The 70579-nt window shown below is 50.9% G+C and overlaps 1 protein-coding gene across 1 annotated transcript; it reads left to right on the top strand.

The window, feature by feature from the left end:
* Nucleotides 1-43873: 43873 nt before the first annotated feature.
* LMCD1 (LIM and cysteine rich domains 1) lies at nucleotides 43874-63418 on the top strand. The gene is made up of 6 exons (XM_062500981.1): nucleotides 43874-43909; nucleotides 53473-53543; nucleotides 54727-54982; nucleotides 59609-59944; nucleotides 62642-62857; nucleotides 63263-63418. The coding sequence occupies exons 1-6, from the start codon at nucleotides 43874-43876 to the stop codon at nucleotides 63416-63418; spliced, it is 1071 nt and encodes a 356-aa protein (XP_062356965.1).
* Nucleotides 63419-70579: the final 7161 nt, after the last annotated feature.

Raw genomic sequence — 70579 nt, 5'->3', positions numbered from 1 at the left:
GAGCCAGAGCTGGTTCAGGGCAGCAGCACCACAGCTGAGCCCTTCCCTGGGCTCCAACAGCCCCACTCAGGGTAAGGCTGGTGGGAAAACACAGCCCTGCTTTCACTGATCCTCCCTGCACTGGGCAAGCCCACAGCAGTGTCAGATGGTGAGCTGAGCCAGGAGAAGAGGAAATTTCCAGCGTGCAGCTGAGGAGAGGAGTATCTGACCCTGAAGGATGTTGAGAGCTTGCAGACCTCAGAGCAAGCAGAAAGGTAGCCAGGAACAGAAAATGGAGAAACAAAGCAACCCACGGGGAGGGGGAAGTGACAGCACAGGGTGAATCCTGCATGGGAGACCTGATTTCCTTGCTGTTCCTCAGTCAGACACCCAAGCCCAGCTCAGGGTTGTGCCTACACGGGATCCTTCAGAGGGGCTGTGGGATCACAGACTCAGGCACTCTTCCTTCAATCCTTCATCCAAGAAAAAAAAAAAAAAAAAAAAAAAAGGCAAAAAACCCCTCAAGATAAAAATCATGCAGCGCAAGACATCCAAAGGAGGAGGAGACTGTTAAGGACAACGTTAATCACGAAGCACAGCTCTGGGAGAATGATGAGGGAGGCAGGAATCACATACAGGATGGGCCAACCCCCCAGATAACAGCCCCACTGAAGGTGCCCAGCACTGGAACACGAGTGGTTCTGATCAGCACCTTTGCTCCTGACACACAGACAGCCTCACCCTGATGGAGGGCAGAGAGCAAAGCTCAGCCACTTCTGTCCCCGGCTGCTGGGATCATGGACAGAAATGCCACCAAGCCCTGAACACACACTCGTACCTGGGGGGACAAAATGCTCCAGTCAGCCCAAGGAACGTTCTCCCTGCTCTCCTCCCTCATGGTGGCCATCACCACCACCCTCTGCTGCAGGAAGATCTGGCTCTCAGGGGTACACCTGGGTTTTGCAGAGCCACGGGAAGTTTTTCAGCCTTTATTGCTCATCACTGCCTGACAGTTGAGTGCCTGGAGGCAGCCAGCACAGGCACTTCTGAAAGCACTCACCTCTCACTTCCCATCAACAGGCAGCAATAACACAGGGCCCAGAGTGTTCCAAACACAGCAATAAATAGAGACCATGAGCACCTGCCAGAGCAGCTCGTCCCCCCAGGTCACTGCTACAGCAATTCACGGGGGACAGTTCAGACCAGCACGGGTTTCAAGCATTCCAGATTTAAAAAAAAAAAAAATAAAATTCAGAGTGATTCTTTGTGGTTACAGCATTAGAAGAGGCTGCTGGGGCAGAGGAGGAGAGGAGGAGCCTCCATCCCTGGGAGCATTAAAAACCCGTGGCTGTGGCACTGGGGACAGTTTAATGGTGAACTGGGTGGTGGGCTGATGGGTGGACCTGATCATCCTAAAGGTCTTTTCCAACCTTCACAATTGTGATGCTGCCCTCAGCTGATTTCATGGAGAGGTTTTAAGATCCCTCTGTTTCCTCAGGAACACTGTGTATAAGGACAAAACCAGTGGGGAAAATGATGCAGTGTAGGAGGACTGGAAAAAGCAATTCTGATGTGCCTAAAAGACTCAAAAGCTTTCCTCTGAAGCAAAGTGTTAATATTTTTCATAAAATATTTATAAAGTGGTACATGATATTTATAAAAGAACATCAGCACATTTTTATACAGAACCTGGAAGTTCTCAATACTGGATTTAGCAGAAAAAGGGAAGCTCTCTCTCGGAGTACTTTGCATCCTTTTGCATAATTTCCTTGACATGTTGGGTTTTTATTAAACTTTATAGGATGATTTCAAGAAGTTGCCCAGTGGTTATAAAGCTCTACCTGATTTGAAAGCCCCTTTTCACAGCAGAGAATAGAGGCACATCTCATAAAACTCCTAGAAAGGGATCCATATTTTTTCCTCACTAATTTCATCAGAAGCATTTAGAATTTTATACAACAGCTAAAACCTGCACACCAAATCCCAGAATAACCAGTTCAAAACAGAAGCAGTGGCAGGAAAAATCCATGGTGTCAAGGGCCAGCATTAATGCCAACTGCTGCCCACACTTGGGAAAAAGTTGCAGGAGAAAACTCCACCAGGTGTCCCTGGATAGGCTCTAAAGTCACCTCTCACCAAAACCATTCCATGGTAATTCTGACCCCTGTTGGCACTAAGTTATAAAATTAAAAGTTAACTAAAAATGTCCTTGTTCTTGTTGGACTAGCACAGGGAAAGCAGCCCAGTCCCTCAGTCTTTTCTAGCCTGAAGGAATATATCCTGTCCACAAAAGAAAAGCTCCATTTCCTTTTGCAATTGTGGATTTTCTGAAACAGAAAAGGTCAGCTTTAAAACCAAAGCAATACTTCTGGTGGGTTACTCCTGGTCAGTGAATAAAGCCATACTTCTGCAGCACATTAGTGTTATTGGATTTCCAAATCATATTTCTGTAGCTGACAAAACATACAAAAAAAAATCCAATATCAGTAACAGCACAAACATCGAATGGATTCAGGTAAAACAAGTCAACACCACAAGAACATTTTATTTAAACAGAGCACACGGACAAGAATCACTCTGGATACTTATTAACTGTGATCAGGACTAAAAACCCAAACATTAAGTCACTTCCTACAAGAATTTCTGCTGGGCTTCTATGCACAAAATTGTCCTAGGATCATAAAAAAATTAGTCTAAAATATTTCCCCAGTCCATCCCACTGACACAAAGCACAATCAGCAATAAAGGTGTGCAGCACAACATGTTCCCTCCCCCAAAAACCTCTGGAGAGGGAGATACAGGGATTCTACAAAATTCAGTGACTATTTACTGCAGTGTTTAACTCTCCTCCCACTTAAAGTCTTTGTTATTCACTGATCTAAACCTCCCTCTTGCAACAGATGCTTTTGTTCTGTTCTCTTCCCAGGGCACAGAAAAAAATATTTAATTACCACCCCTATTGCCCACAAATCTGCACCCAAACACAGGAAACAATGAAGAGCTGATTTAAATGCAGCACGTGCAGTATTTAATGGCAGCTGTAAAGTGTAAAGGAGCAGGCTGTGTAATGTTTTACTGCAATATAAACTCCCTGAGTCTGTCAGGGCAGCAGGAACCTGGGGATTAATGTGCATGGCAGTGCGTGCTCCCCACACCACAGCTCTGCCTCCTTCAAACCCACTCCTTTCTGCCGTAAATCTCAAAGAAATACCCAGATGATATGATAATCCAGCCAACTTTTGCAGTGGTGCCAACTTCTTGAGTGGGACCTCCCTCTAAAACATCAGGGTTAATTCAGACCCTTGATTCCACACACACTTTGGTTTCTGTTTTGTTGTTTTTTTTTTTTTTTCCTAGAAGGAATTTAGCAGCAAACCCTTACTATCATCACTGTGATACCCAAGAAGGTCACAGCCAGGGCCCCAAACTGCAAAGAACTCAAAAGCTGGAGTCGAGTTCAGGTGCTGAACACATGTGGCTTATGGAAGGTAGGGAAAGATAATCCAGCAGGGAGACAGAAGCAGCAATGAGGATGATAAAGCTGCCAGGACATTCCATTTGGTGTGACGAGAAGAGAACAAAGTGATTATGGGAAGAAAAAAACAAATCACCAAACAGATTTTGGGCAGGAATTGATCCCTGTGAGGGTGGGCAGGGCTGGCACAGGGTGGAATTCCCAGAGCAGCTGGGGCTGCCCCTGGATCCCTGGCAGTGCCCAAGGCCAGGTTGGACACTGGAGCTGGAGCACCTGGGACAGTGGGAGCTGTCCCTGCCAAGGATGGGGTGGGATGGGTGGGATTGGAGGTCCCTCCTGTCCCAAACCAGCGTGGAATTCTAAATAAACCAAACAGAAAAGGAAAAAGAAACCACCAGATGAAAAAGCTCCTCGGCAGAAGTCAGCAGCACCCGAACCCTCACCTGCACTGGAGGGAACCAGAGCAAAGCAGGGAAGGGCAAGGGCACAGGCAGTGCCCGTGGGGCAGCCCGGCTCTCACAGCAGCCGGGAACCCTGCACGGAGAGAGCAGCAGAGACGGAACCGGGGGGGAACCGGGCTGGGGAAGGGGAACGAACCGGGCTGGGGAACCCCAGAGCCCCGGCCGAGGCTCAGGGCACCTCGGGTGCCCCTGCTGGAACATCACCAAAGGGGAACAAAACTGCTTGTGAGCAGAAATAAATGTACCAGTACCCTCCCAGGCAAAGGCTGGCCGGGAGAGGAAAGCCTACAGTGAAAAGCCATGTTTTAAATGCTAAATGCCTTCAAAAGGGAGGAGTGGGAAAGGGAACAAAGGTGGTTTGGGGGGTTTTGAACAAAGAGTTACAGTTCACTCAAACCAGATCAACCTACCACATTAACACAACTAAAGTACTGTTTGAATCTTGTGTTACTCCCGGCTAACAGCGATTGTACACAGGACAAGAGTGAACAACCAGGCTCAGGACAGGGACTCCCCCCTTTTCTGAAACGGGACATTTAAAACTGCTCAGCTTTAGGCTCAGCAGCAGCAGGGGAGGCTGCTCCCTGAAGGTAATACAGCAGCCTGCAGTGCATTCCTAACCTGGCCCGGGCACTTCTCACCTTCTCCAGGTGACACTTCCAACAACCCGTGCTGCTTTCACATCACGTCTTCCTGAGCCCTGTGATCTCCAGCACAGGAGACCCTCAGAGCTCAAGTGGATGTGACCCCAAGCCAAGTGGATGTGACCCTTTCTTTTTTTTTAAAACCTTAAATTGTTTTTTTTTCCTGCCTGAGTGGGGCACAGTCAGTCTCCTGAACTGAGCTCCAACCTGTGCCACACCTCCAAAGCTTCACTCACACCCACACAAAAAAAAAAAAAAAAAAATCCATATTTTGTTTCAGGACAAAGGTTCTCCGCACAGGAACCATTCAGCTGGTCCTAAATGATTGTGCTGTAGCAGATTTGTCTGGTCACAAACAGTGAGGTGGCATCAAAGCTGCAGGTGAGAGACAAGAAGTACCAGAGGAAACAAGAAAACCCAAGAGCTCCTGGCAAGTGTTTCCCAGCCATTCCCTGTGAGCAGCTCCTCTGCACATGCACACACATGTGCCCAAACAGGGCCAGCAAATTGCTCCAGTCCCACTGCCTGGGAGCTCACGTTGGCAGAGAAATGATTAAACAGAGGGTAGTGATTATTTCTCCATCTCACAGCAATACTGGAGGCACTTAATTTGATACAGTCCCAGCTAATAAACAGAAAACAGATGAGATAATTTATCTCTATTTACTAGAAATTCCACAGGGAAAAGAAAACCCTGTCAAATCTGGTGGTGTCTACAGTATTGCATGGAAGTCTCTCTCTGGTAACTACTTTGCACACTGTTCCTAGAAGACAGAAGAAAATTCATTCATATTTTGGCTTCTAAAAGCAACACAAAATGCTCCCTCTTCCTTCTGCTGTTTTCCCCTTTTTAGACATCATAAAACAGCACCAAAATCCTTCAATATTCTGTGCACAGGGATCCATGGGCATGAGGGGGTGTCTGTAGATTCAATCTTTAGATGAATAATTTCAAGCCTTTCCACCCCAAAGACCCAGAGAAGGGGCTGGTTTAAGCACACAGCAGGTCTGGGACAAAAGCTGAGCACAGCTGACAGGATTAGCTGCATCCTCCTAATCACACAACACATTTTATAACCCCCTTCACACTCAGCAGCCATTAACTCACTGATTTTTGAAGGGGAGACTCTTCCCCAGCACTCCCACAGTGACAACTCTCCAACGAGCCCTGTCAAGCTAAAACCAAAGAAATCCCAACCTTTCAAGTGTCCCCCATGCCTGGGGCTGCATCCCCCAGAGCAGGCAGTGCATTGTTCAGCCCAGCTTGGAGCAGCACTCAGCCCCAGGGTGGCTTTTAGGCACACACGGTTCATTCTGTGATTCCAAGCGCCTGAGGACAGGGAGAGAATTTTCCTGTGCATTATTCATCCTGCTGGATTCCTCCCTCTGCCCCCATCCAGCACTGGCACTGACTTGCAGGCTGGCTCTGGAGCCAAGTGCTGCTCCCACCCTGTCTGCAGCCAGGCACACCCCAGGTGTGCCAGGCACCAAACAACACCCCCAGGCTCGTGGGAACAAGTGAATAACTGAAAACCAACCCTTTGATTCAGCTCCAGAAAAGAGAGTTTAAAATAGCATCCCAGAGAGAATGAGTTTGATCAATGACTTCCACCCATCCAGGTCTGAGTGGATGATCTGCAGGGTCTCCTCCAAACCAAAGCAGTCTAAATAAGCTTCAGAATCACAAAACATGAATTCTCACTGAGTAAAACTGGCTTTTGCCGACCAGGGGCAGGACAAACCCCTTCCCTTTCCTGGGGCACAGCCAAGGGCTTGGCAAAGGTGGCCCCTGCCCCACTCCCACCTGGGGGGCTCCCCAAAGGAGCTGACCCAGCCCTGATGGGCATCCCACCATCAGGTGTCCCACCAGGCCACTTCTATGTGCATCCCTAAACTGCCATAACTGAGCAAAAATTCACTCTGGGAAGGATTTGGGGAAACAACTAACACCAGCATCCCTCAAAAAAAAAAAAGAAAGAAAAAAGAAAAGTTATCACCAGGTATGACAGAACCATCAAGTACTTTGGCATTAGTAAGTGTTGTAACAATGCAGCATCAATGTAAAAACAGCAAACCAAGGAAAACGGGGCATGAATTCCTCATCAGGGCAGTTCACTTTTCAAGTCTACCACAAACACCATTAGTCTTCATTCCAACAGCTCAGCTTAACCTTTTGGAAATGTTGCTGCTAATAAACTTAAGAGAATAACAAAGAAGCATTCTTTTCCTTGAAGTTCATCTATTTGGTTTTCTCTTGGTGCTAAAGGATTAAAATGGATGCTTAACCCCAAAATCCTGGAATGGAAGACTTTTTCTTTTTCAAACCTCAGTTTACACCTTTGATCAAAGGCAGTGTGAAAACTTTGCAGTACAGTTCAAGCATTTTCTGACAGGTTTCTTCCTGCTGTGAAGCCACCATCTGAGAAACTGCTCCTTCAAAACCCCATGTGCATGGCTGTTGCATTAGATTCATTATGCTTAATAAGGAAATTGATGTAATATCATTAAAGGGTGCAATTAACTGTCCAAATGACACAATTACATATGTACCCTAAGTACACGAAGAGCCTGGTAATTGCCTGAACATTAATTCAAATTATTCAAGAAAATCACATTTAAAAATACAGATGCTTAGTATGGGAACATAATGACAGGAATCCCAACCCAAAGCAAGAGAAACAAGCAGCACACACCAGGCCAGGCTGTCAGTCCCTGGTGCCACTGTCACACCTCCAGCATCAGGATATCCCACACACCAAGAGCTCCTCCCGACAGGGACAGGAGCCTTCCCACAGCAGCACAAAGTTGCTTTTCAGGAGGCAGGCTGCACAGATTAAATTTTAAAGCCATTACTCCCTAAATATTTTAGTATTTCTACAAAGGAGCACACCTGCACTACCCCCCTATGGGACAGAAAATAAACCCCAGCTATTATTTATATAAACCTGGATCACATTTTCTGCCTCTATTGATGGCTGAGACCTCCCAAGGAATGGCTGCGTTTATGGTGAATTTACGCTTAAATAAACAGTGTCTATGGGAGGATCAAATTGACTTGGAAATAAAACACAAGCCTTTGTTATTCTACATGAACCACAGAGAACCCAGAAAAAAAAAAAAAAAACCACTTCCAATTTTTCATCAGTCCAAAACCATATGAAATATCACTGCCTCAAACCAGGCTCACTTGTGTCAGGGAAAAATTCAGCTGAATCTTCAGTGCAATAAGAATCAGAAATTCTGGAAGTGGCTGCAGCTGCAGCAGGTGCCCATCCCTTACCCTGCTGGAGAACCAGCATTTGGGTGATTTTTCCAAGCAAATACAAAAAGTAAAACCCCTTACTGGTGCTTTAGGAAGTTCTGTACCAATTAACATCTTTACTCTTATGGCTTTTGGGGCCATCCTTCAAGTTTGGAAAGTGCTCACGTTCCTGCTCCAGTGCTGCAGATTCTTCTCTGTTAATGAATGTGGGCTCCCAGCACATGAAATGCTCCACAGGAGTGCAGGGGCCATAAAAGCTGTGTAACCTTGTGGTTCAACTCAGAGCTTGAGATGCACAAGGATTTCTCTATCAGACCAGAAAAATCCTGGCCTGGCTCTCACAGGGTACCCAACACTGTTCTGAGCAAAACGTGGCACCGCATCCTTCACCTGCTGGCTGCCAAACTCCTCCTCCTCCTCCTCCCAACTTCAAAAGCCATTTCCAGCTGCATCCTTGCCTGGAGCACCAGAGCTTCATCTCCTCCAGGGCCCCCAGATCACTATTGCTGAGTACTCAACTCTCCTGCAATAATGTAGGGATTAATAAACCTACCTTTAACGCACAAATGAAAAGCTGTGTATAAAGTTCTTCCACAAAAATTATCTGGATATGTTGGTCTGATAAGTGCTACGAAAATATGAAACCCTCAAAACACTCATTCAAATTAATCTTAAATTAATTAATAGTTCTTGAAAATAAAACCACTTTTTCAAAAAATGGACCGTGTTACAGAAATTAGGTTGCAACTAAGAAAAATTTACTTCTGAAGTGACATTTGTCAACTAAATGAAGAAGTACTTTGACATTTATAGAAACTGTGACACTACTAAAGCTATACAGTCCTGCTTAATGTTATTTTCCTTTTATATAAAGAGAGTCACAATTTGAGCATAAAAATTGCTCTTATTAGGCAGAGAATGTCAAGTCTCATTGCTAAATTTACTGTAGTGATTCAGCATGAAAACAAGCATTGCCCTTTTGGCTTCCAGCAGCTCTGTTAAAGTGCCCATTCATTACCCACATTAACTTTACTGCAATGGCATCACCAGGGCCAGCCAAGGGAGTTTTAGCCGAGCCAGAAAATCCCAGATTCCTTCCAGCACTGATGCGAGCTCACACGGACCCAGTGCCCCAGCAGCCCCGAGGGGCCCTGCCCAGGGCTGGGCCAGCAAGCACAGGCTGGGGCACCCCGAGAGGGGGCACCCTGCTGTCCCCAGAGCAGCCACAGCACCTCTGCCCCCCTGCCCGGGCTGTCTGAGCCACAGGGACCCCAAACCACCAGGAACAGCCAGGTCTGGCAGCCCTGCTCGGGGTTGGCACACCTGGGGGCTCAGGATGCTCAGAGGGGGCACTGGCACACCTGGGGGCTCAGGAGGGGGACTGGCACACCTGGGGGCTCAGGTGTGAAGCTGCTGAGGGGTCTGGGACACCTGGGCTCTCCTGGTTGGGGCTGGCACACCTGGGAGCTCAGGTGTGAAGCTGCTGCGGGGTCTGGAGCTCCTCCCTGCCCAGGACAGGCTGGGGGAGCTGGGGCTGGTCAGCAACACCTCTGCAGGACACCAGGCACACGGGTTCCAGCATCCCAGGACAGGCAGGAACAATCTCCCATCAGTGCAGGTTGGTCTGGGGGGGACCAAGAGCTGAGGCAGATTTAACCTTGAGGAAGAATGGGTGACAAATGACATTATCCACCAAAGAAACCAAAGATGAAACCAAAGATGAAGCCAGCCATGGATCACTGAGCACTCCCCTGTTTATCAGCACATTCCTCCCAGCACAGCACAGATTCCAGTTCTGGAGGACAACGTGCACCACTCCCAAACCCACAAGTGTCCCTAAATGTTTAAACAATTCAGGAACTCACACACAAACCAAGGCCCGTTTAAAGACCAAAATCAAAGCAATCCATTTTTTCCAGATGCTCTACTGGTTGCTCCAGCTGTAATGGCACACTTATAAGGAACTGTAATAAAAAAGACAAAAGGCTCGTGCAATCCAGCAGGAACAGAGCCAAACAGGCATTAATATTGTTCTCCCAAAGAAAAATGGCTCACTGAATAGCCTGAAAGGACACCTGACATGCATCTTTCCCTTCTTTCACAAAATATAACCGTACATAAAACTGATATGATTACTTGCTAAATCTAATAAGTTTCTTTTTCTTTGATGGTTGTTTGCTCCTTAATGTGCTTTAAATGCATAATAAAAATATAATGAAAAACATACATTTATTCTATGTGGCAGCTACTGCATATTCCATAAAAAAGTAATCTTATAAAGTTTAATTTTACAGTGTTTCTTAAATCTATTTCTACTTATTCGCTATATGCTGAAGGTATCGACAGAGGAATTTAATACTGAACATAACCCTTTTCTTCACTGATATTAATGCCAAATTTTCTTTTTACAGTCATTGTCTTGTCCCTTCTATAAGCCTAGAAAAGGAAAAGCAAATGGATTTAAGCTTTCCAAAGAGTCTCATTAAAATGTAAAGTCCAAATATCCACATAATTTTTTCCCTGATTGCTTTAGGGCTGTTGTGGGATTTTTCCTGTCTGGGCATTTGTCTTCCATAACATTTTAATTTCCTTGAGAAAACTCTGGACTGAGCTTATCTCCTTGCCACTGGTGATATCAGAGCATCTGTTTTGCATTAAGGGAATGCAAATTTGAGCACAGCTGAATTAAAGACCACTTACTTTTCAGAAGGTTTTTGTCAGGAGAAACACCAGCAAATAAAAGCTATTGACAGGAAACCCTGTGCAAATCTTTAGGATGAGGGAGTCCAGATAAACCTCTTGGGACAGTCTCCCTTGCTTCCCTTTGCAGCAGCATTCACTACCAAAAAAAAAAAAAAAATCAGATTTGCAGCCAATAATCAATTTTAAAAATATTCCTACATGACATACATTTGGCTTTCATGCCCTGCCAATCATTTAAAGAAAAAAACAAAAAAAAAAAAAACTCCAAAACAACAAACCACAGAAGGCAGCACACACCCCAGCCCCTGGGGCACAGGGGAAGCTGCTCTGCCACCAAGGTCACTTCAGCTGCACTGGATCATTTCCATCAGTTACTCCTCTTCATAACTCATTTGTGAGGAAATCCTATCCGTGGTGCTGGAAATCCTGTGCCCCAATTCATTAGGATACAGAGCCATTCCCAAAAGGCAGTGTTTCCCAGGAAAGTCCCAGTCCTTGCACAGACCAAAGGCTCTGTGTCCCCCTGCCCGACCCCACTTTCCACGGGCACAGCTGCCCAGAGCAGCCCTGGGAGCCCAGCAGGAGCCAGAGCCAGAGCTCCTGGAGCAGACCAAAGGCTCTCCTGCCTTTTTGCAACAGACCAGAAAAATCCTGGCCTGGCTCTCACAGGGTACCCAACACTGTTCTGAGCAAAACGTGGCACCGCATCCTTCACCTGCTGGCTGCCAAACTCCTCCTCCTCCTCCCAGCTTCAAAAGCCATTTCCAGCTGCATCCTTGCCTGGAGCACCAGAGCTTCATCTCCTCCAGGGCCCCCAGATCACTATTGCTGAGTACTCAACACTCCTGCAATAATGTAGGGATTAATAAACCTACCTTTAACGCACAACTGAAAAGTTGTGTATAAGGTTCTTCCACAAAAAAAGTTTAAAAAAAAATTAAAAATCAGATTTTGCTCTGATAAATGCTATGAAAATATGAAATCCAGAGACATCCAACCCACCAAGGTGCCCCAGGGTCACTTTGGGGCTGGCAAGGACAAAGCCCACAGGGCAGAATTCCCCAAGGGCTCAGGGCTGGCCCAGGTGCCCAAGCCCAGGACCACCCTGGCACAGCAGAGCACGGGCAGGGCTCTCCTGGCACAGCCCCAGCACCCACAGCAGCTGGGAGCAGGGGCAAGGGGCAGCTCCCTGGAACCCACCCCACGGGCTGGCACTGCCAAGAGAACGGGGAAAGAGAAGCTGCTCCCACGGAGGGATGGGAGGTACAAAGCAAAGGAAAGGAAGATGGGAAAATATTCCCTGCAGGTTTCAAACAAAAGCCCAAACCCACACAACAGTTTGTATAATTTTTCATCCACAGGCTCGCAGTATTTTGTAATATTTCAACTCTGTACCAGTACAGCTAAGTGGGGTCTTGGATGAGGATCCAATAACAAAACACTCCAGGAATGTCTCTTGCCAGAGTGCTGATGTCAGTCAGATTCACAAATGCGGTGCAGTGGCAGGGTGGACCCTTCAATGATGTTCATCTGGGGTCAGGATCCGGGGAGGAAGGGTGAGCAGCAGATGAAGGAGGGTCTGACCTGCACCCGGAATTAACCCTCCCCTTCCCCAGGCACTGCAAACACCCTCAATAACAGCAGCAGCAGCTCCCAGGCTCTGAGCTTAAACCAAAACAAAGCTGATGAGAAGAGCTAAAGCCCAGGGACCACCGAGAGCACAGAAAAGTCACTCAGGAGCTTTGGGACTCAGAGGGGACTCCTGCCCTACAGAGTTCCCATTTTAGGGCCTCTACAGCAGCTCCTGACCTCACTAGAGCTGAAGGGGCAGCAAACACTGCCAGGGGCCAGAACATTCCTTCTGAAACTGTGCTTGGGTGCCTCCCCAGAGCTCTGCCCAGAGCTGCTCTGCAAAAATCCCTCCTGCTGGATCTGGGGTTCCCATTCCCCCACTGCATCACAGCCACCCAGAGGTACCAGGGGCTGGGCTCAAATTTCCTTTATTCCCTGCCACCATAAAAATGCCACTTGAACACACTTGGGCAGGAGGCTTTGCTGCTTAGAACAGTTGGCAGAACCGAGTGTGCTCTGAAATGGTTGGAATGGGGAACAAACTTCTGACTCTGGCTGTCAGAGAGGGGAGCTGCCCCTACAAACAGCACACCTGGTCCTAGGGACAGCTTCAGGGACCCCCTCTGCAATCACCCTGCATGGAATTAACCTCGGGGCTTAAAGCTTTCCATGAGCCACGATTTAAATCCGCTTTCTTGCACCTATTACTTGATACTCTTACTCTGCTGCTTCTGCCATGTGCTTTCCCCTCCATCTTTACCCTTAAATACAAAACACAAGGGCCCTTTGCTCGTCTGAGCAATATTGACATGTTGAATTTGTTCAGACAACAAGGATCAATAACACACAGAACTCGAGAGACCTGCCAGGACATGGAAAAAATATAATAAAGATCAAGGTGACAGCAGGTTTTAATTACGTGAGAGGAGAGGAGAAGGTGTGTTCTGCAAGGTCTTTGCAATTTGAGACTATAATCAAAATGTCATCAGCCTGCCTCTCGTACTTTCAATCTCTTAGGAAAATGACTAAAATAGGATAACATTTTCAGATTAATTTTGATGCCTCCATCAGAAAGCCTGACATTTGGCTAATGTCAGACATCACCTACACTGTCATTTGATTTCTCTCTTCCCCCTCGGGTGTCACTTCACTAATGACCTGGGAGTGGTAATGAAACAGTGAACAGACTAAAGACAGAACCCGGGAAATGAAGCAATATCTGCTCTGACATTCACATGCTGTTCATGGAAGCCTTCACAAATGTGTGTGATTTGCCAAGCCACGTGACACAGGTATTTAAAAACCATGTGTAAGCAGTCTCATCATTTATCCAACTTGAGAATGAATTAATTTGCTTCAGTGCTTCAAGAATTCACATCAGAACACAGAATATCTGTGAGGAACACCACAAAGTCTTTCAAGCTCCACAGCTACATCACATTCCCTGCTGTAGGAACAGCTTTTGCCCTCCCTCTCTTGTAAAACATGGTGTGAACCACGACCTTTCTGTGCTCAGCCTACACACTCCTGCTATATAATTACCCCCCTTCCTTCCTTTAAATCTCCTGGGAGTTTGAGATCAAATAACATTCAAAAAAAATTTTTTTTTCTCTGTCACCTTCCATGAAAAATCTTGTAACATCAACCACACATAACACACAAGGAAAGGCTAACTTAGCAAAAATGCCATGGAAATACAAGAGCAAGGAATTATTTAAGCCCCTTGTAAGGGACTATAAAACATGCAGGTGGCATCATGGAATCAGAGAAACAAAGCTGAAAGGAGCTCAGGAGATCAGAGAGACAGCACTGCCCCAGGTGCTGGGACTTCAGCTCAGCCCTGCTCCCCAGGGACGTCCTGCAGGTGGGAATCCCGTCCCAGGGAGCCCAAGGGAAGTCCCAGTGCAGGGACAGCCAGGATCTGGGGCAGCTCCTCCAGCACCCTGACTGAACCCGCTTGTCCAGGGGGTTGGAACACTGCAGCAGTGCTCTGGGATAGTCACACTGCATTACAGACAGCAGCCACATCATCATCATCATCATCATCTCCACTGAAAATAGAGCCCTTCCCAGCTGCTCTTTATCAGAACTTTCTAAACTCACCAAGCTTCTCCCATCAGTAAAGAAGATTATTGCACTACAATTTTAAAGCAAAATGTGGCTGCCTTACAGCAATATGATCTTAAGTACTTTACAATTACTTCTCCCTGGGGCCTTTCAAGCACTGGGAATGACAACTATGATATCTATGACTCTTTCCCAATTCTTGTTCTTTTCTGAGGTTCTTCTACAGGCCAGGAAAACAGCAGGAAAAAAATTGCTGCTTGCCAAGGTCTTCATTCACATCACACAGCAACTTGCCTTTGTCCTCTTATTTTCTAGGTGGAAGCAGAGATTAAACTACCAAATGATCAATGCCTTCTTACAGAATTTAATGTGTAGAAAGATTTTTCTTCCCTGTCCCTCTGGGTGCTACAAGAAACCCCAAGCTGCCCTTAGCTTCCAAAAACCCTGCAGGAAAGCCCTACAGTTAATTCAGGAAGTGTTCTGACTGCTCTGGCTCACGCAGGTGTGAGTTTATTATTGCTCACAATGACCCTGTTTGGAAAAGGTGCCTTGTCCAGGGTGAAACCATACCTGGGATAAACTCTGTGCCAGTGCATCACTACATCCATTCTTGGCCACCAGCCTGGACAGGGCACAGAGCCCTCCACAGCCCCCCAGCACATGCCTGGGCTCATCCCCAGGGGGTTTGGGTGCCCACCACCTACAAAAAAAACCCAAACCCCACAGCCCCCAAGCTCCCACCTGGCTCTTCTTGGCTCCTCCCTGCTCAAGTTGGGGATTTTGGCCACCCCAATCCCTTCAAGGAAGGCAGGAACAGCTCCCCAGGGCAGGAGCAGCAGGGCTGGAGCTGGGATTAGTGCTGGGTTTTATCCCAACCTGGGCTCCCAGCACAGCTGACAATCCCACTGAGCAGCTCCAGCTGCAGGGGGGCACTGAGGTCATTCAAACCTGCTTGTTTGTTGGGATCATAAACCTTGTCTGAAACTGGGAGCCATGCTTAAAAAAAAAAAATTAAAAGGCCATTTTTCTTGAGAGCCTGAAAATTAAAAAAAAAAAATGCTGCAAGAACTCCAATTTGCTAATGGATAACACAGAGTTCTTCTGCACAGAACAATCTGAAGCTGTGTTATCTAAAGCCAAAATGTTATCAGAGCCAAGAGTTGTTACAGCACTGAGAAATCTAAAGATTAGGAGCTCCTAATTAGTACAGAAGTCATGGAAATATTAGTGGAAGAGCAGTAGTTCTGCATTTTGTTGGGGAAGAGGCCTTTGCTGTTGGGGTCGTGCACAGCTCAGCCCCTGAGGGCAGAGCTGGGGCTGGGGCTCACACAGGGACTCTGGGCTGAGCTGACACTTCATTTTTGGGGACAGCTCATTTTTCTCCCAGTTCTGAGCCTGCCAGTAGGAGTTAATTGGTGACAAGGGTGACAGCGAGTGCTCCAGTGCAGGGAATGTCCTCCAGGGACCCCAGGAATGATGTCCTTCGTTGTCCTGTGCTGCAGATGGATGGCAGGGCTGGCCAGGGCTGGCAGCAGCAGAGCACAGTGAGCTGCAGGTCAGCTGGGAGCCTTTCATCCCCCATCGCCTCAAGAGAGAGCAGTTCTGGAGGAAGGATATCACTGTGATTGCTCCCAGGTTTATTTCAAATCCCCACTCACCTCCCTTTGGGAGAGAACGGGCACTGATCACCAGCAGTACAGTGGCAAAGCAATAAATAAATCAATCCATAAATCCTGAGCTGTCTGCAGCAAATGAAGCCGTGTCACCATATTTCAGGTACCTGTGAGCGTGTCAGGATGTGCTGCCAACAGCTCCGTTTGTGCTGAGGACTGCCCAGCTCCTGCACTCCAGAGTTTTGTGGAAAATAAACATTTGCATGCAAAAAGCCTCTTCTCATCAACCCCTGATCCTGTTCTTGCAGGGGATCAGCTGCAATGGAACGTGAACTGCGTGTCTCCCATCTGGGTCTGAATTACAAGGAGTAGGAATGGGGGCTGAAATAGCTGCATAATTCATTGAAATAATTAAAAATAATTTAATAATTAATATTTCTTTTGCTGTCACACTCGGGTCTCATTGGAAAATCCCACACTGGGAGGAGAACATTCCTGCTGTTTTCTGACCACACATCTGCACACCACGAGGATTCAAATGCTCCCAGAACAGGAGGGCTGCATGGTTGTGAAGTGTGAGATGCATTCACTCATTTCTTTGACACACGAGAATGAAACAAATGGACTGTTGCTCTGAGAGTGCTCTGGACCATGCAAGCATCCCATAAAGAGACACGAACAGAGCTGAGCAAAAGGTGACGGGAGAACCTGGATTTCCCAGTTCTTACTCCTCGTGCTCCTACCAGGCTGTGAATAAATGCTGAGGTGTTAATACCAGGCATTTTCTTTGGAATTTCTAGCAACACTTCCTAAGTTCAAATGTATGGGATGTGCTTCTGTAGAGAGCAGGGTTTGTCTTTTAGGATTTCCAAAATTTTTGTAGTTTTCTGTAATTCCAGGCACTGGGAAGGGCAGGATCTGGCTGCAGGTGCTGGGGACAATGGGAGGGGATGTCCCCTTAACCCTGCCCTGCTGGGTCCAGAGGCACAGGAGAAAAGGAACACAACCCTGACCTGAGCTCCTCTTTTTAGTTATGAGGGCATTTTTGATACATAGATAAGTGTTTTCACAGGAAGAACAAAAAAATTAAAAAAAAAAAGTCAATATTTTTTCTTGAGGCAGGAAACCTCAAGTAGATAAAGGAACCAGTCACGTTCTTCACATTTCAAGAGGGAGAAAGAAAATTCCCTTCACGATACCCACCAGGTTTGCTGATGGACATCATTAGCCGAAGCAGATTCCTGGTTCTCAGACAGACAAATCTGCTTTCTCTAGCAGAATCCACAACATTATTGCTCCTGCAATTTTTAATATAAAGTTGAAAGAACGTTATATTTAAAAAATTAAATTTACAATTCAATGCTGTAGTTGGAGCAAACAGAAAATCTTCTGGGGAGGGGATAATGGCTCCATGCTCCTGCATGAACTGTCTGCATGCATGATGCATGAAGGCCATCCCTGCACTCGAGTGAATGTCTTGGACTCATCTCTCCAGAACAAGCTTTCAGCTGTTTTCCCTGGCCATGCATGCACTTGCCAGCACTTCCTCAGGGTCACCGTCTCTTCTTACAAAGTCATTAACACGGGAAGAGGGAGTCCTTTAGGAGAGGGGAGTTATGTAACTGGATATCTATCATTCAAGGCAGCTGTGACACCAGTAACCAGCAATGGAACAGGGCTGGGACTCTGACCAGGGCAAGGAGAGCAGGGCTCAGGGGAGGGGTGGAACTCCCCTGCAGGGGTGAAATGGGGCTCAAGTCAGAAACACACAATGATTTTTATCTCAGCATTATTTCCTGGATCTTTGGATACAAATGCTTTGTCCAAATCCCACTGTCATCAGTAAGAGCTTTTCCATGCACTTCACGTGTCTCCAAATGAAGCTCCTCATGCTCAGTCACAAGCAGCTTGGCACTGCCCACGTTGATGATCTGTCACTGGCAGCTTAAAACTCACAAAACTCACCCAGGCTGCTCCTCTCACCTGGGTAGATTCTTGTTCATCTCAGGTGCCCATGGTAGAGCTGAACATGAGGAGCATTTCCACACTGGTTCCATCCATGAACAGGCAGCCTGTGACAGTTCCAGGACAGCTCCAGGACAGCCCCAGGAGTTCCAGGAGTTCCAGGACAGCTCCAGGACAGCCCCAGGAGTTCCAGGACAGTTCCAGGACAGCTCAGCCCAGCCCAGCTCCCCCAGCCTGGCTGGCACTCACAGCCTCAGCAGATGGCTCTGGTGAGATTTGGAGTTCTCTATGATCCCAAGCTTTATCCAACTTGTGAGAGGCAGAGGAGAGCTGGTGTGCTGGACAGAGGCAATACAACCAGAGTTTTTGGGAAGACATTAAGGAAACAGGCTGGGAGTATTTGTGTTTTCCACTTCAGAAGAACTTGCTGTAGTGATGTTTGCAAGGGCAGAGGGGCAAGGAGCCAAACACCACCTGAGCACTGAGAGCTGGGGCTGCTAATTGCTGCCATGGAGCTGGAGAAAATTCCCTGTGTGCCATACTCAATACAGAAAATTGCTGCTCCTCCAGCTGCAGGTGTGTGACAGGCACAGCACCTTGGGGACAGCTCGGAGCGTGCAGCAGCAGCACCATGGCCATGTGAAACCCCAACCAAAGATGTCCCTGGGGCGTGAACAGGGCTCTTTGGAGGAAGACATTAAAACATTCCTGGGTGCAAACCTCCCAAAGTGCAGCAAACAGCAGATTTTGGGGCAGTGCTGGATGTGCAGATTCACGTCGGCCCAGGAGAGTTTATGATCCACAAGGTCAAACACAGCTGTTACATTTTAAGCAGAAAGGGAGATAAAATGTGAAGACAAGTTCAAGCTTTGTTTGAATTCAAACACAGAAGGAGCCAACAGCTACTGAATTTCAACAGGAATCAAGTGACTGCAGCCTTTAGAGTCCTTTGAAAGCCTTGTGAGTAACTATCCCCCAAAGTGTGCTGGTACACAAGTAACTTGCTTAAGTAAATAAATCCTTTAAATCAGCCCTGCCCAGCCCTGCTCTGCTCTGCTCAGCAGGCACAGGTCTGATGGCAGAACATTTCTGAACACAGCCAGGTGTGCAGCCACACAGTGTTGTAATTAGATAATGTACAACATTATCACAGGGACATTTTCTTTCAGCCTTCCAAGACGTGTCTCTTATGTATTCCTCACAGTTGTACCAGCTCAGGGCGTAGGTGCTATTTTAAGACCTTCGTAGAAGGTGGATAAGGAAAGGTGTAACAGGAAAAATATTAAAAATTACAAAACAAACCCAAATATATCTTATGGGTCTCTTTCGCTCTAATTCGAAAGCCCAGTTAATACTTGGGATGTAAGGGAATTTTTGGGAAGCGGTTTTCTGGCTCTGTGCCTTCCCTGATCTGTGCCCCACCCATGACTTCCAGCAGATCCGTGCCCCTGCCTGGGACCCAACCCAAGACCAAATATCCAGAGTCTTTTGGTAATCACTGGGATTTCAGCAGAACCAAGCAAAGTTTAATCCTTTAGGTGATGCCAATAGGAACTGGGCTCAGTTCTATTCTGCTGCTGTTCTGGTCCTCCCTCCGAGTTCAGACTTTGATTCTGCAGCTCTTGCTGCTGTGGTTTGCAGGAACAAGAGTGGAAATTCCTCCCTGGAGAGGCCCCTGGCAAAACCCCCTGAAGCAGAACGAGGCGTCTCAGCACTGACAACATAGAGGTGAAGAATATGCTGTTCTCCAGAGCAGGGCTGGGGAGATTCACAGGCTTCGAGATGTAAAAGGACACGAGAAGATGACTTTTATATTGGCTCAAAGGCAGCACAGGCACCGCGAGTGAAGCAGCTCCTGCCCTCAGCACAGCCCGTGAATGGCCTCGGGCACATTAACGAGAGGGAATTCCAGAGAGGGAAAGGGCCAGGAAAGGCAAATCCACGGGGTGTGCTATCTGCAGGGACAGAGCAGCACGGCTGGAGGCGCTCCCGGCCATCTGAGCCGTTCTGGGGGTGATGGGGTGATGTCCCTGAGAGGCACACGCTGTCAGCCCCAGCTGCCTCCCCTGCCCATCCTCAGCAGGGAAAATGCCTCTGGAAGCAGAAGGGTCGCTCTGGTGGCCACGGGACACTCCCTGCTGGAGCAGCCAGGTGCTGCTGGGTTTGCAGGCTGTTTTTCATAGCTGTGAATCGTTCAGGCAGATGGGGGGATTTGCATCCACCTTAACTGTGCCTTCTGTGAGCCACCAGCAATAAAAGTAAAAAGAAAAAAGAAAAAAGGAACTGAAACTTTGCAGCTCTAAGGAACTTGGCCAGCCTTTTCTTTATTTTCATTTCCTGCCTGTTTTGCTTACATAATTCCTATTCTGTGCTGCTTCTCACAATCAAGCTTCCTTTCTTCCCCCTCCCATCCCTTCCTAGACAACTCTGTCCCTCTTATCCTCTTTTTCCTTTCATGCACACTGTGACTGGCAGCACAGAGCAATGTGCAAGTTCCCCTCAAAGACTTGAGAGAGTTTTGTGCTTCTGACACAACTTTGTGTTCTTCTGCCTTTGTGTTATCCAGAAGAGCTGTTTGCATCCCCTGACCTGGGAGGCTCAGCCTGCAGCTTCCAAGAAAGCATCCAAGCACAGTCAAACCCCTGAGCTTTGAGCACCTCACAGAGATGGGACAAACCAATTTATAGCAACATTTCTGTTTCTGGGGCTCTGTGAACAGAGAGTGAGCAAGGCTGGGGGATTGTCCTCTGCTGCCACTTTTCAGGTTACCAAATCTACCCAGGTTTACTCAGATGATGAGGCCTTATCAAGGCTATGTAGCCTTGTAACACATCTGGAATTTCCAGGTGTCCCACAGAACCCTGGAGCAGTATTTGTGATCAGGCTGAGTGCCACCTGCAAGCCCCCAGCCACACTCCCTGCGTGCCAGGCAGATATCTGGGCACGTCTGGACTTAATCTCCACGAGAGGTGCTGAGAAAAACGATCATAATTCATTTCCCTGTTCTTTTCAAAGGACCAGAGGTTAACAAAGGGTTTAGTTCAACTCTGGGAGGCAAATCGGTCCAGCGGCTTTAGGGGACAGCAGATCTGGAATTAAAATGGAATTTCTAGAGTGCCCTGGACCAGCTGTTGTTTTGTTTTGGCTCCCAAAGTTTCTGCAGGGCGTTATCTGTGCCCTGGGGCGCCGTGAGTGAGAGATGCTGCACAAGCACCGACATTCATTACCCTGCTGCTGTCAATGTGCGCCAGTGGCCCAGAAATCCACATCTCCCCTTAACAGTGCGGCTTTTAAAAGAGGATTTGCATTTAAGAACACACTGCTGAGAAATGCAGAACAATAACTAAAAGGGGCAGTGATGGGTCAGAGCAGCTCGGGGCAGTCTCGGAGCTGCTCCTCACAGGGAGGTTTGTGGAACTCAGCCTGTCCATCGCTGACTTCCCAGCCAAAGTGGTGTCCCAGACTTCTCCATCGAGTGATGAGGTTTGTTCATAAATACCATATTCACCTGGGTTTCATCATTGCCCTGCAAGCTCCACAGGGTCCGAACGTGGCTGTCAGTCAGCACCAAAGGAACTTTTCAGACGTGTAGGAACGGACAAATCTTCTAAAATACCCTTTACAGCATCCCCGGCCCCATTAGAGAGCGATACCTCCCCTCAACTCCAGCCTGTTTTCCTAACTCCCGAGATCTGGAATTGGGAATTTCTGCCTGCGCGGGCGGCGCTGGGAGCGCTCGGACCGAAAGTTTTGTCACAGTGCCACCCGGTGGGGTGTGAGAGCCCCGGAGTGCCCGGGGGCAGCTGGGGACACCGGGACACCGGGAATTCCAGCCCTGCACCGGGACACTGGGACACCAGTAATTCCAGCCCTGCAATGGGACCGGGACACCAGGAATTCCAGCCCTGAAATGGAACCAGCTCTGGAAAACACCAGGAATTCCAGCCCTGCACCAGGACCGGCTCTGGAAAACACCGGGAATTCCATCCCTGGAATGGAATTGGGACCGGGACACCGGGAATTCCAACCCTGCACCAGGACCAGCTCCAGAACTCAGAGAATTCCAGCCCTGCCTTGCAGACAAGGAGCAGATGGAGACACTGGAGGGATTTGGGTTCTGCAGGACTCCCTCATTCTTAGCATACGGAAAAAATAAACTCATTATTGCGAAGGAAGCACAACGGGGGAACATTGGAAAAATTGGGCACAAAAAGTGCAGGAAAGGGAAGCAGCAATGCACGAGGCACACCCGGGCATTCACAGCTCAGCGCGCTGCCTCCCTCCATGAGCACGGCACTCACCCTGCGCTGCCCGGCACACGGAGCCAGCTCTGGGCTCCTCTCTAGGCAGCGAGGCCCCGTGAGCCTGCTCTGGGCTCCTCTCTAGGCAGCGAGGCCCCGTGAGCCTGCTCTGGGCTCCTCTCTAGGCAGCGAGGCCCCGTGAGCCTGCTCTGGGCTCCTCTCTAGGCAGCGAGGCCCCGTGAGCCTGCTCTGGGCTCCTCTCTAGGCAGCGAGGCCCCGTGAGCCAGCTCTGGGCTCCTCTCTAGGCAGCGAGGCTGGGTGAGCCAGCTCTGGGCTCCTCTCTAGGCAGCGAGGCCCCGTGAGCCTGCTCTGGGCTCCTCTCTAGGCAGCGAGGCCCCGTGAGCCAGCTCTGGGCTCCTCTCTAGGCAGCGAGGCCCCGTGAGCCAGCTCTGGGCTCCTCTCTAGGCAGCGAGGCTGGGTGAGCCAGCTCTGGGCTCCTCTCTAGGCAGCGAGGCCCCGTGAGCCAGCTCTGGGCTCCTCTCTAGGCAGCGAGGCTGGGTGAGCCTGCTCTGGGCTCCTCTCTAGGCAGCGAGGCCCCGTGAGCCTGCTCTGGGCTCCTCTCTAGGCAGCGAGGCCCCGTGAGCCAGCTCTGGGCTCCTCTCTAGGCAGCGAGGCCCCGTGAGCCTGCTCTGGGCTCCTCTCTAGGCAGCAAGGCCCGGTTCTGCACCGGCAGCATGGCAGTGCTGCGAGCCCCAGCACACACCCGGCTCTTGCACCGCCTGCCGCGTCCCCGGGACAGGTGCAGCCCTGGTCGCTTGTCATCACCTGTCCCAGGTTCAGAGCGAAGCTCTGTGTCTGGCCCACCCCGCACAACGTCACCGCTGCTGGGAAACCTCGGCACGCAGCTGCGGCCGGGACTTAGGGACTGGGGCATCTTCATTTTGTGAGTTAGTTTAATTTTCTGTTTCTTTGCGGTGGAGCCCGAGACTTCTCTGGAGGTTGGTCTGTGCAGTAGTCGATTGATTTCCTCCATTTCTTTCTTGGTTGACGCCCTCAGCTTCCTTTGCCGCACAAAACAAAAGGGAAATTCCCATCTCAAATGTAGATTTAGAGACGAGATTTTCTTGCGTACCCTTCCTAGGAGCTGCCTGGAAAACTGTGCTTCCGTGTTAAAGATCTGTGCTGAGTCTGCCTGTTCCAATGGAGTAATAAAAATATTTACACTCGTGCAATTTAGTTCAAAATTCTGAGTATCTCTGTGCTCAAAGTGTTTGTGTACGATAAGAGGTGGTAAGTGGTGAGTATGAAAAAAAACCCAAAACCATAATTGTACAAAGATTTTCAGATATTTCAATATTTAAAATCCTGCATTTTGTGTCTGTGCAAGGAGCAAGGCCATGTTCTGAGCAGGCACACGAGGAGGTGAAACACCTCAGCCTTCAGGCTGTAAATCAACCCCTAATTGTGGTTAAGACTATGGAGGGAGTTCATGTAGAGATTAGTTTAGGTCTAATTCTCTGGGAGTTTGCTCATTGATTTAAAAAGGACTCAGGTCATTGCTCCAGGGTTTCCTCATGAAACATCCGTGATCACAGCTGGATAAAGAATAAAGAATTAATTTATATAATGCCTAAGAGGAGACATCGAAATGTAAGCGGGGAATAAGAACCAACAGAGTCTGTCCTCGAGGTCCCTGTTATTAGCATTTAACACGTAGTGAGAATAAATAAATACAAAATGTGACATAAACAAGTCCTGCCTGCGAGGCTGCAGTCTGACAAGGAGGACAATAACAAATGCAAGAGCCAAAATCCTTGTTCAGGTGTGCTGGGGCCTTGGCCTGGAGGCATTGCAGAGCCTGGAGGAGGCAGAGAGCATCCACAGGGACCTCTTGCTCCATGACAGCAATTCCCAATTCCCAAATCCCAAATCTAAATCGTGCCCCTGGGGTGAGGACAGAGCCTGAGCCAAGCCCCAAGGACTTGGGGCAGGACCAGACTGTGACTTCCCTCCTCACCCACTCATGTCTCACAGAGCTCAGAACCTGCTGGGGAGAGACGTGGCTCTTGTCCAGAGTTCATTGTTGATGCATACATTCAATAGAGAATGTATCCATAAATAATCTTAATAAAAGATCAGATTAACTCTGTTCAGGTGTTCAAACACAGATACCATCTCCACACGAGTCTGCCTGGCTCTCTATCACCTCTGTGGTGTCTGTAGCTATAAATCTGAACAATCCATCCCCCCTTGGCTCCTGCCTTCCTCCTCCTGCCTGGACATCAGTGTTTTCAGGAAGTCAGAGCTTTGGGAGCAGCACTGCTCGGCCCTGTCCCTGCTGTTCCACTTGGACACTTCTCTGAGGAAATGGGATGCTCCAGGCTGCAGCACCAGAGCGGGATTCATGTGCCCTGGAAGAAAAAGAATTGACACCAGGAAAACTTCCAGTGCTGATTTAGGTGAGAACATCATATCCCTGTGAAGGGAGAGGGGCCATGGGCTCTTCAGCCAAGAACCTCTGAGGGCTGGAGAGGGACTTTGCCAAGGACATGGAGTGACAGGGCATGCTGGAGCTGGAGGACATGAGCTTTTCCTGTGCTGTGCAGGCAGGGAAATTTTGTTCACCAAGGATATTGTTGGCCACTCCTCTTCCTGACCTGAAAAATCCCATGTCAAGGATGCACAAATTAATACTACTGATAAAAATAAAGTGACACAAAGATGTAAGCAATCATATTCATTTGCAGTGGAAGGAAAAAAAAAAAGCCACAAATCCCAGAATGGCTGATGCCACATTAACTTTCCATGTGGCAAATAGAAACCTGGAAGTAAATGTGTTCAGAGAAACACAGGTAAAAGTTTCCAGTCTCAGCAGCACCCTCCCTTCATCCCATTCTTTCTTCCTTCCTTCCCTTAAATGCTCCAAGATCTGAATTTGTTCAGCAACCAGGAAAATATTTGTAAAGCCCATTTAATATTTACAGATGTTAGGTGGTGGAAGAAAGCTTCCTTTTGCATTTCCCAGCAGAGCCTCGAGCTCCATGTTTGTCACTGCGAGTTGCATCAGCAGGAGATGGAGGGGAGGCAGTGCCTGGGGTCTGCACCTGACAGCTCTTCCAGGAGATGATGGAGGAGCAGATTTCCCTCCCCGTGGACAGGGTTCAGGTGTACTTTGGATGGGCCACTGCCCTGAGAAGCTTTTCCTTCCCAAATAATTTATCTTTTGCTGCAAAATCCAAAATTAACTTTTCATTCCAGAGACAAGATTTTTTAAATAACTCCATGTTCTTGATCAAGGATTATCGATTCTGATTTTGAACCAAAGGGAAGTGAAGAAGGTTCAATACAGAAGCAGAGCTGCTCATTAACTCTGTGTTTAACAGAGAGGGCAACGTCTCTGACAGAGCAGCTGTAAACATCAATGCAGGCAAGTTTTAATGAGAAATTGGAGCTAAAGTTTAAAAGCTTTTAATAGTGAGTCTGCAAAGAGGTAATGTGTAGCTCAGAATGTTCTTGGGCACAGAGGGAGGAGGAGCCTTCACTGCTGCACCTGAGAGATGGATTTGTCCTGCAGGGATCCTGCAGGAGCTGCTCAGCTCCAGTGTCCAGAGCTGGAGCAGGAGCCTCGAGCTGGACACAGCAAAGGCACCACGGAGTCACACAGGGAGAAAGGGAAACCCACACAAAGAGGAGAAATGGGTGCCCAAAATCTTCGCCTGTTTTCACATTTGCTCAGGGGTATTTTATGCCCAATGTTCATGAATATTTAGCAATTTACTTTGACATTCTTTTGTAAATCAATTTTAACCTAGTGGGGAATATTTTCATAAACCCTATTTCAGATTGCAGATGTGAGTGCTCGTGCTGGAAGCCTCATTAGAAGCACTACCAGTAACATGCCATTAATGTGTCCGACAAAAAGAAATTAATTCTGAAGATGGACTGCAAATGAACTTCAGATCAAGAATTGTCTGCCAAAATTACGTTGTTATGAATTGAATAGTGAATACTGGCAATTTGTGAGAAGGAAATGAGGCAGGATGTATTGAATAAATTTCCTGTGGGTTTGCTGTGGTGGTGCTCGAGCTATTGCTGGGCTGAGTCTGGAGCTGGCTCTGCCACAGGAATAAACTCCTCGCTGTCGTGTCCTCACCTGGCATTTTCAGTGATCACAGAACCAGAGGATGTTCAATCCCACCCAGTGCCACGGCAGGGACTCCTTCCACTGTCCCAGGCTGCTCCCAGCCAGACGTGGAGTGCCCATCCTGGGGTGTGCCAGGAATTCCTGGAGGTGGCACTCAGAGCTGGGGACAAGGTGGGGATGGGCACAGCTGGGACTGGAAGGGCTGGGAGAGCTCTTCCAGCCTCAGAGGTTCTGTGAGATCCGGGGCCTGAGGGGGAAATGTCATTTCCCAGCATGGAGCCTGGGCTGTCCCTGCATTTCCCAGGACAGAGCCTGGGCTGTCCCTGCATTTCCCAGCATGGAGCCTGGGCTGTCCCTGCATTTCCCAGGACAGAGCCTGGGCTGTCCCTGCATTTCCCGGGTGGCTCCGTAGGTGGCGAGTGCCGCCTTCCCAAAGCAGCCCAGAATGAATCTCAGGATTCCCAGAGTGAATCTGTTCGGGATTCCTTTGGTGCTGCGGGGCTGGGCAGGGGCTGGGCGCGCTCATCCAGCCGGACAGGACATCCTAATCCTCCCAGCATCCTCCCAGCATCCTCCCAGCAGGACCGGGGTCACGCTGCCTCACCCAGAGCTCTCCAGACCACGGGCACCGCCATGGAGTGCAGGAAGATGAAATTCCCACATTCTGAACATCAGCTCCATCTCTGTTTGCTCCGGATTTGCAGATCCGCAGTTCTGCTGAAATAGGAAAACAAACCCAGTGAGAGGCTCTCAGCAGCCCCGAGATGAAATCACAGACGGCAGCACCACAGTTTGGACCAAACCTGCACATTCCTGACCATTTCAGCAGAATTATCCAGGGATGAATGAGCTCTGCACCAGGGCCAGGCTCACAGATTTACAGCTGATGGCTCCCAGTGATGGAACTGCCTTGGGGGAGAGAGAGACGTGTGGCAGTTCTGGGAATTTCTCTGCATCAACGGGAATGAACTGTCTGGGATTTTGATGAACAATATCTCCTTGCACTGTCTCCTTTCATATGGCATCACGCAGACATATCTGTGACCTTCACAGATGTCACCGCAGTAAAGAAAAAGGTTCGGTTTAAAAAATGAGCGTAGCAGATGCAGACCTGGAGTAAAACGTGCGGCCGCAGCAGAGTCAGCAGAGGGAGGCTGATTTACAGACCTGCTCCACCATTGCAAATAGTTTAAGTGAATTGTTACTGCTGTGCCAGGTCAGGGATCTGGTGATTAGACAAGGAAAGGCATGTGATTCATTGGAATATGGGAGCTTTCCCAGCAGGGGCAAGTGCTGTGCCTGGAAATGGGGAAGAGAACTAAAGAACATTTTTATGTGCTTTAAAAGTGGCACATGAGGATGTGCATTTAATTCTGCCCAATTAAAGGCACTCAGAGATCAAACTAATCCCTGCCCTGTTCCACACCTTCTGAAATGCTGTAATTCATAAGGATTCACCTTTCTGTGCTTAAATCGAGGGTGGGTAACTCTCCTGCAGAGCTCAGCATCACATTGCAGCCTGGGGGCTGGGCTTGGCCACATTAGGGACATTGTCACCAGCAATTAGACACCGGGGGAATATGACAAGGTCTTTCTGCTTTTCCTAAAAGAGAATCTCAGCCTGGGTTTTCCTGACTGCAAATATAACCCGGGGTTTATGAACAAACAAGCCTTTAGCTCACGTGTGACCATTTCATGTGGTTCTGGGTGCAGCCTGTGCTCGGCTTTCTTTCACAGAATCACAGAATCATTTGGGTGGGAAAAGACCTCTGCGATCATTGAGTCCAACCATTAAGTCTTTCTTTCTCAGAATCACGGAGTCCTGGGATGGTTTGGGTTGGAAAGGACCTCAAAGACCCCCCAGTCCCAATCCCCTCCTGTGGGCAGGGACACCTTCCACTAGACCAGGCTCTTCTCTGAGGGATTTGATTCTGGGAGCTCCTGCTGCTGTTCTCCTCAGCCTATAAAACACTTAAAAGATAATATTTTAATGAGCAGTTTAAGATTATGGACCATCTTTGTGTTTCTTATCTCTGAGTTTACTCAGCACTAAGATAACCCTAATAAATCCTTTCATTCTGCCTGAGATGTTTATTGGCTCTAATTGCTGACAGCAGGAAGGGGGGTGAGCTGCACCAGGGTGAGCTCAGCACATTTTACACCCCTGACAACTCAGGGTGCATTTCCTGAACACAGCAAGGACTCCTTGTATGGATTTGGGATAGAACAGAGACTGATGGCTTGAAAATAATGTGAATATTTATGGTCTGAGACCTCCTTTCTCACTGAGCTGTGCTGAGGTTTGGCACCGTCCAGCCCTGACCCTGCAGACCTTCCCCACCCCTCACAGTCAGTGCACATTCACTTCCCCACAACGGGCAGATGCACAAGGATGGAAATGTCCGCAGCAAAAAATCCCCCCCAAACACCTGACCCTGAAGGGCCACATCCCGTGGCACGAACAGTTCGGTTTTATTCTACTAAATCCCCAGCAGAAGTGACAAAATATCAGCTGTAATAATGCATCTGCTCTGAAACAGAGGGAGGTTTGTTGAAATGCATTTGCTGCTGTTGTGTGTGTGGCTCTCAGGGGACCTGGAGCATCACCAGAGCCCACACCGAGCACAGTGCTGGGGGTTTGCCTTCCCTGCTCCCTTCAAACTGGGAATCTGCTGCCATGGGGGTAAGGGGAATTACCCACAGGTGACCTCACCTGGCTCTGCTCTCCTGCCTGCTGCCAGCCTTGGAGGCTTCTTTTTTCTTTTTTTAATGAAGTTGTTTTCCTTACCTGGATCAAGAATTCTAAACCTTACACAGCTCCACATCCAAGTTTTAATTAAGATCAGCAGAGGACTTTGGAACTCTCAGATAAAAGCAGGCTATAAATGCAACAAATTCTATTTCTAAGAGGTGTCAGGCGAGATAAGAAAAGTCCCAATCCCCATATTTGCATTTTAAGGAAATTTGAAGAATCTGGGGCCTAAGTATATTCTTGGATATTTTTAGACCTGGGCATTTCAGTTTTGTTATTCAGGTCAAAACAACTCTCTACGCCCTTCACCTCAGAGGCATTTGGTCTGTGCTTTTGCACTCCAGCTTTCCAATCCCTTCTATAATTGTGGCAGCTATTTGGAGGGTAGGTGTGAATCCACATGTATACATGTTTGTAGGTCTAGTGTGACTTTAAAAATAAAGTTTCTGATGGTGCAAACACTTCCACATACCCTGAACCAGACGTAATTAATGCCATGGAGATTACGGAAGGAAAATAAAATGCATTCCTGGGGAGGATGGGACCATTCACTTACATCACCCAAGCAAGATTAACTGGAGATGTTTGTCATGTAAATGCTTAGCTGAGAAATTCCCGAGAAAGTAAACTCAGAACAAAAATTGCTCTTTTTCCCAGTGTCCATTTTGTTTTCAGTGCAGGGTTGTTTATGGGATTTTTAGAGTCATGCTGGAATTCTCTGAGACAGGGGGTGAAGTCAATGGAATTAAATAAACTCGGGTCCTGCGACTCTCATGTCAAAATCATTTTGGGGTGAAACTCTGAAAATCTGGGAAGGCCAAAGAGCCACACGTGCCAAGGTCCTTGGAGGGGGTGCCAGAGCTTTGAGTGCTCCGTGTCTGGAACAGGAGCATTAACCCTGCTGTGATTTATCTGCTGCACACTGAGCTTCTCACTGGGTTGCAGAATGCATCTGGACCAGCCTAATGAGCACATTCTTCACCATTAGAGAGGCTGTGGAGGGCTTCAAATATTTTGGACATGATTCACAGAGCCAAAAGGTCTTGTTTACTGATATGCTATTTATACCTAGCTCAATTAAACCTCTTTGGAAAGAAAAAAATTCAAGGATGCCAACACTGGCAGTGCTGTTGGAAGTGAGCATCTCCTCATAAAAAAGGTTAGAAAAACACCATTAATAATCCTGATAGACTCTGTTTATGCCCCAGTGTGTGTCCAAGCGCACCCAGTGTCCTGCCCAGTGTGGTTCTGGCAGCAGCAGAGATCAGGAGGGGTTTGGCCGTGTCCTGGTGCTGCTGGTGCCACGTGCCACATCCCTGGGGATGAGCTTTGCCACCAGCCCAACCCTCACCCTCCCTGGCAGAACTGGGCTGCCCCACAGCCTGCAGCAGCCTGAGGGGCCAGCACAGGGCTCAGGCAGCCCTGGGGCAGGGACAGAGCCAGACCTGCTCCCTCTGGGGGGCTGTGTTCTCCCACCCAGCTCTTTCCATCCCTGCCAGGCTCCCAGCCAGGTTGGAGGCAGCTCTGAGCATGCTGCTCTAGGGAAGGATGCTCATGGCAGAGGATGGAACCAGGTGGGCTTTAGGGTCCCTTCCAGCACAAACCATCCCAGTGCTGCATGGCTCTGCTGCTCCAGCTCCTTGGTGACCCCAGCCAGGAGAGGAGCCGTGAGCTCCCAGTGCTCAGGAGCTGCAGAGCCTGCAGGGATGGGGCTGAGGGCGGCTGGATGGGGCACCAGGCACACAGCGAGGGCCTGGAGGACAGCACAGGGGGACAGGAGCAGGCACAGCTCCACTGGGATCCTGCAGGGTCTCATTTTGGAGAGAAGGAGATGCCTGTTCAAAGGAGAAAGCCGGAGGATGTCACCAGAATCTCAGTTTCTTGGAAATGCAGGGCTTTTGAGAGAAGTCTGTGCATGGATTTCCATTTACATGGATGGATTCAGTGTCCTGCCAAGCGCTCTTTCCTGAAGCCTCCACAGCAGGGTTAAACTCCCCTTGACTCTCCCACCTTGCGTGTGGACATGGAGCAGCCAGGGCTCCCTGTCCCGTGTCACCAAACCTCACCCAGCCCTTGGTGAAGAGCAAGAGCCCGAGATGAGGAGGAGCGTTCCTGCGGCAGGGAGCGCTGGGAACACTGCCATGAAATATTGAGACGTAAATCAGGGGTGGAAAGGAAGCACAACAGCTTTTATAGAACACTTCAGGGTGATGTACTCATTAAATAACAAAGGTTTTTTTCCCTTAATACACTATTAACAAATTCCAAACCATCATATCTTTAAAAAAATTGTCCTCCGGTCGAGTGGAAAGTGAACTAATGTGGGCTTAGAAAGAGGTTGGGAGTGCAACAAATTATAAATGCTTTCTACTTTATCAGCATTACAGAGTACTATTAATTTTAAAAATAGCTTCTAAAAACATACATGGCATACCATAACGGAGATGGCTGGGTTTCAATACATCATCCTGACGACTCTTTCCACAGCAATGAGTTATGCAGACACTGCTTTGCAAATACGGCATGTAGGGGCTGCAGGGAACGTTCAAGAAGGCAGCTGTGTCTTTGGCTTCAGGATGGGGCTGGGCTGGGATTCCCAGCAGCAGCGCTCAGGGACGAGCTCTGTGTGGTGGGATGTCCCTTCCCTTCCCACCACGCAGTGTCCCTGTAGAACATCCATCATCCCATCCAGAGCTGGAATCAGCCCTCATGCACATTCTGAATGGTTAAAAATAAAGAGGTTCATGGCCAGTGCTCTGTGACTGAGCAGCTCCTGAAGGGCTCAGGGTCCGGTGCTAATTGGCACCAGCGTCCTTCCAAGGGCTCTGGGTCTCTCACTGATGGGGGAGGCAGTTTCCATAGCAAAGGCTGTTTTTGTTGGCTGCTTGCAGGAAAGGGACACATAAACCCTGACTGGGGCCACAAATGAGTTAGAAAAATCCCTGGGTAGCTCTAACTTACACTCGAGTTTGTTTGCTTGCCTTTTTTTCGTCCCTCGGGCTGCACAGCTCCTTACTCCTCACAACGCAGCAATTACAAATATGAGGGAGGTCAGAGGCCCCTTCCCCACCCCTGAGGCTGGGGTAAAGCTCTGCCTTCCCTCTGTGGGAAAGGAGCCCCAGGCCCAGCGTCCCAGACTCCAGGGGCAGCTGGCACCCTGGCATCCCCCTGGCTGCAGCTCTCTGACGATGGAATCCCCAGGAACATCCGTGAGTGACTGTGCCACCCCTGCAGCTCTCAGCCCTTCTCCAGCAGGCATTTCCAGCTGATTTGACAATTTCAGCCAAATTGCCCAAAGCCCCGAGGTCCCTCAGTGCCCAGAGCCCTGGGAACAGGACTCTGCTCAGAGTTTGCACCATTTTACTGGGAATGCACTCTTGGGTTTCTCTCTCGTGGCCCCTTCCATGTGCGCTACAGCACCAATTTCTGTCCAAGAATCCTTCAGCTGGGACATTCCCAAATTTTCTTACCCAGTATTTACAGAACTATATTGTTCTTATTGTAACTTCCCTGGCAGTTAAGAATATTCTTTACAGAGCATGTGTGGGTTCCCTGCTCCTGTTTTGTTTTTTTTTTTTTTATTTATTTAGTAACTTAGGGCTATCCTTAATTTAATCACCATTTATTGGTTCCCTAATTCAACCCAAAAGACCAGAATTCATTGAAAGGCTGAAGATTCATTCTCTAAAGGAATTAGAATCATGGTCAGGCTGTAGTGGTAAGGTTGGCAAAGTCACTTATTTTATTATTTTATCACCTCTAAAAAAATAAATGTTCCTGCCTAGAAACGGCAAACTTCACCTCCTTGTGCCCTGGGCTGTCGAACATCCTTCCCTCAGGCATTCCCTCCTCCCTTTCTCCCAGCCCTGGCTCCTGGGCTAATGAGCTCTTGTTGCCCATGGGGAAGGTGGCAATGGGATCTGTGTGTGCTGTGCCCATGTCCAGTGGAAGGACCTGGGTCTGCATTCTCCCGTTCTCAGATGCAAACCCATCCACTTACATAACCCTGTTTCCTCTCTTGTTGGTGTGATTATAGAGATAAATAATTCTGCTGGAGCAGTGCTGTGTGAAATCTTTACAATGACAGGTACGAGGAAATTCCTTCGCCCAGATTTACCTCCACATGCTGCTGTGGAGCTCAGAGCTGTAAATCTGCTTCCTCTGTGGCCAAGAACCACATTCCAAACCCAGGAATGTGTTTGTGTGTGAGGCTGTGATGGATAGACACACACACCGTGGGCACAGCCAGCTACTGCCAGCCTGTCTTTCCTTTCCTTTCCTTTCCTTTCCTTTCCTTTCCTTTCCTTTCCTTTCCTTTCCTTTCCTTTCCTTTCCTTTCCTTTCCTTTCCTTTCCTTTCCTTTCCTTTCCTTTCCTTTCCTTTCCTTTCCTTTCCTTTCCTTTCCTTTCCTTTCCTTTCCTTTCCTTTCCTTTCCTTTCCTTTCCTTTCCTTTCCTTTCCTTTCCTTTCCTTTCCTTTCCTTTCCTTTCCTTTCCTTTCCTTTCCTTTCCTTTCCTTTCCTTTCCTTTCCTTTCCTTTCCTTTCCCTCCCCAATTTTCCCCAGTACTCCCTAAGTTCAATATCCAGCAATCCCTTCTCCAGATGATAGCCCAGCCCACGCTGTGAGCCATGAAATCCCCTTTAGCTCTCCTTCCCGCAGCGTGGACACCCCAGGCAGGCGATGCTGTCCCCGGTGCCGGGGGTGTTGGGGGTTCCCGTTTGCTCCCTGCCCTGTGCCAGCTGCAGATGACATGCTGGCCACTACCCCACATCCAGAACAGGCTGAGTCGAGCCCAGTACCAGCTGCAGCACTCTCATTTTCCCACTTTGTTATGATCAATTGCTGTTACCCAGGAGTGTTTCAGCTCCATCCTGCAGCAGACACGGAGGAGCGTTCTGTACCATCGTTCCCAGAGTGAGAGATCTCTCTGAGAACAACCAGGATTGTTTCTGCTCCCAGCAAATGAGAAGAGACTTTGCTTTTTGCACATGGCCGAGTTCTGTGTTCTGGCATTGTTTGTTTTACTGAGCCTACAGAACAGAATTAAAAGATTCGTGTTTTGCTGTTGTTTAGGCAGTAACTGAAGTGTGTCTTTCATTGGTATGAATTTCCCAGGAGAGGTTTCAGAGACCTACTCAGGGAACAGAAATAATTTCATCTTTTAAAATCATGAAACTTCTGCTCCTTTATTCCCAGCTAGAGATTTCCCTCAGAAATCACCAAGATGCTCAACCCATATCAGTCTTCCCATGTCCCCTGCCCAGCACCCCTGGCCATCTCTGCCAGCTCTGTTTCCATTTCCATTTCCCAGTTCAGCAGTGCCATCCCTTTTGGGGGGTTTCCATCCCCTCCCTGGTGCTCTGGGGACACAGAAGGGAGGGCACTTGGGCATTGGGGTGCAGGATGACCGGTCTGGAGCAGGACTGTTGGGAAGCAGCACCTGCTGTGTGCTGCTGGCAGAACCCAGGGGTGATTCTGGGGATCTCAAGGAGCAGCTCCCCAGAACGTGGCTCTGCTGTGCTGCCCCAGTGAGCAGCACCCTTCCCACAGAGCCCAGAGTGAGCCCAGGGAGGGCGTCACCCAAAATCCCTGAGACAGCCTGGCTGCAGGGAAACAAGAGTGGACACAAGATGGGTTTGCCACATCCTGAGCCTGACCCTGGGCTTCGTGCATCCCCTCGTGGGGAAATGTCCTTCCCAGTTGTGCTTCCCTCCATCCCACTGGGACCCACAGCACAGCTCCTGGAGGCAGCACCCAGCCAAGGATGGAGAATTTCCCCCAGACAGGTTGAGAGTTACAGCCCCTTAATCAAATTAGTGACAACATCTGAGTGGGAGACGAATGAGCTGGCAGCTTCTGAAGAGTGACAATGAGGTAATAAACAAGATTAACACAAAAGTAATGGAGAAATGGAGATAAATATGGGGCATGTCCATGAAATGTCAGAAGGGTTGCATGCCAGACTTGGGCAATGTAGTCACATCTTTTGTAGCCATACCTACGTTGAATCACAGCATAACCCCCAAGCACTGCTGCCAGGGGTGAATGATCTGCTCTGCCACCGATGGCAACACAAAGGGAAGGAACTCACTGCAACGGAGCTGCTAAGCAAAGCTGCTGCTTTTACAGGTTTGGAAAGGACCTTCAGCTGCCAGAGGATGCAGGCAGGGACAGGGACAGGGACAGGGACAGGGACAGGGATGGGACAGGGACAGGGACAGGGACAGGGACAGGGACTGGGACAGGGACAGGGACAGGGACAGGGATGGGACAGGGACAGGGACAGGGACAGGGACAGGGACAGGGACAGGGACAGGGACAGGGATGGGACAGGGACAGGGACAGGGACAGGGACTGGGACAGGGACAGGGACAGGGACAGGGACAGGGACTGGGATGGGACAGGGACAGGGACATGGACAGGGCAGGGACAGGGACAGGGGCTGGGCTCACATTTTGGGCACATGAGCTCATCTCAGGTGAAATCCTTTAGTGCCCTTGCTGCTGTTTGAGCAAATAATGGGAAGTGTCCCCTGGGAGCTGTCACTGTCACCACCAAACACAGCCCTGTGGCACAGCCAGGCCCCTCATCCTCACGTGCTCTTCCAGCCCCTAAGAACATTTGATAAACTGTAGCTAAACTATCAAAAAATAAATGCTTTCTTTTAAATCCATAGCTGTTTTTTGAACTTGTGAGCAACCAGTTAAGCTGGATGGATTTAGAGAGGCCCTACAGTGTTTTTCTGTTGAAATACCAGATGATAAACACAATTTTTCTTGTGTCCCTGCAGAAACAAGACAGCCTGGGGTAACATAAAATGTTCCTTTACTTCTTTCTGACAATGGCCCATTTCTTCTTTTAGAGTATGATTAATATTTATTACTACAGTAAATGGCAATTTAAATATATGTTGAGCCCTGCAGTGTATCATTAATTTAAGGAAACAGGACAACTCCTATCAAACCACAATGGGTCCTTCTGCAGTGAATTATGGGGGTGATCTGGCAGCCTTTTCAAAGCAGTTCCTGAACCCCATCCCATGCAGCAGCAGCTCTTTCTGATGGCCCCTGGCACCACGCGGGCAATCCCCAGGTGAGGTACCTGTGTTACTCACTGCAAACAGCAGCAAAATAATCAGCAAGTGGGAAAACATAAATATCCATGTTCTCTTCATGAAGGCTTTGGAGAGAAGTCCTCCATCCTTATCCATCCCGGTCCATCCAGCTCCATCCTGATCCATCCTGGTCCATCCTGGTCCATTCCAGGTCCATCCTGGTCCATCCAGGTCCATCCTGATCCATCCTGGTCCATCCTGGTCCATCCTGGTCCATTCCAGGGCCATGCTGGGGCAGGACTGCTCCGTTTGTAAAAGGCCACTCATAATTTCTTCCAAAAGAGGGTTTGGAGATGGGAGAGAGACCTTTGTGGCCAAGTTTCAATGAAGAAGATACTTTGCAGAGGAGGAATCTTTGGGTTTGACCCTTTTGCTCTTTGAGATTCCTGAGCTGTTTTCAGATGTGCCTTTTGGAAAGTTAAAAGAGGGCTCTTAGTGTCAAAAAGAAAAACAGTTTAATCCATAAAACTACATGCCAGATTCTAAAGAGGAGCATCAGATAAGGTTAGTCCTCCTTTGCTAATGGTTCTATTTTTCAACTGCAATGATCTGCAAAACCACTTTTGTTCCTTTTGCACTCTTGCATTTCTAAGATTTCTCCCTGGTAGTAAAGTTCCTAATGTCATAACATTTCAGTCTTCAAAGACAACTCCAAGGCCCTGACACAGACACACACACAGAGGTGTCACAGACACTTGCCCATGGTTTATTTACCTGTACTTTCCATCCCAGCAAGGCCGCGGGCTCTCGGTCAGCAGGACCCTGTCGTTTGTGGGCTGAAGGATTCACAGCCCCAGGACAAACCCTGAGTCCAGCACAGCTGCACTGCAGCTCCAGCAGCACAGCTGCATCCCGTGGTCATGTCTGCAACAGCTGCTTTTGGTGTGCTCTGCCACCCTCCCCACGGCCTCTGCCTCCAGCACCTCCATCATCTTCATCCTCCCACACCCCCTTCACCATCCTCTCTTCCTCCAGCACCTTCATCATCTTCATCCTCCCACACCCCCTTCACCATCCTCTCTTCCTCCAGCACCTTCATCATCTTCATCCTCCCACACCCCCTTCACCATCCTCTCTTCCTCCAGCACCTTCATCATCTTCATCCTCCTACTCCACCCTCATCATCTCCACCACCCCCATGATCTCCACCCCGTTCCAGCCCTGTGACTGGCCCGTGCCCTCCAGATGCATCTGCTGATGTTTAACAGCCACAGATGCCAGCTAAAGCAGAACCTCACCCTGAAATGCCCCTTCTGGGACATCTTTTCTTTGTGTCCACCCAGCTTTCTCAAGAGGTTTGGCATCCTCCAGACTCAATCTCCTCCCTTCCCAGATTTGCCCTCGCACCAGGTGGGACAAATTCACTCCTGGGCAGAGGCCAGCAGGACAGAGGATGCCAGCCCTGTGATGGAGATGGGACATGGAGCCCCGTGACATCCTCAGCACCAGGAAAGGCCAGCACCAGGCACAGAGCTCTGCCCATCTCAGAGCAGGAGGGTCCCACAGCAGCCTGGCCATGGCTCCCCAGACCCTGAGCAGCCTCCAGCTGGGTTTGGGCAGTGCAGGCTGGCCAGCCCCATGTCCCCAAAAACAGGAGCTGGCTGTGCCAGACCACCCCCATATCCCCAAAAACAGGAGCTGGCTGTGCCAGACCACCCCCATGTCCCCAAAACCAGGAGCTGGCTGTGCCAGACCACCCCCATGTCCCCAAAACCAGGAGCTGGCTGTGCCAGACCACCCCCATGTCCCCAAAAAAAGGAGCTGGCTGGCACCAGCCGTGTCCCGACAGGTTCCCCTGAGCAGCACAGCACAGGCAGGGGTAAAGGGAGTCCTTGACTCAAAATAAAAGGGCAGAAAGTTAATTCATATTCTTCATGAGCATTGTGTGTCATTTCTCACTTTACAGACAGGCTCGCAGAGTTCCATGACTGCTCCGTGATTTCAGATGCTTTACTCACTACAAATAATCTCTTGATGATGAAACCAACTGCGTAAACTTTGGAAGAAAGACCCTGCATGAATATAGCCAAATTAGGAAAGCCCTCCCGTAACAGCTGTGTTCAAAACCACACGTATTGCTGGTTTATTTTTTAATCTACATTACTGAATCTATTTTTGACTACAAACGGGATGACTCATTTGATCACGACCAGTGAAAAAACAAAGTGTGTGTGTCGCCACAAAATATTTCTTAGAGTTCATGCAGTATTTTCTTTCCTTCCTACTTCAGTCCCCTATCTCTGTAAATCAACCAGAGGTAAAAGCAGCACACACAAAAATTTAGGTTATCTTATTCAATATTTAATAGAAAAGGAGCTGCCTGGATTTAACTGGCCTTTGTCTGCCTTTTTGATTAGTTTCCTCCATTTATTTTCCTGTCATTTCCCTTTGATTGCTCTGCTCTGACTGAGGATCCAGGAGATGAAAATTTCTTCAAAATATTTCAACCAAATCTGTAGCTATACTACTACAGAAGGGGGGGAAACACTTAACTGAAAGCAGCTGCAGAGCCATATTTTCTACTTCATTTATCCCTTTATGTTTGTACGAAAGAGAAAAATCAAAAATTAGCCAAGAATGTAATACCTCAGATTGTCTCCCTAGAAAACACTGCAGGGTTTGCAGTAATTCCTTTAAGCACAGCACCAGCCTCTCTTCCTCCAGCACACAGAGGGGTGAAAGCCCCATCCCAGAGGTGCTGCTGGGCTGGTCCCTGCTGGCACCTCAGGGCGTGCTGGCTGCTGCCTCGCCGACCCACAGCATCAGAAATATTCATCAGTCCTGCCCATTTCTATTATCTGTGGGCCAGATTTTTCATTTGGATTAATCAAGGAGCCATTCAAGCAGCTCTTTTGAATGGACACTCATGGATGTGCCTGGAAGCACCAGAGCTTCAGTCGGCTGGGGAACAGCAAACCTCACCCCCAGCTGCCAGCTTCCATCCCCTTCCTCCAGAGGTGCCTTTTATTTCTTCACAACAAAGCAGGTCGTTGTCAACATCAATTCCAGGCAGAGGTTTGGTCCTTTCCTGCACGTGGGATTCCTGAGGGAATCACAAAATCCACAAGAATCTCTGTCTGTGCCCCCCACTCCGTGTCTCCCCTGCAGCCAGGCTCCAGCCTCATCACCTGCCCTGTGCAAGCCTGGTCCCCAAAGGCTCCCTCTGTGCCCAGCCAGGCTCCCAGGTGCCATCCTGACCAGGAGACACCTACAGCTTCAGGAGGTGCATCAGGGACAGTGCTGCTCTCACAGGTGACCTCAAACATCCCTCCCTCACCTGTCCTTAGTGACTCCAATGAGCTCCTGCCCCCAGAGCCAGACTGCTGTCCCCAGGGTCAGGCTGCTGTCCCCAGGGTCAGGCTGCTGTCCCCTGGATCAGACTGCTGTCCCTAGGATCAGACTGCTGTCCCCAGGATCAGGCTGCTGTCCCCAGGATCAGACTGCTGTCCCCAGAGTCTGGCTGCTGTCCCCAGGATCAGGCTGATGTCCCCAGGATCAGACTGCTGTCCCCAGGATCAGACTGCTGTCCCCAGGATCAGGCTGCTGTCCCCAGAGCTCAGCACACCCCGAGGAGGCCCTGTCTGGTGACCCCCCTGCAGGGATGGTTTTGTGCTGATAAAAGCTGCCAGTGAATCAACAGGAAGCTGAAATTCCAGTTCTCATAGCTGAGCATCTCTGCCCGTGTGGCAGCCAGTGACGGGAATGACTCCTGCAGGGATCAGCTGTGTTTAGTCACAGGATGATTCTGTCTCTTCCTAGCACAGAGCTAAGTATAGCCCAGCCTCGGAACTCAGCAGTGATCCCCTGCTGGCAGCCCTCCCACGGCAGGGCTGCTCTGGGAGTGCCTGGAGCTCACCTGAGCCTCCCCTGGAGCTCACCTGTCCTGGGGCTCACCTGTCCCTGGAGCTCACCTGTCCCTCTCCCCAGCTGCCCCACTCTGCCAGGACACTGCAGCACATTTCATCCTCAGGGATGTTTACAGGTGTAAAGGCGTACAGGTAGGAATGGTACCTGTACCTGTAGGAATGGTTACAGGTGTCTGTACCTGTGTATTGCAAGGCTGAACCATTCAGAAACCCGGGAACTAAACCCGTGCAGCTTGGCTGCATCTCCCATCCCAGGGAGCTGTCACCACCAGGAACAACCTGCCCTTGGTGTGGTGTGCCTTCCCACTCTGCCTCCATGTCACTACCACTTGCCATGAGTTATTTGCGCTACCATTAATTACAACTGTTCAGATGTGTCTTTATTGTCAGTGGAAGCATCTAGAAGGGTTCTAACTCTTATTCCAGTGTTGGGTTTGTCCTGCGGAAAGGCCTTGGCTGCTCGGGAAGGACCCAGTCCTGCTCAGCACCCTGAGCTGTGGGGGCACAGCTCTGCAATTTAAAATTAACCAAACAAACAAACCCCACCCAAATCTGTCACTCTTACATGTCACATCTCCCTGCTAGGTGGATTTACCCCCCCACAAAAAACGCTCCCTCCACTCTCATCCAAGGCATGAGCTCAGTTCCTGTGAGCCTGGGAGGCGATGGGGACCTGCCGGTGTCCCTGCGTGGGTGGCAGCGTGGCAGTGCCACTGCTCCTGCCGGGTGCTGGCCTGTCACCCCGTGCCCGTGGCGCCCTGCAGTCCCTCGCTGAGTTCTTTCCTATGTCCCAGGTGGCCACGTGCGTGTGTGCCTTGGGAAAGGCAGATAATGTCACCCCATTGCCATGTCAAACCTTTCCCGGGGCTGCCAAGCCCTTCATGAGCTTGAAAAACAATATCCCTGTGCTGTTTGTTCTCTCTGCTCACTCCCAAAATGCCTCTGGAAGGTCAGGTTCGAACACCCTCCCTGAAGGAACTTTATCTCTCCAGAATTTCTCTTCTGCCATTGCTTTTTAACCCAGGTTTTTTTTTTTTTTTTGAGGATGTTCAAATACCTCTTCTAAAAATGTTCAGACGTTCACTCAGACATTCACTCAGGCTGCCAGCCCCCAGAGTCCTTGGCCTTTTTGCTGTGCCCAGCCAGCCTCACCAAAGCATTGTGAGCAGAGAATTCACTGCCCCAGCTGCCCCAGCATGGACATGGCAGCACCCCCCTCAGCTGGGAGCAGCAGCAATCCTCCTCTTCCTCAGGAGCAGAGCAGGGGCTGGGGACAGGACACACAGTCTGTGCTGCCTCAGCACCAGCTTTTGCTGCTTTTCACTCATTTCCCTTTCCACAGGGCTGCTGTAAATTCTATCCCTTCATTTGGAAAACCATATCCAGCTCCATATGACCCTGGGATATCTGTTTGCCTGCTCCCCTTCTCTGCAGGAATGCTGCGAGAAATTTCAGGAAATAAATGTACCAACAAGGGAGAAATTAAATCAACAAGAGTTTAGGATTTTTTTTTCCAGATTGTAGATTTAAGGAGCCAGTTTGGCCCTGAGCTGGGGTTGTACTCCTAGATCACAGATCATAACAGGCAGCTGGATCCTGGTTTGCGTTATTTCAGGGCTTTTCCTGGACTCAGGCACAATGAAGAAGGGAGAATGGCTGGGGCCAGTGGGAAATGGGGAACCAGGAGAGTGAGCTGGGAGCATGTGGAGCCCTCTCTCCCTCACCTGCACAAAGGGGCTTTGTGCTGGACCTCTTGGCCTCAGCAGGAGCAGGCAGGAATGTTTGTTGGAGCAGGCAGGAATGTTTGCTAAAGCAGTAAAGACCTCACCGATCCATGTGAAAAAAAAACCAGCAACAAAATACAAAAGGCAATAGATTGTTATTCAGTGCTCAACATCCATTAAAATAACAAGAGAAACATGGTTTTGGACAGTTTCTTCTGCTAAAAACATTGTGTGTCTATCTGCCGTAATAAACTGCCCCAGCACATTTCTGTCCGATTCAGAAATCCATTTCCCTGTGCTTGGTGTCAGAGCCTGGGGATGGGAGGATGGTGGGGCAGAGGGACAGACAGACAGACGGACAGAGGGACAGACCCAGGACAGAGGGACAGGGGGACAGTCCCAGGCCAGCCACGACAGCAGCCTGGCTGGAGAGCTGTCAGCCCAGTGGGGGCTGCACGGTGCTCGGGTACCCCGAACCATCAGCCCCATCCCCGCCCTCCGCAGCCCGTTCTGCACTGCTGCCCCGGGGCAGGAATGCTCACAAACACCACGAACATCAAACACCACAAACAAACAAACAAACAAACAAACAAACAAACAAACAAACAAACAAACATCAAACACAACAAACAAACAAACAAACAAACAAACATCATACACCATAAACAAACAAACAAACACCATTCCTCCTTGCCCGGTTCTTTTGAACCCCAGGGACTGCGCGGTCCTAGCACAGAGCCCCAGAGTGCTTCGATCACTGACAAGGATGACTTTACCCGGTTCCATCCTGCCCTTCCACCGTGCCAGGCTGGTGCAAGCCCGGTCGGAGCGGGGCTCGGACACTCGCGGGGACGGGGCAGCCCCAGCGCTCCGGGCACCCCGTGCCAGGGCTCACGTCCCTCACAGGGAGCAACCCCGCCGCAGTGTCCCGTGTCCCGGTGCCGCCTCTGAGCCCGCTCCCCCGTCCTGTCCCTGTCCCGGTCCCGCTCCCGGTCCCGGTCCCGCTTTCCCTGTCCCGCTTTTCCCTGTCCCGCTTTTCCCTGTCCCGCTTTTCCCGGTCCCCCATCCCCGCCGCGGGCACGCGCCCCCCGCGCGGGCTCCCCCGCTCTCCATTGGCCAGCGCCGTTCGGGGGCGGTGCCCGATTGGCTGAGAGCGGCGCGAGGCCCCCGCGAGCGCCAATGAAAGGCGGCGCTCGGGGAGCGGCGGCGGCGGAGCGGGAGCGGCGGAGCGGAGGTGAGTCCGGGTCCGGGTCCGGGTCCGGGTCCGGGTCCGGGTCCGGGTCCGGGTCCGGGTCCGGGTCCGGGTCCGGGACACTGGGAATGATCCGCGCCCCGGGACAGCGGGAATGATCCGCGTCCCGGGAATGATCCGTGTCCGCGTCCCGGGACTGCGGGAATGATCCGCGTCCCGGGAATGATCCGTGTCCGCGTCCCGGGACTGCGGGAATGATCCGCGTCCCGGGACAGCGGGAATGATCCTTGTCCGCGTCCCGGGACAGCGGGAATGATCCGTGTCCGCGTCCCGGGACTGCGGGAATGATCCGCGTCCCGGGACAGCGGGAATGATCCGTGTCCGCGTCCCGGGACAGCGGGAATGATCCGTGTCCGCGTCCCGGGACTGCGGGAATGATCCGCGTCCCGGGACAGCGGGAATGATCCGCGTCCCGGGACAGCGGGAATGATCCCTGTCGGTGTCCCGGGACTGCGGGGAATGATCCCTGTCGGTGTCCCGGGACAGCGGGAATGATCCCTGTCCCGGGACAGCCCCGGGCACAGCGGGAGCGATCCCGATCCGGGTCCGGCCGGGAGTGGTGGGTTCGCACCGGGCACCGCTGGGCTGAGGAGCGCCGGGGTTTGTTTATTTTCTTTATTTATTTTTTCCCCGGTATCTCCAGGTTCTCCTGCCCTCGCAGAGCTGCGAGCGGGCAGACCCCAAACTCTCCTGCTCGGGGCAGGGGGAGGGGACAGATCCCATCCATCCCCGCATCCATCCCCGCATCCATCCCCCCATCCATCCATCCCTCCATCCATCCCTGCTCCTGCCCTTCCGCAGTGCCCGGAGCCGCTCTGGCACTGCCCAGCCCGGCGCTGTGCCCGCCTTTGTGCCTCTTGCCCGGCGGAAGGTGCTCCTGGCAAAGCCGCTGTTTGCTCTCTGAATTATCTCGGGTTAACTCATTCCTTGCTGAGCCGCACTCCTCAGCGAGTGACGGCATCGCTTGTCCCCTTCCAGACCCTCTGGAAAGTGTTTGCTCCAGCAAACCCCGGCTCTTCCCGCACGGAGCCCTCCTGGCATGGCGCTGGGCTCTGTGGAGGGATTCTCATGGCTGGTAAAGCCGTGTGGAATGGCAGCAGCTGCTCTCCTGACCTTCTTCTCTGCACCTTTGTCACCGCGTGCTTCGGGGATGAGTTCAGTCCCCCGGGAATGAGTTCAGCACCCCGTGTCAGCCTGGAGTGATCCCACCTGGCTGGGCAGTGCCCAGGGTGTGCCCTGGGACCACCCCGGGGTACCTCAGACCCTGCCCTGGGGGCTTGGTTCTCTCTGCCGCCAGGTTTCTTGCCAGCGCTGGCGGTCAGGATGGGCAGGTCAGCCTGGCTGAGGTGTAGCACCTTCTGTCCGGTTAGGTCTGAGCTGAGCTGCTGCTGGATCCCAAGGAAAGCTGTTCAGCACGTTTTCCTGGCAGCTCGCTGTTCCTTGCAGGGTGGCCAGGCAGAGGCTGGAGTTTGGCAGCAGGAGCTGCTGGGTGACACAGGGCTGGGTGACTCGGGGCTGGGCTGTGCTCCTCAGCATCTCCTGCCCTGCCCTCCCTGAAATACGCCGTGCTTTGAGGTGGGACTGAGGGATGCAGGATTCTTCCCTGGCTGCCCACTATGGGGACACTGTCAAGGCCAGCACCCCCAGGGTGGCCCTGTCCCAGCAGGACATGGCCAGGGTTTGGTGGGACCTGCTGGAGTCACGTCCTGGTGTGTCACCCCAGGGACTGAGAGCAGCGTGTCCTCTGCCAGCAGGTCTGTGCTGCTGATACCTCAGGCACATCCCTGGGGTCCTGGGTGCCATGGGCAGGGCACCTTTGGGTGCCAGCTGGAGCCCTTGGGGAGCTCCTGGCAGGCACTGAGTATGGATGGATCCCACAGGAGTGGAAACTGAGCCTTGCCCACGAGGCTGTGTGCTGGGCTGGGTGTGCTGAGCAGTTCAGTCCCTGCCTTGTCTGGAGAAGAGGGGGTCTGAGCAGGGCTGAGCTCCTGCCAGCAGCCCCCTCGGGGGGGAGAGCAGGAGCAGGGCTGGATTTGGACAGCAAGGAAGGTTGAGCAAATCCCTGCTGTGGGATAAGCCCCGGTGAAGCTGTTCCTGCCCTGGAGCCATCTCCCAGGAGCTTCTCATGCATTATCTGTAGGGGATGCAGCAGGGAGGGCTCCCAGTGGCGTGTCAGGCTCACAGTGCACCCCAAAAAGGCTTGGGAGTGCAGAAACCATCAGAGACTTCCCAAAACGTGCTGCTGGACACTCAGCTCCCATTGATGGAAAGGCAAAGGACAAGATGTCACCTTTAATGTCACTGAAACCTGAGGCAGTAGCACAGACTGTGCAGTGGAAGGTGCAGTTCTGCTGGGCAGGGGGGGATGCCCAGGCTCTGTACAGCTCTGCTGCCTGTCTCCTCTAACCCCAGCACTGCAGGATGAAAAAAGACATCCCGGATAGTTTCTACTTCAAAAGGGATATGAAATGACATAATGAAAACAAGGAAAAAGAATAATACAGACCCTGTATCAGCATCTGAATAATCACGTCCAAACAGAAATGGGTGTCTGCTTTAGACGGCTGTTTAATTTCCTGGATCCTAAGACGGGCACTTTTTCTGGGCATGGTGTGGAATACTGTCAAATTTTAATTTAGCTTGGCAGTGTCACACAGCCAGTCTGAGCAAGTCGGGGAAGGCAAGTCTGGAACTCATTAGAGCTTGTTGCGAGGCCCCGAAAATTTGGTTTTCAATCACTGTTGGGTTTAATTATTGTTGATGTCTTGCCTAGCGTATTCTGGGATTCTTTCTGAGGAAATTAAAGCAGCATGAGTGGGACAGCATTCTGTTTGGCACAGGGCTTGTTTAGATTAAGTTCTGAGTGGAGAGTTAAAGCTCAAAGCAGGGAGAAGGCGATGGCTGGCACGGCGTGAGCGCTGGAGCGAGCCCAGCTGGCCAGGCAGGCTCTGGGGCTTGTGTACTGTTCTCACTAAACTCTGTCCCTTCTTGTCAGAGCAAAATAACCCACGAAGCTAAAAGCACCCATCAAAGCCAAGGTAAAGTTTGCTCAGTTAATACAAATTTTGGTTCTTTAACTTTTTCTTTCTTCGGGTCTTCAGCGTGGGACTTGCAAACATCCAAAGCATCCTGCAGGACAGAGAAGTGCTGCTGTTGCAGGGATAAATGGGCTCCAGGGTATGGGCTGGGGGTCTTGGTGCCTGAGGGAGAGGCAAGAGCTCCCTACATCAGCAATCATCATCCCTGCACCAGTACCTGGGTGCCTGCAGAGCCCCATGCAGGTACCTGCACTGGGGATGGGACTGGCAGCTTGCATTGGGAAAGTCCAAAACCTTGGAGCTTTTAAAAACTTGCCATCCCAGTTGGAAGCTCAGCTTTGTGGTTCATGTTCTCATAACCTGGGTACCTTGGTCAGGCTGTGCAGGGTGCCCTGGGCTGTTCCTGCAGCCTGTCTCTGTGGGAAGGATGCTCAGCTCCCACATCACAGGGGGTTCTGCCCAGAGATTTTCTGTGGGACACATCTGAGAAGCCTGAGTCGTGTCCCAGAGCTCTGGGAGCAGTTTGGGTGGGTGGGGATGAGGATGCTGAGTGAGGGGCTGTGCCCAGGTCCCTCGAAGGTGCTGCTGCTCCATTGTGTGAGCACTGTCAGGGCTGCAAAAACCTGCTTCATCTTGGCTCTGTGGGGCTGGACCACGGCACCTGGAGCAGTTACAGCCCTGGGAGTTGTGTGTCCCTTGCAGAGCTCTCATGCTCATGGTTTCTGTAGTGATCACCTGTGGCAGAAGCTCAGTTTCATTGCAGAGCTGGTGCTGTCCCTGCAGAGCCACCCCTGGAGCATGAGGAGCTTGGTCCCAGTGCTGGGACAGGTCACACACTGCTGGTGGCCTGGGGGGTGGCTGTGACTGCCCAAAGCTGGTCTGGGACTGAATCCCTGCTTGCAGAGCAGTGTCCTTGTGCTGGAGCCCAGCGGAGGAAGCAGATGTGGATCTAAATGGAGAAACCTGCTCTGGGCAAGTGTTTATAGACATGGAATCATAAAGCAGCACAGGGGTTAAAGACTTTATTTTGGGACTTGGACTCAGAGCTAAGCTGAGCCCAATAAAATGCAATTTGCAAATTACAAAATCCCTCTGATCCTGCAGAGAGACAGTGTCTGGAGTACTTGTTTAGGCTGGGGTTTTTCTCCTTTTTTTTTCTAAGAAGGAAATACTGTATTTCAGCCATCCAGGAAAGGCAGTACTCAGATGTCCCATCTTGGAGCTACTGTTCCATTTAGAGATGGGGCTCAGAGAAAGGGGAATATTTCCAGGCAGCTATTTGCAGGTTTTGGAGAGCTGGAGTTTCCTAATGCTGGTCCCAGCCTCACTCCCCACACTTTCACCATCTCACCTACTCCCAGCACTGGCTCCATGGCTTTGCTTCTACCAGATGAACACAGGAGAGTGAATTCTCTCCAGACCATCACCATGCTTGCCTGTGTCTTGCCAGTGTTTGGAGTGGCACAGTCCCTCAGCTTTTGCCTTGGGTTCAGGGCACCACCAGCCACAAGATTGCCTTGGACTTGTCCACGTGCTCCTTCTGAGCTGCAAATGCATTGCTCAAAACCCCCTCACTTTAATTTTCCAGCTTGTTCTGAGGTTGTGGAGCTCGGGCTGGCACAGAGAGGCTGCAGTGCAGGACAGGGCTGGGGGACAGGGTGAGGGACCCAGGCATGGCTCTGCCTTGTGCCCACCTTCAGCTTTCTGCTGCTCCCTCCGCTGTAAGGATCCTTCCCCTGCTCAGATATTTAGTCCTCAGTCACTTGTGGTGTGGGAATCTGATGGAAGCAGTTCTGTCTGTGCATCCTGTCCATCTTCTGAGGGCCCCCCATTCCCAGTGACATCCAGAGCCTTCTCATGTGGGAGATGGAAAGGACCCAGCAGGTTCTGGGCAGGTGACTGGAGATCACCCTGAGACCCTCACCTGAGTGCTATGGAACTCTGCACATCTGCTGTTTAATTAAGTTTTCTGGGGTTCTTCCCGTTCCAGACACTCCCTCACATCTTGGTTTGGGTTTATAATTAAGTCCAAGCATCTGAAGCACTGTCTGGCTTGTGAAAAATCTGATTTTTCAGCATTTGCCTTTCTCTTATCGTTAATTCACACATTGTTAGTGAAGAAAGGAATGCTGCCAGCTATGTGCTCTTGGAAGAGGGAGATATTTGCAGAGGCTCTGATTGTTGGAGCTCTGTCATCCTGTAGGTTGGGATCTGGCAGCTCTGTTGAAATAGTTTCCTCCAGTATCCGTGCCTTTACCTGGTCTTTATGTTGCTAAAATAAAAGGCAGCAAAATTCTCACTCTGCAAAGTTTAATACAGTAAGTGCTTCCAGTGTTCCAGATGATATCAACCCGCTCATTGATGCCTTAAATAAATCCAATGGAGAGAATTTGAGATGAAAGGCAGCCTTTTGGAAGGGAATTTTTTTCCTGCGAGTGTGGTAATTGGGATAACGCCTGCTTGGAATCTGGCATGGAAACAAATTACTTGCAGGTCATGATTACAATGGGTGTTTTCTATGAAAATGAGAAGAAAATAAATCCAAACATCCCTTTGCTGTTCTTAGAACTGCAGTAGTGAATGTGTTTATTGGTTAATGCCCTTCTAAGGGCAGTTGCTTGCCTTGCTCAGATTTATTCCCCTTGCAGCTGCTGTCAAGGAGCCTCTCCTGAAATCCAGAACAGCCCCAGGTGTCCCACCCGAGCTGAGCCCTCCTGCAGGAGCTTCAGGGGCTGTTCTGGGCTGTTCTATGCCAGGTCTGGGAGTTGGTTCCTGAGCACACCTGAGGCTGGACCTCACCAGACATTAGGTGTACTCAAGGAGGACGTTGAATTTCAAGGTCCTTTGCAACCCAAACCATTCTCTTTGCTGGCCATCAGCAGAAAAGGGGGAATTTAGCCAAATGCCAGGTGTGACCTGGAGCATGCAGCATTCCCCTTGCTGTCACAGGCACCTCTGGTGTTGGCTGTAAACCCTTGCACTCTCTTGTTGTTGGAAATCCATAAGGAAGTTGGAGCTAACCCACTGTTATTATGCAAGCCTAGCTCTGTTACAGTCAAATAATGACAACAAATGATCTGCTATCCATCCCTATCCCCCAGCAATTGTGCTGAGCAGTCTGGTCCCACCCATGTGAACATCGTGTGGCTTTTCCCTGCTCCTTTGTTCACGGGTTTATTTCAGAGCTGGTTGTAAATCTTCAAAACTCACTGCAGCTGGAGGAACCCCCCAAAGGGTTCTCGAGGTCCCTCAGCCCCCCTGGAGCCGTGTCCTGCCCGGGCTGTGATTTAGGGCAGGCTGTCAGATGCTGAGGCTGCAGGGAGGGTTTGGATGGAGCCTGGGGAGCACTGGCTGTGGGGAGAGGTGAAACGAGGACCAAGGCTCTGTAGGGCTGTTGTGAACTTGGAGTAACTTTTTGGAAACCAGCTTTTCCTCTTCCCTCCCTAAAAAGGAGGGGAAAGCATACTTGAGGTAGTTACGTGTCTCCAGCACCGTTTTCAGTCTCCAAATAGGGTGTTGTGCAATCAGTGCTTTCGGGATCCAGGAGCCTCTGTGGAAGCAGCAGGGCCCCTTTGCCAGTCCCTCCTGGTCCTGTGGTGGTGGCACTGTGTCCCCAAAGCCCTTCTGGGGCTGCAGAGCCCTGGCTGACTCAGGCAGCAGTGCCAGGAGGGATGGGACACCATGGGACACCTTCACCTGCCTGGGGACTGCCTGGTGCCACTCAGTGACACTCGGGCTGTGCTGGCACCGAGCATGGCACCTGAGAGAGCAGAGTGCTGCCCTGAGCTGTGCTGCCCTGGGGGACACGGGGCGTGGGATGTGGGATATGGGATGGGATGGGATGGGATGGGATGGGATGGGATGGGATGGGATGGGATGGGATGGGATGGGATGGGATGTGTGCTGGGCCCTCAATGCTCCTGGATTAACCACCACACTGGCCAAGCTCCCTGGAACACTGAATGTGATTTCAGGCCCGAGTTCTGCAGGTTCTGCTGGCCCTGAGCACAGTCCCTGCACCAAACCCAGCTGTCAGACTGGTTTCAGCAGAGCCTTTGGCAGAGGGTCCTTGGCCAAGGTGTGCTGTCTGGCCAGAGGGTGACAGAACAAAGACCTTTGTGGAGTCTCGGCCGAGCAGCAAACAGCAGCTGTGGAGCTGGAGCCTGACCTGCTCAGAGCTCCTGGCCCGGACTCCATCTCACCAGAGCAGTCAGGGAAGCTCAGTGCTCCTTTCCAGAGGAGTCCTCAAGCTCTGAACCAAGCTGGAGCCATGTCTGGGTTCTTTCCTTGTCACTTGTCATTCCAGGCTGTGTTTTGCAGCTGCTCAGCAAAGGATGGCCCTGCCTTTGGCCAGTGTAACAGCAAACCATGGCATTGCTGGTGTGCTCCTGACACTGCTCAGCAATGTTTTTGTGGGTAGAACAGCCTCAATTTCCTATCATTTCACTACCCAAGAATTTCCTCTGCCCTGACTTGCTTTCTCTCTTCTAGCAGCAAGAATGCTGCGAGGCACAGAAAGCCAAAACAGAAATTTTGCAAGGAGTGTCTATCTAGTCCTGGTGAGCAGGATTTGCTTTTCTTCAACCAGTTTGTTGACACAGGCATGGTTTTGGGTTTTCTGGCACTTTTTTAAACCACTACAAATATCTCCAAACTCTTTATCTTAAGGTGGTGCCAGAGTTCAGTTGCAGTTGTCGGATGTGCTGGGGCATAGGTGGAGCCTGGGATAGTCACAGCATTTGTTTCACATTATCTTGCCAGGTCTGGGGTTTTTGCAGTGTCTTGCACAATTTTTTATAAGAAATCTCCTTTTATGCTGATGTGAGGAGCTGCAGCAGAGCAGGAGGAGAAGCTCTGTGCCTGGGCAGGACATGCAGGGTCTGGGCACTGGTGCCTGTTGTGTTTGGCCCTGCACAGGGATGGGAGTGAGAGTGCCTCAGATCTGCTTCTGGAGGAGTGGGAAGAGCTCTCCTCCAAGCAGGGCTCTCAGAACCTCGAAGAGATGCTGGCCCCGAGGGGTCTGGGCTTGCTGGGCACCCTTTGGGGCTGTGAGCTCCTGCACTGACACTTCCACGGACTGCCAGGGTCAGCTCATCTGGGGAGGCTCCTGTGCTGCCTTGTGCTTCCCCTGGGCCTCCCCCTGGTGTGAATGAACCTTTTCCAAATGAGTTTGTTTAACCCAGATGTTTGTACTGTAGATGAACCACTGCTCGCAGTCCCTTGCTGCTGCTCAGCTCCTGTTTGGCTCACTGAGGTCAGAGCCAGCTGAAGCCCAGTGGGTACCTGGCACTTGGCTCCAGGACTGGCACAGTGGTCCCTGGGAATCCTCAGTGTCTTTACCTGTCCTGGACAGCTGGCACGTGGCTGGAGAATCAAAAGCATCCTCTGTTTGGATATTAGAGGCAGAGGGAAGGATTTGGGCATGTTAAAGCAATTTTTAAGATGTCTTTTTATGAACTCTGGGGGTGAGTGGTCTTTTCATTGGCTTCAAAATATTGGGACAAACTGCAGGTGAAAACTCAGATGAAAATTCCAGGTGAAAGGTGAGGCAGAAATAAAGCAGCAGTCCTGGGGCAAAGGGAGCTGAAATGGAGCATTTCCTACCCCTTGGGCTGGGTTTCTCCAGGATGAGCAGCCTTGTGTGGAGACTTAATAGTTCTGGGTAAGAAAAAAAGGCATTAAAGGCCTGTCATCTGCCTTAAAATTGGCAGACAAACATCTGGTCATTTCTAGAACACCTGTTTATAAAAACTTTGAACTTGTTAGCAACACTGTGTTTTCCAAGTAAGTGAAATATCTCTCTTGAGTGCCACCAAATAACCTTTTCCTCCTGAAAGCTGCAGAATGAGTTTGAACATGAGATGAGAGCTCAGGGTGCCCCAGGTCCCTGAGCAAGGAGTTTGAGGAGCCTGGTGCTGGAAGGGGGAGCAGGAGGAGGAAGGGCTGCCATCATCATCACCATCATCATCATCATCACCACTAGCCTTGCCTCTGACCAAAGATTCAGAACCTGGAGATGCTGGGCACAGCCTGGGTCAGCCCAAGGTGCCCATGGGGCTGGGGAGCAGCATCTGTTCTTCTGCCTCACTTCTTTCACTGCTCTTCATCCCTCCCTTTGAAAATAGGTTTTGGCAAGGACAGCCCCTTCCAAGGTGCCAGAGAGTGATTTAAATAGTGCATGATGTCGTGCCGAAGGATTGTGGCAGTGCAGGGACTGCAGCCAGGCTGCATGGGCAGGTACCAGCCCTGGGCACCTGCAGAGCCTCACCTGTGCCAGGGCTGAGCCCGGAGCCTCTCCTGGAGCAGGGAGCTGCATCAGGATCATGCCTGGGAGTCCCTCCCAAGGCAGACATTCTGTTCTGGGAGTCAGACAGGCTCTCAGTGTGTGTGCACAGCTGAAGGGGCAGCTCCTAGAACCAGCTCGTGTCTCCAGAGAGATTAAAGGCATTCTAGAAAACCTGACAAACGGCCCCCACAAGGCTGGGAATAGCAAGCTGTGATGCCCAGAGTGGGCAGAGCCCAGCCCTGAGCCTTGGCAGTGCCTCCTGGGCCCTGAGGGTGTTGGGGTGTGCTGGGTGATGCTGCGTGCTCCGATCTCCGGCTGCAGGGCTCGGATCTGCTGAGCTGGGGTGACACTCCCGGGGTGCCACCTCTGCTCCTGCTGGCCTTGGGGCTCTCCTGGTTTCCCTTCTGCTCATTTTGACAGGGAACAAGCATGTCTGTCAGCCTGACAGCTCCTGTACAAACACCCAGGCTGAGACAAATCCCGTGTCTAGTGGTGTCACCTTGCCCTGGTGCCTCCCTGCTGCATTCCTCACCTCCAGAAAGCCGTGTTTGATAAATCCATGGGGCAGGCTGTAAATAGGTTTATTTTCCAGTGTTGTGGGCTCCTGGTGTGGGTTTTTGCTCGTCTTCCTTCTGTTGTTAGGTGTCTCTGCAGCTGAGCTGTGAGCACTCATGGATGGGTGACTTGTCAGTGACTTTTTTTCAGTGAACAGCAAAAAGTGCAGCACAGCCACAGCCCCCATCTCCCTCCACCTCTGCTCCCCAGAGCATTTCCCTGCTGTATTTCCTGTTCACTGTGGAAACCACCCCGAAAGTCCAGTGCCAGAGGCATGGAAACATGCCACGTTCCCAAAGGACACTTGGAGAAAGACCAAGGACCTCCAAGGTGCAGCAAAGCAAGTTTAGCATCAGGTTATGGCTGAGGCCTCCGTGTCTCCTGCCTGACCTTCTGGCTTGCACTGATCCATGGGCAGTGTATGAACTCCATAAACTGGGTCAAAATTACCTTTAAATGAGCCCTGAGGTCTGTGTGGATGAGGGGAAAGTGTCTGTCCAGTGTGTGGGCATGTTCCTTGGGTTTGATGTGCCAGCCCCTCCATCTTCCCTCACTTTGAAGGGAAAACCTTCGTCCCAAGCATCCTTAAAAATAAACTTGTAGCAGGGTTGCATGGACATGGTCAAATGGTGTTTGGGAGATTTGAGGCTTCATGGGACACAAGGAATGAAGTCTGAAGGACAATAAACACTCTCAGCGCTGTCTCAGGTGACCTCTGAGGATGAAGCCTGTCCAGCTGTGTGTCCTGTTCTCTTCCAGATGTCGGGGAGAGGTGTGCCTTGTTTGCGCTGCAGAGGGCTGTGCACGGGCTTCGAGCCACACTCCTGGAGGTAACGTTGGTCCTGTCCTGCATCCTGCCTGGAATGTGCTCAGTGACAGAACTGCTCGTTAGTTGACACTTTATTTCCAGTTTTTCCTCTTAAAAGCACAAATTCGGGTGCACAGCCCCTGATATCAGCAGCTGGAGGGAGCAGACCAGGACAGTCCCAGCTCAGGGGCTGCTCCCTGCCTCAGTAGGACAGCAAAGGGGCTTCAAAATGGAGGGCAGACATCCAGATGTCACTAACTGAAGAGAATTAGAGCCCTCCGGGCTGCCTCACAAACCCCGGGCTCCTCTCTGCTCCTGGGGAGCTCCAGTGCAGGAGCCTGTGGTCCAGCTGTGCTGCTGCAGCTGGAACACCTTGGATGGCTTCAGCTCCCACTTGGGATTCCTCAGCTCTGTGAAATCCGAACTTTAAAGCACTCATTTGGTGGAAGCACAACCATTTGTTTTAACTGACTCCATTAAAGGCTGGCTGGACTCATTCTTACTCCACGATGCTGAAATCCTTGGGGTTGTGTCAGAGTTACTTTGCCCCTTTAGCTATTAGTGTTTGATGGCAGTGCTGGCCACCAGAGTGTCCTTAGATGCTTGTCTGGCTGATTTATACCTACTATAGTTCAAATTGCAGTCAATTAAACATCAGTTCCTTCCAGCAGTCACTACTTTAATGGCATATAAAGATTCAAAATGGGCAGGGCTGCTGCTGTCTGTTGGAGTCTGGTGAGGAGACTGATCTCCAATCTAGTGATGCTTGAAGGGGTTTCCAGAGTTAGGGGAAGCAGCAGATTTTGTAGTGCCAGGACAAGGAGAAGTGGCTTCCCACTGGCAGGGGACAGGGATGGATGGGATTTTGGGCAGGAATTGATCCTTGGGAGGGTGGGCAGCCCTGGCACAGGGTGCCCCAGAGCAGCCGTGGCTGTCTCTGGATCCCTGGCAGTGCCCAAGGCCAGGTTGGACATTGGGGCTGGAGCACCTGGGACAGTGGGAGGTGTCCCTGCCGTGGATGGGGTGGCACTGGATGGGACCTAAGGTCCCACCCAACCCATCCCATCCCATCCCACCCCGAGCCTTTGGCCCATGCCACGACCCAGGCTGTGTTTGAGCCCTGGCAGAAGCTGCCACCCCAGGGCTGAGCTGCCGTGTGACCCCCCAGCCCGGCCCACACGCAGGGATGCTCTTTCCCGGCACAGGAAGATCTGCAAGTCGTGCAAGTGCAGCCAGGAGGAGCACGGCCTGAGCTCGGAGCTGGACGATGACCTCAAGGTCGGGCTGCTGCTCTCGGGCTCGCGCCACTCGTCGCTCACGGCGCGGCTCAAGGGCGGCGACGGCGCCCGCATCTACAAGAGGAACCGCATGATCGTCACCAACCCCAACGTCTCGGGCAAGGACCCCACCTTCGACACCATCACCTACGAGTGGGCTCCCCCGGGGCTCACCCAGAAGCTGGTAAGGGCTGGGGTCACTCGCTCTGGAGTTACTGGGGAATATGGATGCTATAGACATACATAATTTGCGTTATATGTGTAAGTCCTGGTTTGCCTCCGAGGGCAGAAATGTCCGTGGGGCACGCTCAAGTGAGGGATTTCCTTCGTTTTGGGCAGCCCAGGCTGCTTGAGGGAGCTCCCAGCAGACATTTCTCTGCCTGCCTTTTGCCTCCTTCTCCAGCTGCTTATTCTTGCTGTGCCCAAAGCAGTTCAAGGTCAGAACACCCTGAATAGCAAAGCAAATACAAATAGCATTTTTTAAAAAGAAAGTTTCTGTGAGATGGGCAGGGCGGACCCGGCACAAAATTGTATCCTGCAGTAAAAAATAAGTTTGTTCTGTCACGCCATGATTTTGGATCCATCTAAAGGAAAAGCCATGGGATCATGAGGTTCTGCAAGCCTGACATCGAAACCTGAAACTGTCACCCATGGCAAATGTTATCTAGAGAGTGTATGAGAGGAAAGAGTGGGACCCAGAAGTCCTCTACTGTCTATCTAGCTGTGACAGCATTAGAAAATTCTTTTTTGAATTTTGAATTTGAATTCCTTTTTTGAAATTCTTATTTTTGTGGTTTGGGAAACGGTCAGTAAGCAGAGCAGGTGGGAGAGCAGGATGGAATGCCTTTGGGGTTTATAGGTTTGTTTACATTTCTAGGAGAAGTCTAAATGGATTTTACAACTAGAAAGCTCACTCTTTTTGTAAAGCTCATCTGCAATAAAAGCTGAGCTCTGATCTCTGAGCCTGAGAGCTCCTGCCTGCAGCTCCTGCCTGCCCCATGCTGCTGCCACCAGAACCACTCTCTAGAGCTGGGAAGTTTTTCCTTACAGTTTAAGCATAAGCTGGTCCAGATAAAAAATTATAATGAGAGCTCAGGGTAAAAAGGTGAGATAGGGAGTGTGGTCCCATTCCAAGGGCTGGATCCAAAACCAAGCCCCCAGCCCAGCTCCACCTCCCCACTGTGCCTGGTTTCCATCTGGACCAGCTGTGTAGGAAGGGGTGGAAGTGGTTTTTGGCATGTGGAAGTGTGAGCCAGCAGGACATTTCTTGCGGGAAAGCATTTAGCTGGCTTTTCACTGAGCTGTGGTGCAAAACTGTTCTGTATTCCACTGTCAGGAATGGGCAGTGAAGAGCTTCTGCTCCTCAGATGAAACAAATAGCTGCAAGCTGTTGATACAAAGAGCTGAAAGCTGCTGAAAATGCAACCAGACATTTTAAAAGAAGAATTTGGGATACAGATGTGGAAGTGCAGCTGCAGCCCCCAGAGCCAGAGTGGCTAATTTGGCTTAAAAGCCAATTGCCCTGAGAGCCTTGGACAGGCTGGGTGGGGCTGAGCTTTGTGCTGGGGATGCTTCATCGAGGCCCTTCCCTTCCCTTCCCTTCCCTTCCCTTCCCTTCCCTTCCCTTCCCTTCCCTTCCCTTCCCTTCCCTTCCCTTCCCTTCCCTTCCCTTCCCTTCCCTTCCCTTCCCTTCCCTTCCCTTCCCCTCCCCATGGGGAGCATGGTCCTGTACCAAGAGCTGGATGCAAAACTAAGCCCCCAGCCCAGTGCCACCCTTGTGGTGGGGGAGGTTCAAATATGAAAGTTTTTGATCTCTTCGTAATGCCTGGACAGGCTGGAGTCTCTCTTGTTCAAGTAAACAACAAGCAGGAGCTTTGGAGGCAACCTTGATAAATTCTGGCTTGCAGATCAAGTTGACAAACTTTGAGAAGAGTTGGATGTCAGCCACTCTCGGGATAGTTTCTAAGGGATTTGGGCCAAAAGGCTCTTAGAGCACAACTGCCTTGCTCCAGGTCTTTCCTCCTGAAGGCAGGCTGGAAACTTGGCTGGCTTTTCACCTTGTTTTGCTGAAGTGGATGGGCAATAATAGGAGGAAGTTCAGGGCAGGTTCTTGTTAAGCCATACCTGCAGAAGTCATGAAGCAGATACTTGGGTCCTTGGGGAGAGTGAAAAGAACAGATGATAAAACAGTCCCAAGATCCAGTAGTGAGCAGTGAAAACTAAAATTATCCTCCAGATGACCTGCACTCAGGCAACGTAGTGAAGCACTGGCCATAACAACAAGTGATAGCAGCAGATGTGGCAGCTTTTTCTTGTGCTCCATGGCAGTTTTTGGTGTCAGGTTAGATTCCCCCCCCCCCCCCCCAGTCTTTTCTATGGACACATTTTTATGACATCTGCAATCCTAGCTTTTAACCATTCCCTTGGTCAGGGAGTGAAATCCCACTACATGTCTGGGCAGATACTGGAACCTGTCCCTGAGCAGGCTTTAAGGGAGCCTTTAAAAAGGCTTTCCTCTCTCTCAGCACAGAGCTTTGTATTGGGAATGGGGATGGTGGAGGTGGAGCAGAGCAGGAGGCTGCAGGTGCCCGTGCTGGACCCTGGCTCTGGTATCAGTGTTCATTGTTCTTGGCACATCAGTGCATTTAGGATTTCTCCCCCTGAGATCCCAGCAGGTTGCTGCTCTGCTGGAGCTCGTGCTGTCCTGGTCCCACAGCATCGAGTTCAGTTCATTCCTGTGCATTTGTGGGGCAGTGCCTGTGTGAGCCTGGGAGGAGCAGTCAGGGAATTCTTGTCTCTCTCCTGTCACTGCTCTTAGGATTCCTTGGGTCTGTGAAAGCCAGATTTGTGCACCAGATCACTGTCCCAGCATCCCACAGCTCTCCAAGCAGCACCTTCTCCCACAGAGCGCCAACCTTCCCAGGAACCTGGACATGAACCCCACCTTTGCTCAGGGGCACAACGTACCCAGCATTGGTGTCTGATATCCCAGTGTGCAGTGATTTTAACCTGCACCCCAAGACGTGGGGAAGAAGTCATGCTCCCATTAAATCATTATCTGCTGCTGTTCCAAATTTCCTGTCAGGAATTCCGCTGGCAGTGCTGCTGTCCCTTGAGTAGCCCAGGTGGAAGTGAACTGGAAGCTTTTCCTGACGTGAAGAGCTCAGTGCTGTGCAGGGATTTCTGTGTTGAAAAGCCCAGCCTGAACCAGCCAATGTGCCACAAACAGTTAAATCTCTTTGCTGAGATTTTTAGGATGGAGTTTTCAAGTGCTGACCCGGTGAGAAGCAAATCCAGTGCAGCTGGATGCTGGTTTGACAGGGATGCTGGTGTGACAGGGAATGCCAGGGAGCCAAGGGGCTGCCCTGTCACTCCTCACACAATAGGAAAAGGCCACAGTGGGAAACTCCCTTCCCATATTCCAGCCAGGAGAAGTTAACTGTGCATTAACTGTGCAGCCCTGGCCCACAAGCACCAACCCAGCCTGAGACACAGTGCTTTGCTCTGCTCTTGAGGTAGTGGCCAGTTAAGTCACAGACTTCATTTCGGGCATTTCCCTTCTGTGTCACAGGGCATCCATCAGTGAGCAAACACCTTCCCTCTGCTGTGAAATCAGCTGTCAGGTGGAATTGGTGTCTGGCAGTGCCACAGACCCAACTGTTGCGTGAATTTTTCCTGTGCTATGATGATTCCATTAATTGATAAAGGATGGTCTTTGACTGGGAACTGCCCTGCACACAGCCCCGTGGGCTCTGGGGTGCTCAGTGTGGCTTTTGTCTCACTCCCTGCAGCTCTCCCTGCCCCAGCACAGGGCAATAGAGACCTGCTCATGGGTTTTGATGTTTATGGGTTTTTAGTCTTTTCAGCAGCTGTGTTATCAAATTTCATGGAAAAGTGTCATGGTAGTGCCAGCGAGGGAGGGTGTGCAGGGATTTTTGTGCAAAGCATCTCTGTCTATGCTACTTTGTTTTCCTGGACAAAATGGATTTGTTTTTAAAACAAACAAACAAACAAAAAGTAACCTAAAACACCATAAAAACACTCAGTCTGCTTTCTGAGGATGAAATTATTTTTAACAGCCTGGCTACCACTGGCACCTGAGCCAGTTCAGCCTTTTATTTCTGCACAGAGTGGGTTCAGACATTTCAGAGGGAGAAGGCAGGGCAAGGGGTATGCAGGAGCTCAGGACTTCTGAACCACTCACCAGTGTGATTAAACAGAAGCCACTTTATTGCTTACATTATGCTCTACTTATTCATTCTAAAACCACTGTCCATGCAATCACGCAGTACTTGATGAGTGCCTCTATCTTGTGCACCAGCTCTGCACACACCTTGCAGGAAATATGGTTGGTTACAGTCCAGTGCTTCACTGCCCTTCTTTATCTTAGTTCTTGCAACCTTGATATTCTGTTTTTCAGCCTATTCTTTCTCAGTTTAGCTCAAGTTTTGTTTCAGTAGCCTTGAATTCCAGAGTGTTGATAAGAATAACTAAAAACGGCTTGGCTGACACACCTGGTATAAACCATGGCCTAGGCTGTTCAAATACTGTGCTATAGGCACATTTTCTGCTGATGGCACAAGTGGGGCATCTTTGTGCCCAGCTGAGTGTGAACCAGCAGTGAGTGTCCCAGCTGTGCCCCGTGCCCAGGTGTGAGTGTCCCAGCTGTGCCCCGTGCCCAGGTGTGAGTGTCCCAGCTGTTCCCTGTGCCCAGGTGTGAGTGTCCCAGCTGTTCCCTGTGCCCAGGTGTGAGTGTCCCAGCTGTGCCCCGTGCCCAGCAGCGTGTGCCCCTGTCTCCATCTCCTCGCAGGCCATGCAGTACATGGAGCTGGTGCCCCCGGAGCTGCAGCCCGTGGCGGGCACGGAGGGCGCGTTCCATCGCCGGCGCCGCCTGGCGCGGCAGCTCCCGCTGCACGACCAGGACCCGGCGCAGTGCCGCGGCCTCGGCGAGGGCGAGCAGCACCTGATGGAGGAGTTCGTCAGGAAGTACAAGGCTGAGGCAATGGGAGTCGGGGAGGTGGCACTGCCGGGCCAGGCCGGAGGAGGGAAGGAGGAGGAGAAGCCCCAGGACAAGAGCGTGGAGCCTGGCAGAGCCCCTGAGTCACCCAACGGGGCCCTGGAGAGCACACCTGGAACTGGGCACTACGTGAGTGTGGGATGGGATGGGATGGGATTTGGGATGGGATGGAATTTGGGATTTGTGATGGAATTTGGGATTTGGGATATGGAATGGGAACTCTCCAGGCTCAGGGAACCACTGGGAATAGATTCAGTCTCCACCCAAGGGGCAAAAAATCACATCAGGCAGGGAGATCTGTGCCTTGTCCCCATGCTGCTCCCATGCTGCTCCCAGGGCTTTCTCCGTGCCTGCAGGTGCTCAGTCACATTGTGATGCTTTGGAGCAGCACTGTGAGAGCCTGGAGGGGCCCTCTGCTCCAGCCAGCCCTGCTGAGCACAAGGGTTCCTCTGGCAGGGCTGAGGAGGGTGCTCTCCTCTGCTTCATCTCCCTTGTTCTGCAGCAGAGGCCTTGCTGAGCCACCAGGCTCAGGGAATTCTCACTGTGGAAGCTGGTTTGAGCTTTAGGTTCTTGGCAGCTCTGAGAGGCTGGGCATGACATGTCCCTGGAAGGTATGGGTACTGTGTGTGCTGGTATTCAGTTGAAAGCTGAACTGGATGGTCTTGGAGGTCTTCTCCAACCTTTAGCATTCTGTGCTGCCAGTCAATACTTCCAGGGGGGCTTCTTACCCAGAAAGACCACAAATGGCAGGAGGTGAAGCTCTGTGCAGTTAACAGGGAGCTGTGGACATGGAGATGGCGTTCCCAGGGCTGTAGTCACTGTGGGGAAATGCAAACAGCTGCCCTGGGTCCCTGGGCATACAAATGCATTTCCACAGAGAAATGGCTGAGATTCCTCAACACCCTCTTAGATTTATATCCCCCCAGTGCTGTCTGGAGTAGCTGCTGAACAGATGCTTATTGTAAAATGTGGTGCATGGAAATACCTTGTCCTGGTCCTTATGAGGGTGACTTGCAGCAGAGAATTTAAAGCTGAAAAAGCAAATGGTGTCCAAATGATTTTAAGAGGAGATTCTTTCCTGCCATTCCTGCCCTGAGGTTGTACATGTAAAGAGCAGTTTTCATTTTCAGTCCATATTGGGTAATGTCTCCCCTCTGCCATGGTCTGTTAATGTACTTCTGACTTCAAATCCAGTGACAGTAAGGATCTTCACTATTGCAGCAAAACACTGAATTTTAAGATAAAAAATAGCCAAAAAAGGAAGGTTTCCTTTAAACATATCAATAAGTCATCCTAGCAATGACTTACTGCTAGTAAACCCTCCCTAGCACTGAGGGTTTACTTAAACTGCAAGTTTGTCCTTTCAAATAAATAAATACATAACTGTGATGTTATTCTCCTTAGCTTGAAGCATCGTTTCTCTCAAGGCAGCAGCTGAAAAATGGAACAGCTTTCACAGCAGTGGCAGATCCTGTGGGACAGCCACACTGCAGCCCAGGGCAAGGCAAGACTGGGGCCCCTGCCCCTGCTGAGCACAGACCTCTTGTTCCTCCACATCCCTGCTGCAAGTCTGTCCCACGAGATGAGTGGGATTCTGTCAGATGGTTCTGTGTTCTCTGCAGAGCACAGAATCCTTACCCCCCCCAGAACTGGGAACTCCTCTGATGTTACATGTCACTGCCCTGGAATCAAATCAAAATCCTGAGGCAATTGATCCAAATTAGTCACTGTTCCCAAAAGCTCGAGGGCAGCAATGGGAGTGCTCAGAGTGCTGCTGGTGTCTGAGAGCTCCTGCCCTGGGAGCTGGCACTGCAGAACAGGAGCTGGGGACGAGAAGGGTGGGAAAGCCTAAGAGAACAGGACATGGTTTTGGCCAAAACCTCTGGTAATTCAGCTAATAAAGTCTTCACTCCTCTGCCTGAGTGATGGAGATGTAAAAAGAGCACCAAGCTGTAATCCCACCTCAAATTTGAAGAATCACTTCTTTGTAGTGTGTAAATAGCAGGATATGGGGGTTATACAATGCTTGGGAAAAGCCCTGTGAATAGTTTTTCCCTGTGAATAATTTCCATAGAAAGAAACAGCAAAATAAGTTGTATTTTAGCAGTTCTTGTTGGCAAGGATCTCGAGCTGAGGGTTGGAAACTGCTGTGTTTGTTCTTGCTTTAGATCCTTCAAGATAAGCAGGGCTGGGCTGCTGGGGCTGTGGCTTCTTGGGGGCTGAGGGAGCAGAGGGAGCTGCAGGGTCTGGCTCTGGGGCTGAGCCCAAATCTGGTGCCTCAGGGGGGTATTGGGGGCCTCAGTGGGGTGTGATGGGTGCTCTGTCCATTCTGTCCCCGAGGGCTCTGCCAGCTGCTCCCTTCTGTGCTGCTTCAGCCACACCAGAGCTGCCACAGCCCAGCTTCCCCTCACTGGTGGGGCTGGGAGCGCTTGGAGCAGTGTCAGCACACGGATCCCCTTTCAGCTGCACAGAGCAGCCAAGCCTGCAAGCATTCAGCGCTGTCAGCCTGCATTTCCTGGGCAAACGGGCAGTGCCCACCAGCCAGGGCATGGGGCAGTCACTGAGAACTCAGCTGAGGACGGAGGAGGCCATGGGGAAACGTGGGGTGCTGGAAGATCAGGGACCAAACACAGAAAACTACTTGGAGGTCCAGATGTCCCATGGCTTCCCTGTGTAATGGGAGGGAGGAGGGGAAGAAAACGTGGTGGGTGCAAAGAGCAGAGACCCAGCACTGCCCCAGCCTGCTCAGTGTCCATCCCCTGTGTCCATCCCTGTGTCCATCCCAGTGTCCATCCCACCCCTCTGACCGCTCCCTGTCCCCCCCAGCTCTGTGACTCCTGTCACCAGCCGGTGCCCGGGGACTGTCCCGTGGTGTATGCCGACCGTGCTGGCTACTCCCGGCAGTGGCACCCGGGCTGCTTCGTGTGCTGCCGCTGCTCCGAGCCCCTCGTGGACCTCATCTACTTCTGGAAGAGCGGGGCAGCCTGGTGTGGGCGGCACTACTGCGAGAGCCTGCGGCCCCGCTGCGCCGGCTGCGACGAGGTACGGAGTGCCCAGAGCCCCTGTGCCCCCTGTGCCAGGGCAGGGAGTGACCAGAGCCCCTGTGCCCCCTGTGCCAGGGCAGGGAGTGACCAGAGCCCCTGTGCCCCCTGTGCCAGGGCAGGGAGTGACCAGAGCCCCTGTGCCCCCTGTGCCAGGCTCAGTCAGGGCTTCTGGGCCACCCGGGCCAGGGGAAGGTGTCTCTGGGACAAGGTGACCTTTACAGATTCCTTCCAACCCAAACCATCCTGGGGTTATTTTATGTGCCCATTCCTGACCTCCGTGGCTGATGGGCTTGGTGAGAGGCGTGGGGCTGGTTCTCCCTGCTTCTGCCACGCTCCAGCTTGGTGAGGTGGTGGAAATAAGCAGTTGTCTGTCTGTCTGTCTGTCTGTCTGTCTGTCCCGTAGATCATCTTCTCGGAGGACTACCAGCAGGTGGAAGGGCTGGCCTGGCACAACAAGCACTTTGCCTGCCTGGAGTGTGAGACGCTGCTGATGGGCAAACCCTTCACCCTGGCCAACGCCAGCCTCCTGTGCACCACCTGCAGCCAGAGCCGGGTCTGAGCAGGGGCAGCCCCGCGGGCTCCCCGAGGTCCCACCAGGACTGGGGGCATTTGGAAATACAGCAGAAGGGGAAGGTTAAAAAAATTAACTATTCTGACTATTCACTTGCAAGCAACTCGGTGTCCCCTTGCACCCAGCACAGCCTGAGGAAAGCGTTTCCTTGGGGTCCTCTTGGATGTGACAGGGACCTGTGCCCACGGGGGAAGGTGCAGGGTGTACCTGGCCAGGAGGAACTGCAAAGGAGGGGTTGTGCTGTGCTGGTTTTTATCAACTCTGTCCCACTTTCTTGTGACTGAGGTCTTGCAGTAGTCTTTTGGAAATAACACATCTCAGCAGTAACTTCTGGCGTACTAAACCTACAGTTGTGGTCAAAAACAAGGGGTGTTTGTGGTTTTTAAATCCTTACTGGAATTAGGCTTGCAGGCTGCTGCCACTGCCAAGGCAGTGGGTTTGAGGAATTTGATCAACTTGATGAAAACAAATGATATAAAATGGCAGCCACAGGCAGCTGGGGCTTTGTCCTGTGCACGATGCAAAAGCAAGGAGGTGGGCACACAGGGCAGGGGGCTGGCCCTGGTGAGAGGGGCAGGCATGGCTCTGCCTGGTCAGTGACTGACTCAGCCCATGGAGCTGCCACCCTGCAACTGGAATGGAAAGAATTTTGTGGAAAACAGCTTTACAGCCTCAGCTGTCTTGGGAGCAGAGTGTGTGTGTGTGTGTGTGTGTGTGTGTGTGTGTGTGTGTGTGTGTTCCTGAGATGCTGCAATGTCACTTTTTCCCTGTGATGCTTCAGTGGCCCTTCCAGGTGCCAAGGAGCTGGACCTTCCCCTGGAGCCAGCAGCTCCTTGCCCTGGGCCCTGCCCTGCTCCTTGTCCCACTGCTCTCCTGATGCCTCTCAGGTCTGGCTCTATCCCAGGAGCTGGCACTGAGTCCCTGCAGTCCTGTTTGTTCCCTGCATCACGGGATGCTTGTGATACTCACTGAGAACATCAGGTGCTCCAGCCTGGCAGGTGTCTGTGCTCAGCCTGTTCTGTTAGACTGAGTGGTTTACCAGAGAATTGCAGTTTTTTCCTCTCCAGGGTGAGTGTCCAAGGAGCTCACAGTGCTGGGGGTCTTCCTGCTATGTTTGGGGGGTGTTTGCTCCCTTGTGTAGAAATAACTCAGAGATGAGGCTTGGGTGGAGCCGTACGTGCTGCAGGGCTGAGCAGGTGAGCTGTGCACCTGGGGCAGTGGGACAGACAGACCCAGGGCTGTGCTGGGACAGAGGGACAGGCAGACCCAGGGCTGTGCTGGGACAGACGGGGACAGACAGACCCACAGTGCCTCCTGTGCCTCCTGTCACAGCCCCCGTGCACGGGGAACCTCTGGGGACACTGGGTGCCCACAGGGCCAAGGGAAGGAGCAGAGAGGAGGTGCTGAGGTGCAGACAGGGGCGAGGTCTCTGCCAGCCCCCATGGGTGCCACTTTTTGGTGCCAGCCCCCATGGGTGCCACTTCTGCTGCATTTGGGGATCCACATTTACACATGAGCACTTTGGAGGGAGGATTTTCAGCAGAACCCTGTTTTTGTGGGTAACCCTCCCCTCTGGCTAGCCTGGGGAGCTCTGGGGGGAAAGGGGATCCCCAAATGGGGATCCAGCCCGGGCAGGGTTAAAATCCAGGCGAGCCTCAGCGGGTGGCAGTGGCAGAGGTGGTTCTTGGCTGCAGAGGAATTCGGGTGGGAGCTTGGGCAAATGTCAGAGCAGAGGCACGGGGACAGGAGGGATTTTGGGGGCAGCACTGGGCTGGCCTCTGCTCTTCCCCAGCCCCACTCCTGGGGGCTGTCAGGGCAGGGCTGGGGCATCCCCTCCACCCTCCCTGCCCTGGTGTTCTCTGACAGGAGGGGCTGGATTCACTGCATGCACAGGGAAAGACTCAGGGACACCTCACAGATACCTGCCAGAACCTAAAGGAGCTGCAGAGGGGCTGTGGGCAAGGGACGGTGGCAGCCCACTGCAGCATGTTCTGAGGTTTGGGGTTGTGATCTAGAAACTGCAATTCACAGGAGTCCCTGTTCCAGCACACACTTACTCACCTCGGGCCTTCGGGACTGCTGGCACCTGCTCAAGCCTTGCAGGTATTTCTGCAGCTCATAAAATACTGTCTGCTAAAGAAATTTACTGCAATTAAACAGCTTAACAAAATCCTGTGCCTCTCCAGTGTCGGGAGCAAAAGCGTGAAATTAATGCTTCAAACAGTTCAAAACATATGGGAGCCTTTAGTGCTGGTATTAGAACTGAGATTCAGGGCAGGCATGAGATGATCCTGCCCCCAGCAAGGACAGGATTTTAACCTGTGGGGCTGCAAAGGACAAATCTCTTTGTGCCCTGCCCATGGCCGGGCCAGGTGAGCACGGGGAATTTTTGCTCCAATTTAAACTCAAGCGTTCTGTAAAGTTGTTCTAAATAGGACTGACAACACATTTAAATGTCCCTAAAGCTTTAAATAAAGTATTTTTGGATACAAAAGTCCTTCACCTGCTCCCCCACTGCCGAGGCAGGAGCAGGGGTGGGAGGGCAGAGCGTCCCTCCAGAGAAGGGACTGGGCAGAAGCCACATTCCAGCAAATGTTTTGCAAGCTGGAGTTTTTCAGAGCTTAACTGCTCTGAATCTGCAAATATTTGCTGTGCCGTCTCATTTGTGGTGCCCCGGATTTTTTTTTTTTTTTTTTTTTTTTTTTTTTTTTTTTTTTTTTTTTTTTTTTTTTTTGCAGACTATGCTATGCAGAGAAATGAGTGTGTGATGTGGGGGATGCAGCCAGGGCAAGGCAGAGGCAGAGGCTGGCTGAGGACAGGTGGGCACAGCAGGGTCACCTTCCTCCCCACCTGTCCCCACCTGGGTCACCCCACCGGGGGCTCTGCTCCCCTGGCACCAGAGCAGGAGCTGCATCCAGGGAGGTTTCTGTGCCCTGCACCTGAGCACTGGGAGCTTTACCTGCCGTGCTGGGAGGAAACCATGGGCAAATGAGCAGGGCTGGAGCTGTTGCACACCCAGGAGGGCAGGGGAGAGCCCTCCGGTCACTGCTGCTTCCCTGGGGATATTTGTGATACCCAGGCCAAAACAAACAAAACAAACTCCTGTGAATAAGAGAAAGCTCCTAGTCCCAGTGGCAGGCACTTAACAGGTTTCCCTGGTCGATGGAAAACACCTGGACACTGAGCTTTTCTTTCTTTCTTCCTTTCTTTCTTTCTTTCTTTCTTTCTTTCTTTCTTCCTTCCTTCCTTCCTTCCTTCCTTCCTTTCTTTCTTTCTTTCTTCCTTCCTTCCTTTCTTCCTTTCTTTCTTTCCTTTCTCTCTTTCTTGGCACTGGACCATGTGGAAGGAGCCCTGTCCTCAGGGGTCAGTGGGAAGGAGAAGGGATTTGTGAGGCACAGAGGTGTGGGGACCCTGGAGCCAGCTCTGCACCCCCAGCTCTGCCCCCCCTGTGCTTCTGGAAGTTGTGGATTTTCTGTGCAGAAAATCCTCCCGTGAGGGGAAAAGCCTGCAGTGGTGTCTGCCTGCGGTGGCTGGCTCTGGGTGTGAGAGCAGAGCCCCAGGGTGGGGATTTGGGCTCTGGTTTGCATCATTCCAGCCAGAAAACAATCAGCCTTTTCCTTTACAGTTTGTCTCCAGAAACAACTCTTTGCTTGGGTGCTTCTCCAATGAACTGATGCAGACCTGACTGATTGCAGTGGATGGGATTCTTGTTCTTGACTTGGTGGTAACAAACAGAAGTTGTTGATCCTGGGTATAACTCAGTAAGAACCTGATCCTGGTTCAATTGCCTTAAACAGAAACTTTTAAGGGGCTTTATTAGCCAGTCAATTATTTAAAAAAAAAAAGTAATTTCAGATACCTGTAACTAATAAACCTCAAAATTCAGTGGCTGCAGGCGAGAAAAACATAAACCAAAGGCAGAATGAGTTGGCTGTATAAACACTACAATAAAACTTGCTTAAAAGCCTCAGAGAGAAAAATTCAGAGGTGAAAAAGCAAGTATTCATGAAGTGCGGGTGGGTTTCAGTGGAAACTTCCTGAGACCTGCAGCAGCTGCTGCTTAAGGGCAGAGCTAAAGAAAGCCCATATGGCTGTGTGTTCTTGTGTAAAAAGTGAGGTTATGTTTATATAAATCTAATTTGAGCTTTTATTTACTTTTCAACTCCCTTTCTTCAGCCAAATCACCAAAAAATCACCCTCTCCACAGTGAAGGTTTTGTAGATTGTTGCACGATTTAAAAAAACATTACAGAAAATGTTAAGGTCACCTGGAGCAAACCAGGAGCAGCAGGAACTGTGTTTATTGTGGCTGCAGAGGAGGATTGATGGGGGCCAGCCCCTGAGCACTGCCCTGTGCCAGTGCCTGGCTCACTCGTGGTGTCACAGGGCCAGTGACACGGGGTGCTGTCCCAGGGGTGTCCTGTGAGTCCCTGCTGTGCCAGGGCTCTGCTGCCTGCTCTCCCTGCCTTTCCCAGGGACTTGTAGCCAAGGCAGCATTTCAGAGGTGTCTCGGGGATGCTGTGTCTGGCAGCGGCTGCTCCGGATGCTGACATGTCAAGGAAACACCTCCACATCCTCCGGGCACAGTTAATGTTTGGACAGTGTTAAAATACAACCAGCACTGCTCAGCTCAGCCTGGCTGTGCCCCAGCCCTCCCCAACCTGCCTGGTTCCCCTCCCGCTGCACGGGGCTGGGATGGAAACCAAACACAATTAATCTGTACAGGGACTGCCTGAGCAGCACAGCCACCATCAAGGGCTAAGCAGAAAAACCATTAAGCTGCTCAGGAAAAATATTAGGAGAGTGGCTCTGCAAACACTGGGGTTTTTTCTCTCTCAAAAATAAAGGAGCCTGAGGTTGAGAGCTGTGCTCTGAATATTCACAGGGCTCAGCTGGCCCTCGGGTGGAGACCCCAAAGTTTAGGTCCTGTCCCCAGGTTTGGGTCCTGTCCCCCCCAGTTCGGCTCCTGTGCCCCCCAGTTCGGCTCCTGTCCCCCCAGTTTGGCTCTTGTCTCCCCAGTTTGGCTCCTGTCCCCTCGCTGCTGGCTCTCTCTGGGAGCTGCAGTTTGGTCTCACAAAGGCTGGAAACTGCCCCAGATGAAGGACCCCGAGCCCAGGGCTGTGTCTGTGCCACCCACAGCCCCTGCAGCTGCAGGGAGTGCTGGGCAATTGCAGGCAGAGGAACAAACTCTTGAATTTCTGTCTGTGCCATATGTGCAGGGGCTGCAGGAAGCACAGAGATTTGGGCTCCTTCCCCCTCAGAAAAGGGGTAGAACTCCACACCATGTGACCTGTAAGGTCCTTTCCAACCAAAACCATTCTGTGCCTCTGGGATGCCTCCTCTCCCCTGCCACCACCAAAGCTGCCTGTCACAACCCTGTGCTCTTCCAGCTGCCGGAAGGTCCAGCCCAGAGCCCTGAAACTTTGGGAATCCCGCCCCCCCCAACATTAGGCACAGTCAGCTTATCAAGACTAGTTAATTAAAGGCCACTTGTTGTTAATTTGGAGATTTCCAGAATATGTTTAGTGCCTATAAAGTTACCAGAAGAGAAAAATTGCTGCACCAAGTTTTCCTTGGGTTTGAAAAATGACCTTTCTTGCCCGAGTGAATTCAGAGCTGCACAGCCAGAAGGCAGCCCCTGGCCCCTCTCGCTGCCAGGGCTGCTCTGCAAGCGCCGTCAATCCCAGGAAATTTATTTAGGCAGTCTCAAGGGAAGGTCTTGGCAGAGCATTAATGGCCTTTTTTATAAAAGAGCCCTTTATTCCCTGGGCTGTGTCTGGTTCTGGTTGGGCCCATGTGCAGGGGCGAGCTCCATCCCTGAGCGTTTCCAGAGGAATTCACTGAATCCTGAGGGAACATCTGGCTCAGCAGCTGCACGTGCTGCCCCCTCAGCCCGGGGCACCTCGGCACCTCAGAATCCCGTGCTGGCTCCTCTGGGAATTCTGAGCTGGTGCAGAGCAGGGAAGGAAGAGGGCAGGCAGAAAACCCCTGTGCAAATGGAAGGAATGCACATGTGCTGGCACTCCCTTCAGCTGCAGCTGGCTGTGCAGTCCCAGCTGGTTTGGAAGTCTCAAATTCGAAGTGATGAGTGTGAGCCCCCGGCACAGCTCTCCCAAAGGGATCCCAGTTCTGGGAAAACGAATTCCAAATGGTTAAGAAAAAACACATCTGAGACACTTCAATTAACTGCATCCCTCACATGGTCTCTGATTTGTCTCAGAGCCTCCCCAGACTTTCCTCCTTAATCCTAAATTGAAATTAAATTTATTTCGTATGTTCCTGGTGCCTAAACAATTGTTGTACCCTTGCAGTCACTTGTAGGGCCTTTTTTCCTTCCCTTCCCACGTGGAAGAGTCATTTCCTTGTTTTCCATAGTGCAGGACAAGTGTCCTGCTGATGTCTTCACCATCTGAGTGGTTCCATGTCAAAAATAGATACAAGAAATCGAGGGAACTCCAACCCTCAAAGAGTGACCAAAGGGATGAGCACAATTCCTGCTACTGCCTCAGGAATCCTCCGTCAAATAGAGAATTTCATTATGGTTTTCCACATAAATAATGTAGAAAAAGAGAAATAAAGATAATATATAAAATTCTAAATTAGTTCTCAATATTAATCAGTTCTCAGAGCAGCTTACCCTGGAAAATGTAGGCCCTGTCCTGGCCCAGCCAAGGGACATCCAAAACTCAACATTCCTCAGCCATTCTATTCCCGGAAATGCCAGCAGCACAAGCTGGCAACATCACCTCTGGTAACAGAATTCATTCTGACTCAGATTCATTCTTAAGTGTAGCAAAATAAATTGGGTTATCTCTGAAGAACCATTAATATGCGATTTTGTTTTGTTTGTGTTTATGCAATCAGGAAATATCCCTAACCCAGAAATATTCCCTTCATCTGATTTTTCAAAACAAGTCTTTTTATTTCTAATTAGCTCTTGGCACAGAAGTTTTTTATAGCAGGAGATGAGTTTTTACAGCCAAAAGGAGATGAGTTGGGTTGTGAATGTCTGACATGGCAAGAGGAAAGTTGCAGAGCAGGGAAATAAAGGTGGCTGTCCCCAAGTGTCCCAGGGACACAGGCTGGGTTTCCTCATCATCCTCAACGGGAACGTGGCACGGAGCGGAGCCCTGGAGCCAGGGGCAGGACT

The sequence above is a fragment of the Cinclus cinclus genome, chromosome 12 (genome assembly GCF_963662255.1).
Source record: "Cinclus cinclus chromosome 12, bCinCin1.1, whole genome shotgun sequence".
Lineage (NCBI taxonomy): Eukaryota > Metazoa > Chordata > Aves > Passeriformes > Cinclidae > Cinclus > Cinclus cinclus.
Note: the sequence above shows the minus strand (reverse complement) of the source record. Positions and strands in the feature narration are given on the sequence as shown.

What these genes read in the sequence shown, in the direction of transcription:
- LMCD1 (XM_062500981.1), top strand. Translation starts at nt 43,874, where the DNA reads ATGGCGCTGGGCTCTGTGGAGGGATTCTCATGGCTG. An exon ending in CGGGGCTCACCCAGAAGCTG is followed by an intron (nt 54,983 to 59,608) that starts GTAAGGGCTGGG and finishes ATCTCCTCGCAG; the next exon opens with GCCATGCAGTACATGGAGCT. An exon ending in CACCTGGAACTGGGCACTAC is followed by an intron (nt 59,945 to 62,641) that starts GTGAGTGTGGGA and finishes TGTCCCCCCCAG; the next exon opens with CTCTGTGACTCCTGTCACCA.